We start from the raw sequence: 60,038 nt of genomic DNA on the forward strand, positions 1-60,038 counted from the left end.
AGGGTTAGGAGAATGTATCTAGGGTCAGGAGAATGTATCTAGGGTTAGGAGAATGTATCTAGGGTTAGGGTTAGGAGAATGTATCTAGGGTCAGGGTTAGGAGAATGTATCTAGGGTTAGGATAATGTATCTAGGGTTAGGGTTAGGAGAATGTATCTAGGGTTAGGAGAATGTATCTAGGGTTAGGAGAATGTATCTAGGGTTAGGGTTAGGAGAATGTATCTAGGGTTAGGAGAATGTATCTAGGGTTAGGAGAATGTATCTAGGGTTAGGAGAATGTATCTAGGGTCAGGAGAATGTATCTAGGGTTAGGAGAATGTATCTAGGGTTAGGAGAATGTACCTAGGGTTAGGGTTAGGAGAATGTATCTAGAGTTAGGAGAATGTATCTAGGGTTAGGAGAATGTATCTAGGGTTAGGAGAATGTATCTAGGGTTAGGAGAATGTATCTAGGGTTAGGAGAATGTATCTAGGGTTAGGAGAATGTATCTAGGGTTAGGAGAATGTATCTAGAGGTTAGGAGAATGTATCCTAGGGTTAGGAGAATGTATCTAGGGTTAGGAGTAGATGTATCTAGTAGGGTTAGGTAGAAATGTATCAGGGTTAGGAGAATGTATCTAGGGTTAGGAGACATGTATCTAGGGTTAGGAGAATGTATCTAGTGGTAGGAGAATGTATCTAGGGTTAGGAGAATGTATCTAGGGTTAGGAGAATGTATCTAGGGTAGGAGAATGTATCTAGGGTTAGTAGAAATGTATCCTAGGGTTAGGAGAATGTATCTAGGGTAGGTTTAGGAGAATGCTATCTAGGATTCAGGAGAATGTATCTAGGGTTAGGAGAATGTATCTAGGGTCTAGGAGAATGTATCTAGGGTTAGGAGAATGTATCTAGGGTTAGGAGAATGTATTAGGCGTTAGGGAGAATGTATCTAGAGTTAGGAGAATGTATCTAGGGTTAGGAGAATGTATCTAGGGTTAGGGTTAGGAGAATGTATCTAGGGTTAGGAGAATGTACCTAGGGTTAGGAGAATGTATCTAGGTAGGAGAATGTCATCTAGGGTTAGGGAGAAATGTATCTAGGGTTAGGAGAATGTATCTAGGGTTAGGAGAATGTATCTAGGGTTAGGAGAATGTATCTAGGGTTAGGAGAATGTATCTAGGGTTAGGAGAATGTATCTTAGGGTTCAGGAGAAATGTATCTAGGGTTAGGGTTAGGAGAATGTTACCTAGGGTAGGAGAATGTATCTAGGTAGGAGAATGTATCTAGGGTTAGGAGAATGTATCTAGGGTTAGGAGAATGTATCTAGGGTTAGGGTTAGGAGAATGTATCTAGGGTTAGGAGAATGTATCTAGGGTTAGGAGAATGTATCTAGGGTTAGGAGAATGTACCTAGGGTTAGGAGAATGTATCTAGGATTAGGGTTAGGAGAATGTATCTAGGATTAGGGTCAGGAGAATGTATCTAGGGTTAGGAGAATGTATCTAGGGTTAGGAGAATGTATCTAGGGTTAGGAGAATGTATCTAGGGTTAGGAGAATGTATCTAGGGTTAGGAGAATGTATCTAGGGTTAGGAGAATGTATCTAGGGTTAGGAGAATGTATCTAGGGTTAGGAGAATGTACCTAGGGTTAGGAGAATGTACCTAGGGTTAGGAGAATGTATCTAGGGTTAGGAGAATGTACCTAGGGTTAGGGTTAGGAGAATGTATCTTGGGTTAGGGTTAGGAGAATGTATCTAGGGTTAGGAGAATGTATCTAGGGTTAGGAGAATGTATCTAGGGTCAGGAGAATGTATCTAGGTTTAGGGTTAGGAGAATGTATCTAGGGTCAGGAGAATGTATCTAGGGTTAGGAGAATGTATCTAGGGTTAGGGTTAGGAGAATGTATCTAGGGTTAGGAGAATGTATCTAGGGTTAGGAGAATGTATCTAGGGTTAGGAGAATGTATCTAGGGTTAGGAGAATGTATCTAGGGTTAGGGTTAGGAGAATGTATCTAGGGTTAGGGTTAGGAGAATGTATCTAGGGTTAGGAGAATGTATCTAGGGTTAGGAGAATGTATCTAGGGTTAGGAGAATGTATCTAGGGTTAGGGTTAGGAGAATGTATCTAGGGTTAGGAGAATGTATCTAGGGTTAGGAGAATGTATCTAGGGTTAGGGTTAGGAGAATGTATCTAGGGTTAGGGTTAGGAGAATGTATCTAGGGTTAGGAGAATGTATCTAGGGTCAGGAGAATGTATCTAGGGTTAGGAGAATGTATCTAGGGTTAGGGTTAGGAGAATGTATCTAGGGTTAGGAGAATGTATCTAGGGTTAGGAGAATGTATCTAGGGTTAGGAGAATGTATCTAGGGTCAGGAGAATGTATCTAGGGTTAGGGTTAGGAGAATGTATCTAGGGTTAGGAGAATGTATCTAGGGTTAGGGTTAGGAGAATGTACCTAGAGTTTGGGTTAGGAGAATGTATCTAGGGTTAGGAGAATGTATCTAGGGTTAGGAGAATGTATCTAGGGTCAGGAGAATGTATCTAGTGTTAGGAGAATGTATCCAGGGTTAGGAGAATGTATCTAGGGTCAGGAGAATGTATCTAGGGTTAGGAGAATGTACCTAGAGTTAGGGTTAGGAGAATGTATCTAGGTTTAGGAGAATGTCTAGATAGTGATATTAAATCAATTGAGCGTGACTAAAATGTAAGACACATACATTGTGTGTGTGTGTGTGTGTGTGTGTGTGTAGCAGAGACCCCTATAGAGGAGTTTGCTCCTACCCCAGCATTCCCGGCGCTGCAGTACCTGGAGTCTGTTGACCTGGAGGGCGTGGCCTGGAGGGCGGGGCTACGCACTGGGGACTTCCTTATTGAGGTAACCATAGAGATGTATAGAGATCACAACGTATCTGTTCCATTATACACACCATAGAGGTGTATAGAGATCACAATGCATCTATTCCATTATACACACCATAGAGATGTATAGAGATCACTACGTATCTATTCCATTATACACACCATAGAGATGTATAGAGATCACATCGTATCTCTGCCATTATGGTGGCACCATAGAGATGTATAGAGATCACAACGTATCTCTGCCATTATGGTGGCACCATAGAGATGTATAGAGATCACAACGCATCTATTCCATTATACACACCATAGAGATGTATAGAGATCACAACTTTGCACCTGTCTCATTATGGCGTCTGTGAGTGCATGACAGCAGTTGTATGGCTCCCTGGGTGAACCCCCACTTCAGCCCCCCCCCCCCCACATTTGGAACAACACAAATAAATAATAATAACATTGAAATGTATATAAACACAAAAATATATACAAAAATAAGACTCATACATATCAAAAGGAAGTAGCAAAGACCAACAAATTGTAGTATATAAATACAAATAAAAAAAGATAATCTAATTATTACACTATTACCCTATTGCTAACAAAAAACACACAAATAAAACTAAATTGCACAAATCCTACATTACACAAATATAAACTTATAAAGAAGAGAACCTGATTATTACACTATTGGTCTTCAAACAAGAAACATACAAACTAAATTGCACAACTGCCATCTAAACCAAGACCTTTCTTGCCTTCCTTGATGCAAAGTCATCAATTACATCATCATAAGAAGTCTGCTCAGTAATTACATGGTTAATACTGATGACAGCAAGGCCACGAAGGCGTTCCTGTGACATGGTGGACCTCAGGTAGGATTTGATGAGCTTCAGCTTTGAAAGGCTCCTCTCTGCTTCAGCTACAGTCACTGGAAGAGTAGGACACATTCTGAGAGCTCCCTTTACATGTGTATAACTATCAGCAGCTCAAGCAGGGTCATGGTCTTCGATGGCAAGTTCTTCAGTTCCTGTGCAAGCTCTCTACCATCCAAGTCTGAGTGGTCTTTATAGTGCAGTGTCATACGAAGGGCCTCACATTGTTCTGTCAGCTCCTCATTGGAGAGACTTTGGAAGGTTGTCCGAACTCCAACGTTCTCTCCCACATGTTCCAATATTCCACTATAGTATATTTTGGTAGATAGAATTCTAGAATAGAATTCTCTCCCACATGTTCCAATATTCCACTATAGTATATTTTGGTAGATAGAATTCTAGAATAGAATTCTCTCCCACATGTTCCAATATTCCACTATAGTATATTTTGGTAGATAGAATTCTAGAATAGAATTCTCTCCCACATGTTCCAATATTCCACTATAGTATATTTTGGTAGATAGAATTCTAGAATAGAATTCTCTCCCACATGTTCCAATATTCCACTATAGTATATTTTGGTAGATAGAATTCTAGAATAGAATTCTCTCCCACATGTTCCAATATTCCACTATAGTATATTTTGGTAGATAGAATTCTAGAATAGAATTCTCTCCCACATGTTCCAATATTCCACTATAGTATATTTTGGTAGATAGAATTCTAGAATAGAATTCTCTCCCACATGTTCCAATATTCCACTATAGTATATTTTGGTAGATAGAATTCTAGAATAGAATTCTCTCCCACATGTTCCAATGGGATCTTTCCTGAAGGTCTGAGGTTGCAGCATCAACCACAACGTTGAGACATGTCACCTCCAGCTTCTTCAGGGCATCACTCAAAGGCTCATCAAACGATTCCTATGAAAAGTGCCACTTTGTGGACTTCAGCCTTTGTGTTGTAGAACGGCCTCTACGTTCATCCCCTCGCAAATATCCTTGGCTGACGTTTGTGCAGTCATAAAGCCCGTTGCCCTGAAGTTGCTGAGACCTCTCTCTGTCTTTCTGGGAAGACGGACTGCAACATCCACATGCATACTGGGAGACTGCATCAGCTTGCTCACATGTTGGATCTGGCTCCAGATGTCATACCACATCACTGTACAGATGCTGAAGCGATATGATCCCACCTCCTCTGACAAGGACTGGGCCTCAATCTTTATCACAGGGTCTTTGGTTGGATCCCTCACCTCAATCAGTGCCTCTCTCACCACTGATACCTGAATACTCAGTGGCTCAACACTCTTAACTTTCCTCTTTGATCCTCATTGCCAGTTATTTCCATGTTTTCATGCAGTTTTGGTGTTCTGGACTGCTGCCGTGTGAAGTAAGCAAAGAACTTGCATGTTTCCAGTCTGTCAGTCCTGAGTTTGCTAAATTAATTTTCTTCTTCGAAAAGAGTTTGAAGCAGAACGGACTGTTGATTCTTTCAGAATACACCAACCAACTTCGAGCCATTTTTTATTTTTTCACCACTCACCACGGTCTTCCTGAAATACGGGTTGTGATCTTCCATCTCAGTCTCTAAACCACTAGGTTACCTGTCACCTTGACAGTGTGTCTCATTCCTTGGGGAAACAAATTAAGTAAGTTGGTCCTCTAGTTGTGTTTGAATTGTGTCAGTCAGAACTGAAGGCCAGTCAGCAGGGTCTGACTGGTGGTTCATCTTCAGCAATTTGGTTGGGATGCTGCTACAGGCATTTCTAATGGCGAACACATGGGCATTAGTTTACACACGTTATTCACAGCATTTAAAGTGGTGGGACATCCCACATATATACCCAATAATAATAAAAATCATTATTGTTACCTACAATATGCAAAAAGGGAAATTATTTGTTTTGTTTATTTTATGCAGGGATGCACACATAAACACATGTGCGTGTACCCACGTGCGCACAAACACACCTGAAGAATCCTGCTGGGGAGTGGAAACAAATGGGTCTTCATCCTCATCCAACATTTGTGAAGATGCTTGTGTGGCTGAGGAGGTAGATGGCTCCTCATCCTGAGGCTCTGAGATCATTTCTGAAGAGGAATAGGAACCAAATGAACCACACAACCTCCTTGGCTAATTCTAGGCATAAGACACCCCAAAACACTCAATATATCACGAAATATTCTAAATATCAGCATAATATAGATGTCTTTTAAGTTAGCCTACAGCCCTGGAAATTCCCCTTACGGATCTCAGGACCTAGTCAATACAACCACAGAATACCTTTATGAGGTCACCTCAAGTTAACCAAATCAATTTAGGTTGCGAGTTAGGTTGATTTGCTGCAGGCTTCACACATTATCATGATGAAACTGTGTGAAATTATATCCTATGTTATGTAAGCTAGTTGGACAGAAAACGGAATATTGTCGCCCTATGTGTAATAGCAAGCAACAGGCTAACAAACTTAAGTGTCATACTAGCCTGTTTCATTACATGCATAATATTATACTCATAAAGAGATGACATAGCTGCATACTTTTATCTTTTGCGTGTTTCTCCTCTTCGTCTTTCTCCTAACCTGATGGCGTAGACCTTTTCTTATCCATTTGTGTTGCACTAGAGCATCAATACATTACCCATCCCCAACACTGTCAACTAAGAGTCAAGACTACATTACCCATCCCCAACACTGTCAACCAAGAGTCAAGACTACATTACCCATCCCCAACACTGTCAACCAAGAGTCAAGACTACATTACCCATCCCCAACACTGTCAACCAAGAGTCAAGACTACATTACCCATCCCCAACACTGTCAACCAAGAGTCAAGACTACATTACCCATCCCCCAACATTGTCAACCAAGAGTCAAGACTACATTACCCATCCCCAACACTGTCAACCAAGAGTCAAGACTACATTACCCATCCCCAACACTGTCAACCAAGAGTCAAGACTACATTACCCATCCCCCAACGCTGTCAACCAAGAGTCAAGACTACATTACCCATCCCCAACACTGTCAACCAAGAGTCACGACTAAAACAATTCACCTTTGTGCTGTGCAGACTGGTTATATATTATTCTTAACCATTTCACACAAACCAGAAAAAAATGCAACAATATGTCTGTGAAACTATATATTCACAGTATTATGAATGAATTGTGGTTTATTTGGTAGCATTTCGTAGTGTGACATTTTACTAATTGCACTAGTACTGTACAAAGTTAGATGTGCACTATTTGATAGATTCCCCCGCTCCCTCTACCTCGGACTTCCAGTGGGGAGACCTGAGGTCAACCTACCCTCGCCCCCCTCCCCATCTGGCACTTCTGAGTGGGAGACCTTCACAGGCAGTAGCCTGCCTAGTTCACAAACTAGAATCAGGGCACCCACTCCAACAAGGTTAATTGACCCACATTCCCACACGGTGACATGATATAATTGACGTGATGTGCAAATGAGCGATATAAAACCAAATTTCCAATTTTTTTTGTGCGGGTGCCCGACAAGATACCTCCTCGGGAGGCTGCCCATGTCTCCTCGGGAGGCCGCCCGTGTCTTCCCGGGCGGCTGCCTGTGTCTCCCCGGGAGGCTGCCCATGTCTCCTCGGGAGGCCGCCCATGTCTCCCATACCTAAATCCGCCGCTGCATGACAATGCCATTGAGACCGTCTCCATTTTGAAGTAGCTGATGTTCTTGTTCTACTACTTCTACGAGTTGGTTAACTTTTACAAGTTGGCCCCTCCAGGGCCTTTCAGTTTAGCCCTTCCAGTGGCCCCTCCAGTGTTGTCTGATCAGGTATAAAGACAAGGTTAGTGATTTACTGCCCCCTGGAGGGTGTAGTCTGAACAGGTATAAAGACAAGGTTGGTGATTTACTGCCCCCTGGAGGGTGTAGTCTGAACAGGTATAAAGACAAGGTTGGTGATTTACTGCCCCCTGGAGGGTGTAGTCTGAACAGGTATAAAGACAAGGTTGGTGATTTACTGCCCCCTGGAGGGTGTAGTCTGAACAGGTATAAAGACAAGGTTGGTGATTTACTGCCCCCTGGAGGGTGTTGTCTGAACAGGTATAAAGACAAGGTTGGTGATTTACTGCCCCCTGGAGGGTGTAGTCTGAACAGGTATAAAGACAAGGTTGGTGATTTACTGCCCCCTGGAGGGTGTAGTCTGAACAGGTATAAAGACAAGGTTGGTGATTTACTGCCCCCTGGAGGGTGTTGTCTGAACAGGTATAAAGACAAGGTTGGTGATTTACTGCCCCCTGGAGGGTGTAGTCTGAACAGGTATAAAGACAAGGTTGGTGATTTACTGCCCCCTGGAGGGTGTTGTCTGAACAGGTATAAAGACAAGGTTGGTGATTTACTGCCCCCTGGAGGGTGTTGTCTGAACAGGTATAAAGACAAGGTTGGTGATTTACTGCCCCCTGGAGGGTGTTGTCTGAACAGGTATAAAGACAAGGTTGGTGATTTACTGCCCCCTGGAGGGTGTTGTCTGAACAGGTATAAAGACAAGGTTGGTGATTTACTGCCCCCTGGAGGGTGTTGTCTGAACAGGTATAAAGACAAGGTTGGTGATTTACTGCCCCCTGGAGGGTGTTGTCTGAACAGGTATAAAGACAAGGTTGGTGATTTACTGCCCCCTGGAGGGTGTTGTCTGAACAGGTATAAAGACAAGGTTGGTGATTTACTGCCCCCTGGAGGGTGTTGTCTGAACAGGTATAAAGACAAGGTTGGTGATTTACTGCCCCCTGGAGGGTGTAGTCTGAACAGGTATAAAGACAAGGTTGGTGATTTACTGCCCCCTGGAGGGTGTTGTCTGAACAGGTATAAAGACAAGGTTAGTGATTTACTGCCACCTTCTGTATGGAATGTTTGCTCACCAGTATAATTAATTGGCTGATCCCTCCTAATGATCTGGATGGAAACATATGATGATCCTTCTTTAACCCACAGGAACTCCCACCCAGACTACTTCAAAATGGTGAAAGTCCTAATTGGAATGCCCGGGCTAAAATATGCTTTTGGGCACTAGAGTCCTCTATACATGTTTATGGCACACACATAATTAAATACAGACTCAGAAGTACATTCCATAAATACAATGGCCAGTGGTGGAATGGTGGATTAATAGGATTTTTGTGTGTGTGTGTGTGTGTGTGTGTGTGTGTGTGTGTGTGTGTGTGTGTGTGTGTGTGTGTGTGTGTGTGTGTGTGTGTGTGTGTGTGTGTGTGTGTGTGTGTGTGTGTGTCTGTCAGGTAAATGGTAGTGATGTGGTGAAGGTGGGCCATAGACAGGTCGTGGCGCTGATCCGTCAGGGAGGAAGTCAGCTGCTGATGAAGGTCGTTTCAGTCACACGCAAACCTGAGTCCGACTTAGTCCGTAAGAAAGGTACGGGACAGTGTGTGTGTGTGTTTCTGTGATAAAGGTGAATGGTTTTGGTCTGTGACTCATTTGATTGGCTGACACCCCCCTACAGCACCTCCTCCGCCTAAGAGAGCACCCAGCACGTCGCTCACACTGCGCTCCAAATCTATGACGTCTGAACTGGAAGAGATAGGTAGGAGAGAGAGACTCACACACACACACACACTATCACACACACACACACACACACACACACACACACACACACACACACACACACACACACACACACACACACACACTCACACACACACACACACACACACACACTCACACTCACACACACACACACACACACACACACACACACACACACACACACTCACACTCACACTCACACTCACACACACACACACACTCTCACACACACACACACACACACACACACAGTGTGAGTGACCTGATCTGTACTTTCTCCTGTAAGCCTCTGCCAGGAGGAGACGAGGGGGTGAGTGTTGTGTTGGAATTGTATCATGTAGTATTGTGTTGTAGTGCTATGGAGTATTGTGTTGTAGTGCTATGGAGTACTGTGTTTTACTGTGTAGTGCTATGTGCTACTATGGTGTAATGCTATGTGGTACTGTGTTGTAATGCTATGTGGTCCTGTGTTGTAATGCTATGTGGTACTATGGTGTAATGCTATGTGGTACTATGGTGTAATGCTATGTGGTCCTGTGTTGTAATGCTATGTGGTACTATGGTGTAATGCTATGTGGTACTATGGTGTAATGCTATGTGGTCCTGTGTTGTAATGCTATGTGGTACTGTGTTGTAATGCTATGTGGTACTGTGTTGTAGTACTATGTATTACTGTGTTGTAGTGCTATGTATTACTGTGTTGTAGTGCTATGTGGTACTGTGTTGTAGTGCTATGTATTACTGTGTTGTAGTACTATGTATTACTGTGTTGTAGTGCTATGTATTACTGTGTTGTAATGCTATGTGGTACTGTGTTGTAATGCTATGTGGTACTGTGCTGTACTGTGTTGTAATGCTATGTGGTACTGTGTTGTAGTGCTATGTGGTACTGTGTTGTACTGTGTTGTAATGCTATGTGGTACTGTGTTGTACTGTGTTGTAGTGCTATGTGGTACTGTGCTGTACTGTGTTGTAATGCTATGTGGTACTGTGCTGTACATTTTACATTTTAGTCATTTAGCAGATGCTCTTATCCAGAGCGACTTACAGTAGAGTGCATACATTTTATTACATTTTACATACTGAGACAAGGATATCCCTACCGGCCAAACCCTCCCTAACCCGGACGACGCTATGCCAATTGTGCGTCGCCCCACGGACCTCCCGGTTGCGGCCGGCTGCGACAGAGCCTGGGCGCGAACCCAGAGACTCTGGTGGCGCAGCTAGCACTGCGATGCAGTGCCCTAGACCACTGCGCCACCCGGGAGGCCGGGTGGCGCCGGGTGGCGCTGTACTGTGTTGTAATGCTATGTGGTACTGTGTTGTAATGCTATGTGGTACTGTGTTATAGTCCTATGTGGTACTGTGTTGTAATGCTATGTGGTACTGTGCTGTACTGTGTTGTAATGCTATGTGGTACTGTGTTGTACTGTGTTGTAGTACTATGTGGTACTGTGTTGTACTGTGTTGTAGTACTATGTAGTACTGTGTTGTAATGCTATGTGGTACTGTGTTGTAATGCTATGTGGTACTGTGTTGTACTGTGTTGTAGTGCTATGTGGTACAGTGTTGTAGTACTATGTGGTACTGTGTTGTACTGTGTTGTAGTACTATGTAGTACTGTGTTGTAATGCTATGTGGTACTGTGTTGTAATGCTATGTGGTACTGTGTTGTAATGCTATGTGGTACTATGTAGTACTGTGTTGTAGTACTATGTAGTACTGTGTTGTAATGCTATGTGGTACTGTGTTGTACTGTGTTTAGTACTATGAAGTACTGTGTTGTAATGGTATGTGGTACTGTGTTGTAATGCTATGTGGTACTATGTAGTACTGTGTTGTAGTACTATGTAGTACTGTGTTGTAGTACTATGTGGTATTGTGTTGTACTGTGTTGTAATGCTATGTGGCACTGTGTTGTAATGCTATGTGGCACTGTGTTGTAATGCTATGTGGTACTGTGTTGTAATGCTATGTGGTACTGTGTTGTAGTGCTATGTGGTACTGTGTTGTAGTACTATGTGGTACTGTGTTGTACTGTGTTGTAATGCTATGTGGTACTGTGTTGTAATGCTATGTGGTACTGTGTTGTAATGCTATGTGGTACTGTGTTGTAGTGCTATGTGGTACTGTGTTGTACTGTGTTGTAATGCTATGTGGTACAGTGTTGTAATGCTATGTGGTACTGTGTTGTAGTACTATGTGGTACTGTGTTGTACTGTGTTGTAATGCTATGTGGTACAGTGTTGTACTGTGTTGTAGTACTATGTGGTACTGTGCTGTAGTACTATTTTGAAGTGCTATGCAGGACTGTGTTGTAGTACTATTTTGAAGTGCTATGTAGTACTATGTAGTACTGTGTTGTACTGTTTAGTGCTATGTAGTACTGTGTTGTACTGTGTACTTTGTTGTATTTCAGACAAGCTGGACGAGATGTTGACTGGGTCCCAGGAGGTGATGATGAGAAAATGCCCCTTGGAGGCGGACTACAGAGCGGCCACCGTGAAGCAGCGGCCAACCAGCAGACGAATTACTCAGCAAGAGATCAACGTAAGTCAGATGAGTCACTATTGATTCACTCAGTCACGATTTACTGCTGATTCACTCAGTCACGATTCACTGTCACGATTTACTACTGATTCACTCAGTCACGATTTACTGCTGATTCACTCAGTCACGATTCACTACTGATTCACTGAGTCACGATTTACTGCTGATTCACTCAGTCACGATTTACTGCTGATTCCCTCAGTCACGATTTACTGCTGATTCACTCAGTCACGATTTACTGCTGATTCACTCAGTCACGATTCACTACTGATTCACTCAGTCACGATTCACTACTGATTCACTCAGTCACGATTCACTACTGATTCACTCAGTCACGATTTACTGCTGATTCACTCAGTCACGATTTACTGCTGATTCACTCAGTCACGATTTACTGCTGATTCACTCAGTCACGATTCACGACTGGTCCAGACAGATGCTGTTTCTTTAAAACATATGTGATCCCAGGCATTCTCTCACTGTGTGTGTGGTGTGTGTTGCAGTCTTTGTTTGAGCGGCAGGGCCTGCCTGTTCCTCCAGGGGTTTCCCTGGGTCTGGAGAAAGCCACCATGCAGCTGCCTCGTGGAATGTCTCGGACCAAGTCCTTCGGTGAGACAATTACATTACTCTAACTATTACCAGAATCCAGTGGCGAACCATGGCTATTGGACCTAGGCGTTCAATGGGGGAAGAAAATCTTCCAACACGTTGTAGCAAACTGTAAAATCCAGAAAAAGAAGAGAAACACAGGATGTCTTAATGAATCCACCTTGAAGAAACAGGCCTGAGGCTGAGCCATGCTACGGGCTGCCACTCACACATAGACAGCACCCGCACAGATAATGTTACCAGCAACAACAACCAAACTGCTTACACAACCTATGGTAGAGAGGAAGAGGCGAAGCAAGAGGGTCCACTCCAGTCAAAAAGTGTCCACGTCAGAATACAGCGATTCTGTTTAATAAGCAGACTGATAACCACCCCCCCAAGGCTTATACTTTTAGAGGTTAAGGTTATAGTCAGGTTATAATATGCCAGTCTCTCCCCTGCAGGTGCACCAGAGGATGACAGGATCTCTGCACTGATTGGAGAGCATCGGTTTCCAAGGAGCTCTTCGATGACTGATAGTTTCATACCTCCTCCTCCCCAGACTGCCCCCCCTCCTCCCCCTTCCCACTACTTCCTGGACTCTGGCCCGCCGCCGGCCTTCTGCCCTCCACCTCCCCCGCAGCGAGCAGCCGATCAATCACACTCTAGCTTCAAGCCGGGGGCGGAACCTAGGCTGCACGAGGTCTGTGATTCGCCAACGTCTCGGAGCCATGCAGAGCGGCAGAGGAAAGCTCGCTCCATGATCATCCTGCAGGACTCACCTGTACCAGGCTATCTACCTGCAGAGTCTTCCCCCCTAGGCCGACCTGCTGGGGCTACAGCAGGGCTGGGCCTGTCCCGGCCCAGCCCTGTTGTCTCCCCCAGCCCCCTCTCCAGAACCAGCCCTGCCCCCAGCCCCCTCTCCAGAACCAGCCCTGCCTCCAGCCCCAGCCCCCTCTCCAGAACCAGCCCTGCCCCCAGCCCTAACCCTCCAGGGGAGCGCAGCAGCAACAGGAGGCGTGGCCGACCAGTAGAGAACCCGTATGCCAACGTGGGTCAGCTGCCTGCCCCCCCCAGCAAGCCTCAGCGTCGCAAGTCTCCGCTCCTCAAACAGCTGCAGGTGGAGGAGGGGCCCAGCAGGGCAGAGCTATACCAGCAGCAGGTGCTCACTGAGCGTGCTCAGATACGGGTCACGCCCCCTCAGGGCCGTAGGTCCTCCTTCTTCCTGTCTGTGGAGGGAGGGGGTTCAGAGCCCCCTCCCATCTTACTGACCCAGTCCCACTCTGTAGATGACCTGGGGGAGCTGCCCCCCCCCATCCCCGTCCTCTCCCCCTCCTCCTCCCCCCACTCCACCTTTCTCCACCCACTGACAGGCAAGCCTCTGGACCCCTCCTCCCCCCTCGCCCTGGCCCTCGCTGCCCGCGAACGAGCTCTCACTGCACGCACACCCAGCCCTGAACCCAGAACCAAACACGCACACTCATCTAGACCCGAGCCCAGGCCCAAACATGCACACTCACCCAGCCCCGAGCCCAGGCCCAAACATGCACACTCACCCAGCCCCGAGCCCAGGCCCAAACATGCACACTCACCCAGCCCCGAGCCCAGGCCCAAACATGCACACTCACCCAGCCCCGAGCCCAAACGAACCCCTCCTCCCCTGACCAGCCCTGAGCTCCGACACAAACGTATCAACCCACCCATATTCCTTGACGGACAGCTGGAGCGGCCAGTCGTAGAGCGGCCAGAGACAGAAGGCGGAGTCACATCTCCTGCTGTGCCCTCCCCCGAGCGTTGGCAGACTATGCCCCTCCCTCCCATCAGTCAGGTGACCATCAATATAACCAATGAAAGCCAGCTGGCAGGACGGGGTCTGGGGGAAGAGCTGATTGAGGCGCTGCATGGACAATTACAGAGGAGGAGAAGTCTGACCGTTGGCAGCTCAGAGGAGGAGGGGGGTTCTTATACGGTAACCCAGGGCCAATTAGAGAGGAGGAATAGTCTGGAGGGCGGGCCTTACACAGTGACCCTGCCCCCTGCACTGCTGTCATCCAGTGATGAGGAGACGAGGGAGGAGCTTCGTAAGATTGGTCTGGTGTCTCCTCCCCTGGTGTTTGCCACGCCCCCCTCCCCCACCCAGCCCCCCTCCTCCCTCAGCCTGTCACCACGAAGACCCCAGGCAGGTGAGGGCGGGGGAGGAGGGGAGTCAGCTCCAGACTCAGGGATGGAGGAGGGAGACCCTCACATAGAGAACACCTTATCCCCAAGCAGCACCCCGGCCCCCAGCCTGCCCCCCACCCTGCCCTCCCCAGAACGCCCCCAGCCTTTCCCTGCCACCCCGAAAACCCTGCCCTCCACCACCTCAGACCCCCAGAGCCTGAAGCCCAGGCTGCGTTCTCCCCTGGGCCGTGGTCGCTCTGCTCTCAGGGATCCTCTACTGAAACAGTCTTCAGACAGCGATCTGCTTCCATCTGGCTGTGGACCTGGACGCCCACCACCCTACCTCTTCCAGGTAACCCTGACCCTAACCCACCCTGATAGCTTTTCCAGGTAACCCTGACCTAACCCACCCTACCTCTTCCAGGTGACCCTAACCCACCCTACCTCTTCCAGGTAACCCTGACCCTAACCCACCCTACCTCTTCCAGGTAACCCTGACCTAACCCACCCTACCTCTTCCAGGTAACCCTGACCTAACCCACCCTACCTCTTCCAGGTGACCCTAACCCACCCTACCTCTTCCAGGTAACCCTGACCTAACCCACCCTACCTCTTCCAGGTAACCCTGACCCTAACCCACCCTACCTCTTCCAGGTAACCCTGACCTAACCCACCCTACCTCTTCCAGGTAACCCTGACCTAACCCACCCTACCTCTTCCAGGTAACCCTGACCCACCCTGATACCTCTTCCAGGAAACTGACCCCGACATTTACATTTTACATTTTATTTATTTAGCAGACACACTTGTCCAGAGTGATTTAGGGTTAGTGCATTCATCCGAAGATAGCTAGGTGTGACAACCACATATCACAGGCATAGAAAGAACATTCATCTGAAGATAGCTAGGTGGGACAACCACATATCACAGGCATAGAAAGAACATTAATCTGAAGATAGCTAGGTGAGACAAACACATATCACAGGCATAGAAAGAACATTAATCTGAAGATAGCTAGGTGGGACAACCACATATCACAGGCATAGAAATAACATTAATCTGAAGATAGCTAGGTGGGACAACCACATATCACAGGCATAGAAAGAACATTAATCTGAAGATAGCTAGGTGAGACAAACACATATCACAGGCATAGAAAGAACATTAATCTGAAGATAGCTAGGTGGGACAAACACATATCACAGGCATAGAAAGAACATTAATCTGAAGATAGCTAGGTGAGACAAACTCATATCACAGGCATAGAAAGAACATTAATCTGAAGATAGCTAGGTGAGACAAACACATATCACAGGCATAGAAATAACATTAATCTGAAGATAGCTAGGTGGGACAACCACATATCACAGGCATATCAAGAAAATGTTTACTCAATAAGTTAGCTATCAGCAAAGTCAGCTAGAAGGAGTCAAGTGCAAGTATAAGGAGGGGGGTGGGATTATATAAGATACTCTTTGAAGAGGTAGGATTTCAAGGGCTTTCGGAAGATGGGCAGGGACTCTGCTGGCCTAGCTTCAGGGGGAAGCTGGTTCCACCATTGGGGTGCCAGGACAGAGAAGAGCTTGGACTGGGCTGAGTGGACATTGTGGTGCCAGGACAGAGAAGACTTGGACTGGGCTGAGCGGGAGATGCAATCCCGTAGGGGTCGGAGGGCCAAGCGACCTGAGGTGGCAGAACAGAGTGTTCGAGTTGGGGTGTAGGATTTGAGCATAGCCTGAACGTAGGGAGGGTCAGTTCTTCTTGCTGCCCCGTAGGCAAGCACCATGGTCTTGTAGTGGATGCGAGCTTCGACTGGAAGCCAGTGGAGTGTGCAGAGGAGCGGGGTGACATGAGAGAACTTGGGAAGGTTGAAAACCAGGTGGGCTGGATAAATTGCAGTGGTTTGATGGCACAAGCAGGGAGCCCAGACGAGAGAGAGTTGCAGTAGTCCAGACGAGAGATGACAAGTGCCTGGATTAGGAACTGCACAGCTTCCTGTGTGAGGTAGGGTCGTACTATACGGATGTTGTAGAGCATGAATCTGCAGGAGCGAGTCACTGCTTTGATCTTTGCAGATAACGACAGGGTGTTGTCCAGGGTCACGCCAAGGTTCTTTGCACTCTGGGAAGGTGACACTGTGGAGTTGTCACCCATGATGGCGAGGTCTTTGAGAGGGAAGGCAGCTCTGTCTTGTTGAGCTTGAGATGGAGGGCCGACATCCAAGCTGAGATATCTGCCAGGCACGCAGAGATGCGTGTCGCCACCTGGGTGTCAGAAGGGGGAAGGAGAAAAGTAGTTAAGTGTCATCCTCATAGCAGTGATAGGAGAGACCATGTGAGGATATGACAGAGCTGAGTGACTTGGTTTATAGAGAGAAGAGGAGAGGTTCATCCTCATAGCAGTGATAGGAGAGACCATGTGAGGATATGACAGAGCTGAGTGACTTGGTGTATAGAGAGAAGAGGAGAGGTCCATCCTCATAACAGTGATTGGAGAGACAATGTGAGGATATGACAGAGCTGAGTGACTTGGTGTATAGAGAGAAGAGGAGAGGTCCATCCTCATAGCAGTGATTGGAGAGACAATGTGAGGATATGACAGAGCCGAGTGACTTGGTGTATAGAGAGAAGAGGAGAGGTCCATCCTCATAGCAGTGATAGGAGAGACCATGTGAGGATATGACAGAGCTGAGTGACTTGGTGTATAGAGAGAAGCGGAGAGGTCCATCCTCATAGCAGTGATTGGAGAGACAATGTGAGGATATGACAGAGCTGAGTGACTTGGTTTATAGAGAGAAGAGGAGAGGTCCATCCTCATAGCAGTGATAGGAGAGACCATGTGAGGATATGACAGAGCTGAGTGACTTGGTGTATAGAGAGAAGAGGAGAGGTCCATCCTCATAACAGTGATTGGAGAGACAATGTGAGGATATGACAGAGCTGAGTGACTTGGTGTATAGAGAGAAGAGGAGAGGTCCATCCTCATAGCAGTGATTGGAGAGACAATGTGAGGATATGACAGAGCCGAGTGACTTGGTGTATAGAGAGAAGAGGAGAGGTCCATCCTCATAGCAGTGATAGGAGAGACCATGTGAGGATATGACAGAGCTGAGTGACTTGGTGTATAGAGAGAAGCGGAGAGGTCCATCCTCATAGCAGTGATTGGAGAGACAATGTGAGGATATGACAGAGCTGAGTGACTTGGTTTATAGAGAGAAGAGGAGAGGTCCATCCTCATAGCAGTGATAGGAGAGACCATGAGAGGATATGACAGAGCTGAGTGACTTGGTGTATAGAGAGAAGAGGAGAGGGACTAGAACCGAGCCCTGGGGGACACCAGTAGTGAGAGTACGTGGTGCAGACTCAGATCCTCTCCACAGCAACTAGGGCCATTTTGAAGTCAGAGGGGGGAAGGTGGTCAGGGAAGAGGGAAGTGAGGAATGGGAGAAGGTCTCCAGAGATGGTCTGGAGAAGGGAGGAGGGGATGGGGTTGAACGGGCAGGTTTTCAGGTGGCCAGACCTCGCTAGTCGCAGTATTTCATCTGGAGAAAGAGGTCATGGTGTAGAGTAGTTCTGTGTGAGTGGGACCAGAGAACTCAATAGGCTGAGTGAAGGAGTGGGACCAGAGAACTCAATAGGCTGAGTGAAGGAGTGGGACCAGAGAACTCAATAGGCAGAGTGAAGGAGTGGGACCAGAGAACTCAATAGGCAGAGTGAAGGAGTGGGACCAGAGAACTCAATAGGCTGAGTGAATGATGAACCGATGTCGTCAACCTTCTTTTCAAAGTGGTTGACAAAGTTGTCCACATAGAGGGAGGAGGTAGAGGATTAAGGAGGGAGGATATGGAAAATTGTTTCCCAGGGTTAGAGGCAGAAGTTTGACATTTAATGTGGTAGAAAGTGGCTTTAGCAGCAGGTACAGAGAAAGAGAAGGTAGAGAGGAGGGAGGGATGTTTAGTTTACCTCCGTTTCTGCTCCGCTGCCTGCAGCACTGTTCTGTAAACTCGCAAGGAGTCACTCAGCCACAGAGCAGGAGGGGAGGGCCGAGCCGGCCGGGAGGAAAGAGGACAGTGTGAGAGTCATAGCATGCGGAAAGGGAGGAGAGTAGGGTCGAAGAAGCAGAGTTAGGAGACAGGATGGAGAAGGATTTAGCAGAAAGGAGAGATGATAGGATAGAAGAGGAGAGAGTAGTGGGAGACAGAGAGCGAAGATTGCGACGGTGCATGACCATCTGGGTAGGGGCTGAGTCACTGGGGTTTGGAGGAAAGGGAGACAGAAAGGAAAAGTAGTGATCAGAGACCTGGAGGGGCGTTGCAGTGAGATTAGTAGGAGAACAGAGACCTGGAGGGGGGTTACAGTGAGATTAGTAGGAGAACAGAGACCTGGAGGGGGTTACAGTGAGATTAGTAGGAGAACAGAGACCTGGAGGGGCGTTGCAGTGAGATTAGTAGGAGAACAGAGACCTGGAGGAGGGTTACAGTGAGATTAGTAGGAGAACAGAGACCTGGAGGGGGTTACAGTGAGATTAGTAGGAGAACAGAGACCTGGAGGGGGGTTGCAGTGAGATTAGTAGGAGAACAGAGACCTGGAGGTGGGTTACAGTGAGATTAGTAGGAGAACAGAGACCTGGAGGTGGGTTACAGTGAGATTAGTAGGAGAACAGAGACCTGGAGGGGGGTTACAGTGAGATTAGTAGGAGAACAGAGACCTGGAGGGGGGTTACAGTGAGATTAGTAGGAGAACAGAGACCTGGAGGGGGGTTAAGTGAGATTAGTAGGAGAACAGAGACCTGGAGGGGGGTTACAGTGAGATTAGTAGGAGAACAGAGACCTGGAGGGGGGTTACAGTGGGATTAGTAGGAGAACAGAGACCTGGAGGGGGGTTACAGTGAGATTAGTAGGAGAACAGAGACCTGGAGGGGGTTACAGTGAGATTAGTAGGAGAACAGAGACCTGGAGGGGGGTTACAGTGAGATTAGTAGGAGAACAGAGACCTGGAGGGGGTTACAGTGATATTAGTAGGAGAACAGAGACTTGGAGGGGGTTACCGTGAGATTAGTAGGAGAACAGAGACCTGGAGGGGGGTTACAGTGAGATTAGTAGGAGAACAGAGACCTGGAGGGGCGTTACAGTGAGATTAGTAGGAGAACAGAGACCTGGAGGGGGGTTACAGTGAGATTAGTAGGACAACAGAGACCTGGAGGGGGGTTACAGTGAGATTAGTAGGACAACAGAGACCTGGAGGGGGTTACAGTGAGATTAGTAGGAGAACAGAGACCTGGAGGGGCGTTACAGTGAGATTAGTAGGACAACAGAGACCTGGAGGGGGTTACAGTGAGATTAGTAGGAGAACAGAGACCTGGAGGGGCGTTACAGTGAGATTAGTAGGAGAACAGAGACCTGGAGGGGGTTACAGTGAGATTAGTAGGAGAACAGAGACCTGGAGGGGGTTACAGTGAGATTAGTAGGAGAACAGCCTCTAGTAAAGATGATGACAAGTGTATTGCCTGCCTTGCGAGTTGGAGAGGATTGTGAAAGGGTGAGATCAGATGTGGCAAGAAGGGGAAAGAGAAAGTTGGAAAAAAATTAAAGCGAAGTCAGACATCAGGAGGTTGAAGTCTCCAAAACGAAGAGCAGTGAGCAATCGTCAGGAACTAGTTTATCAATGTGCCAAGCTCATTGAGGAACTTTCCAAGGGCACCTGGTGGATGATAGATGACAATAATGTTAAGCTTGAGTGGACAGGAGACAGTGACCGCATGGAATTTAAATGAGGAGATGGACAGGTGAGAGACGGAGAAAAGAGAATCTCCAGTTATGAGAAATGAGTAGCCCTATTCCACCATGGCGACGACCAGACCCTGATACCTCTCTTCCAGGTAACCCTGACCCACCTTGATACCTCTTCCAAGTAACCCTGACCTCTTCTAGGTAACTGTAGTAACTTGACAAGGAATGCCCACACGCAATTCAATATTACTTTCCTTTACTTTGAACCTAATAAATGAAAGGTGTACAGCCATGTAGAAACGGTACAAACACAGCAAAGCGATACAGCCCACTCAACCTGTGGTAGAGTCGCATTGGACAGGTACAACTCTGGATGATGACGTCATCAAAGGGGAAAGGTCAAGGCCAATAATAACCATGAACACATGAATAGTAATCATACTATACTGCAGGTAAGTACAATAACATATTGAATGTCATTATTTATATAGTGTCCACACTATGACAGTAACCCAGACCCTACTAACCCATATAGATAGATACAGGGCTCTTGTGCCATATTGAAAGTCATTATTTATATAGTGTCCACACTATGACAGTAACCCTGACCCTACTAACCCATATAGATGGATTCAGGGCTCTTGTGCCAGAAAGCCTGTTTTAATATGTGCAGCGTCATTGAGGGCTTCCACCATGTTTAAGTATTTTGTATTTATTAGGTTCAAATTAAAGGAAAGTAATATTGAATTGCGTGTGGGCATTCCTTGTCAAGTTACTACATCTTTTTGGCGAGAAGGATAAAACTTAATCAACAGGGCGATGTGCTAGCTAAGAAACAGTGGAGGTAGTCAGTTGAGCTAACGTAGGCTAATGCGATTAGCATGAGGTTTTAAGTAACAAGAACATTTCCCAGTACATAGACATATCTGATATTGGCAGAAAGCTTAAATTCTTGTTAATCTAACTCCACTGTCCAATGTACAGTAGACATTACAGTGAAATAATTCATGCTATTGTTTGAGGAGAGTGCACAGTTTTGAACATGAAAAGTTATTAACTTCTTTGATATAGGGGGCAGCATTTTCACTTTTGGATGAATTGCGTACCCATAGTGAACTGCCTCCTACTCTGTCCCAGATGCTAATATATGCATATTATTATTACTATTGGATAGAAAACACTCTGAAGTTTGTAAAACTGTTGGTTCAGACTACACCCTCCAGGGGGCAGTAAATCACCAACCTTGTCTTTATACCTCTTCAGACTACACCCTCCAGGGGGCAGTAAATCACCAACCTTGTCTTTATACCTGTTCAGACGACACACACTCCAGCACAGTAGGTGGTATGCAACTGTACAGTTTGTTTATGAACTACCAATACTCTCCTAGAAGTAGAAGAAGAAATGGACCACGTTGAAATGGAGAGACCTCTCAAAGGCGCTGCCCATGCTGTCACAGAAGACCCCAGTGTATGGATAGGAGATGGGCTCTAGTGTATTTAACCCCATTTCCTACTGTATTATCCAGTAACATACTCCTTTAATATGGTGCACTGATACTACTAAAAATGCCACCTTTTCATTGTTCATAGATTTCAGTCACATGACTTTGCTCTTTCTTTACAGTTGTTGTTGGTATTTGTTATTATTGGTATGTTGATTGTTGTGTCTTACAGAGGAGATCCAAACTTTGGGGGGAGGTGTCCGAGTCTCGGCCCAGGCAGAGTAGTCCTGAAGAGGGCAGGCCGACTGCCGTGGGGGGTGGTGGGCTGGAGCTGGCCTCACGTCTCCAGTTACTCAGTAAAGACTCCCACTCACTCGGAGAGGAGCCTGCAGGACTGCTGGACCCTGGACACAGGTCCCCTGTGGGCGGAGCAAGGTAGCCTCACTACATTAATATATTCCTCTAAGTAACATCTCTACATTAATATATTCCACTAGGTAACATCTCTACATTCATATATTCCACTAGGTAACATCTCTACATTAATATATTCCACTAGGTAACATCTCTACATTAATATATTCCACTAGCTAACATCTCTACATTCATATATTCCACTAGGTAACATCTCTACATTAATATATTCCACTAGGAAACATCACTACATTAATATATTCCACTAGGTAACATCTCTACATTAATATATTCCACTAGGAAACAACAGAGTTAGCATGTATTTCTCTGTGTTCTAGGTAACAACAGAGTTAGCATGTATTTCTCTGTGTCCTAGGTAACAGCACAGCTAGCATGTGGTTTCTCTGTGTTCTAGGTGACAACAGAGGTAGCATGTTTTCCTCTGTGTTCTAGGTAACAGCACAGTGAGCATGTATTTCTGTGTTCTAGGTAACAACAGAGGTAGCATTTATTTCTCTGTGTTCTAGGTAACAATAGGGAGAGCATGTATTTCTGTGTTCTAGGTAACAACAGGGAGAGCATGTATTTCTGTGTTCTAGGTAACAACACAGTGAGCATGTATTTCTCTGTGTTCTAGGTAACAACAGAGTTAGCATGTATTTCTGTGTTCTAGGTAACAACAGAGTTAGCATGTATTTCTGTGTTCTAGGTAACAACACAGTGAGCATGTATTTCTCTGTGTTCTAGGTAACAACAGAGTTAGCATGTATTTCTGTGTTCTAGGTAACAACACAGTGAGCATGTATTTCTGTGTTCTAGGTAACAACAGAGTTAGCATGTATTTCTGTGTTCTAGGTAACAACAGAGTTAGCATGTATTTCTCTGTGTTCTTGCAGATGTCGCCAAGACAATGGAGAGAGTAAAGCGTAGGTTTTAGATTGCTGGGTAAACACCGCCTCTTCCTATCTACATAATAACCTAACATGAACTAACTCTCTCTTCGCTACACCAGTACCCTAATGATAACTCTTTCCTCTCTAAAATAGTGCCCTAAAGATAACTGTCTCTATTTGAGTCCCTAATGATAACTGTATCTCTAGACTAGTACCCTAATGATAACTGTATCTCTAGACTAGTACCCTAATGATAACTGTATCTAGACTAGTACCCTAATGATAACTGTATCTCTAGACTAGTGCCCTAATGATAACTGTCTCTCTAGACTAGTACCCTAATGATAACTGTATCTCTAGACTAGTACCCTAATGATAACTGTATATCTAGACTAGTACCCTAATGATAACTGTATCTCTAGACTAGTACCCTAATGATAACTGTATCTAGACTAGTGCCCTAATGATAACTGTATCTCTATACTAATGCTCTAATGATAACTGTATCTCTAGACTAGTGCCCTAATGATAACTGTATCTCTAGACTAGTGCCCTAATGATAACTGTATCTCTAGACTAGTGCCCTAATGATAACTGTATCTCTAGACTAGTGCCCTAATGATAACTGTATCTCTAGACTAGTGCCCTAATGATAACTGTATCTCTAGACTAGTGCCCTAATGATAACTGTATCTCTAGACTAGTACCCTAATGATAACTGTATCTCTAGACTAGTGCCCTAATGATAACTGTATCTCTAGACTAGTACCCTAATGATAACTGTATCTCTAGACTAGTGCCCTAATGATAACTGTATCTCTAGACTAGTTCCCTAATGATAACTGTATCTCTAGACTAGTGCCCTAATGATAACTGTATCTCTAGACTAGTACCCTAATGATAACTGTATCTCTAGACTAGTGCCCTAATGATAACTGTATCTCTAGACTAGTACCCTAATGATAACTGTATCTCTAGACTAGTGCCCTAATGATAACTGTATCTCTAGACTAGTTCCCTAATGATAACTGTATCTCTAGACTAGTACCCTAATGATAACTGTATCTCTAGACTAGTACCCTAATGATAACTGTATCTCTAGACTAGTACCCTAATGATAACTGTATCTCTAGACTAGTGCCCTAATGATAACTGTATCTCTAGACTAGTGCCCTAATGATAACTGTATCTCTAGACTAGTGCCCTAATGATAACTGTATCTCTAGACTAGTACCCTAATGATAACTGTATCTCTAGACTAGTGCCCTAATGATAACTGTATCTCTAGACTAGTGCCCTAATGATAACTGTATCTCTAGACTAGTGCCCTAATGATAACTGTATCTCTAGACTAGTGCCCTAATGATAACTGTATCTCTAGACTAGTGCCCTAATGATACCTGTATCTCTAGACTAGTGCCCTAATGATAACTGTCTCTAGACTAGTACCCTAATGATAACTGTATCTCTAGACTAGTGCCCTAATGATAACTGTATCTCTAGACTAGTGCCCTAATGATAACTGTCTCTCTAGACTAGTGCCCTAATGATAACTGTATCTCTAGACTAGTGCCCTAATGATAACTGTATCTCTAGACTAGTACCCTAATGATAACTGTATCTCTAGACTAGTGCCCTAATGATAACTGTATCTAGACTAGTGCCCTAATGATAACTGTATCTCTAGACTAGTGCCCTAATGATAACTGTCTCTAGACTAGTGCCCTAATGATAACTGTATCTAGACTAGTACCCTAATGATAACTGTATCTCTAGACTAGTGCCCTAATGATAACTGTCTCTAGACTAGTACCCTAATGATAACTGTATCTCTAGACTAGTGCCCTAATGATAACTGTATCTCTAGACTAGTGCCCTAATGATAACTGTATCTCTAGACTAGTGCCCTAATGATACCTGTATCTCTAGACTAGTGCCCTAATGATAACTGTCTCTAGACTAGTACCCTAATGATAACTGTATCTCTAGACTAGTGCCCTAATGATAACTGTATCTCTAGACTAGTGCCCTAATGATAACTGTCTCTCTAGACTAGTTCCCTAATGATAACTGTATCTCTAGACTAGTGCCCTAATGATAACTGTATCTCTAGACTAGTACCCTAATGATAACTGTATCTCTAGACTAGTGCCCTAATGATAACTGTATCTCTAGACTAGTACCCTAATGATAACTGTATCTCTAGACTAGTGCCCTAATGATAACTGTATCTCTAGACTAGTTCCCTAATGATAACTGTATCTCTAGACTAGTACCCTAATGATAACTGTATCTCTAGACTAGTACCCTAATGATAACTGTATCTCTAGACTAGTACCCTAATGATAACTGTATCTCTAGACTAGTGCCCTAATGATAACTGTATCTCTAGACTAGTGCCCTAATGATAACTGTATCTCTAGACTAGTGCCCTAATGATAACTGTATCTCTAGACTAGTACCCTAATGATAACTGTATCTCTAGACTAGTGCCCTAATGATAACTGTATCTCTAGACTAGTGCCCTAATGATAACTGTATCTCTAGACTAGTGCCCTAATGATAACTGTATCTCTAGACTAGTGCCCTAATGATAACTGTATCTCTAGACTAGTGCCCTAATGATACCTGTATCTCTAGACTAGTGCCCTAATGATAACTGTCTCTAGACTAGTACCCTAATGATAACTGTATCTCTAGACTAGTGCCCTAATGATAACTGTATCTCTAGACTAGTGCCCTAATGATAACTGTCTCTCTAGACTAGTGCCCTAATGATAACTGTATCTCTAGACTAGTGCCCTAATGATAACTGTATCTCTAGACTAGTACCCTAATGATAACTGTATCTCTAGACTAGTGCCCTAATGATAACTGTATCTAGACTAGTGCCCTAATGATAACTGTATCTCTAGACTAGTGCCCTAATGATAACTGTCTCTAGACTAGTGCCCTAATGATAACTGTATCTAGACTAGTACCCTAATGATAACTGTATCTCTAGACTAGTGCCCTAATGATAACTGTCTCTAGACTAGTACCCTAATGATAACTGTATCTCTAGACTAGTGCCCTAATGATAACTGTATCTCTAGACTAGTTCCCTAATGATAACTGTATCTCTAGACTAGTGCCCTAATGATAACTGTATCTCTAGACTAGTACCCTAATGATAACTGTATCTCTAGACTAGTGCCCTAATGATAACTGTATCTAGACTAGTGCCCTAATGATAACTGTATCTCTAGACTAGTGCCCTAATGATAACTGTCTCTAGACTAGTGCCCTAATGATAACTGTATCTAGACTAGTACCCTAATGATAACTGTATCTCTAGACTAGTACCCTAATGATAACTGTATCTCTAGACTAGTACCCTAATGATAACTGTCTCTCTAGACTAGTGCCCTAATGATAACTGTATCTCTAGACTAGTGCCCTAATGATAACTGTCTCTCTAGACTAGTGCCCTAATGATAACGGTATCTCTAGACTAGTGCCCTAATGATAACTGTATCTCTAGACTAGTGCCCTAATGATAACTTTATCTCTAGACTAGTTCCCTAATGATAACTGTCTCAACACTAGTGCCCTAATGATAACTGTATCTCTAGACTAGTGCCCTAATGATAACTGTATCTCTAGACTAGTGCCCTAATGATAACTGTCTCTCTAGACTAGTACCCTAATGATAACTGTATCTCTAGACTAGTGCCCTAATGATAACTGTATCTCTAGACTAGTGCCCTAATGATAACTGTATCTCTAGACTAGTGCCCTAATGATAACTGTATCTCTAGACTAGTGCCCTAATGATAACTGTCTCTAGACTAGTGCCCTAATGATAACTGTATATCTAGACTAGTGCCCTAATGATAACTGTATCGAGACTAGTGCCCTAATGATAACTGTATCTCTAGACTAGTGCCCTAATGATAACTGTATCTCTAGACTAGTGCCCTAATGATAACTGTATCTCTAGACTAGTGCCCTAATGATAACTGTATCTCTAGACTAGTGCCCTAATGATAACTGTATCTCTAGACTAGTGCCCTAATGATAACTGTATATCTAGACTAGTGCCCTAATGATAACTGTATCTAGACTAGTGCCCTAATGATAACTGTATCTCTAGACTAGTGCCCTAATGATAACTGTATCTCTAGACTAGTACCCTAATGATAACTGTATCTAGACTAGTGCCCTAATGATAACTATCTCTAGACTAGTGCCCTAATGATAACTGTATCTCTAGACTAGTGCCCTAATGATAACTGTCTCTAGACTAGTGCCCTAATGATAACTATCTCTCTAGACTAGTTCCCTAATGATAACTGTCTCTCTAGACTAGTACCCTAATGATAACTGTATCTCTAGACTAGTGCCCTAATGATAACTGTATCTCTAGACTAGTACCCTAATGATAACTGTATCTCTAGACTAGTACCCTAATGATAACTGTATCTCTAGACTAGTGCCCTAATGATAACTGTATCTAGACTAGTGCCCTAATGATAACTGTATCTAGACTAGTGCCCTAATGATAACTGTATCTAGACTAGTGCCCTAATGATAACTGTATCTCTAGACTAGTGCCCTAATGATAACTGTATCTCTAGACTAGTACCCTAATGATAACTGTCTCTAGACTAGTACCCTAATGATAACTGTATCTCTAGACTAGTGCCCTAATGATAACTGTATCTCTAGACTAGTACCCTAATGATAACTGTATCTCTAGACTAGTGCCCTAATGATAACTGTATCTCTAGACTAGTGCCCTAATGATAACTGTATCTCTAGACTAGTGCCCTAATGATAACTGTCTCTAGACTAGTGCCCTAATGATAACTGTATCTAGACTAGTGCCCTAATGATAACTGTCTCTAGACTAGTACCCTAATGATAACTGTATCTCTAGACTAGTGCCCTAATGATAACTGTATCTCTAGACTAGTACCCTAATGATAACTGTCTCTCTAGACTAGTACCCTAATGATAACTGTATCTCTAGACTAGTACCCTAATGATAACTGTCTCTAGACTAGTACCCTAATGATAACTGTCTCTCTAGACTAGTGCCCTAATGATAACTGTATCTCTAGACTAGTGCCCTAATGATAACTGTATCTCTAGACTAGTGCCCTATTGATAACTGTATCTAGACTAGTGCCCTAATGATAACTGTATCTCTAGACTAGTGCCCTAATGATAACTGTCTCTCTAGACTAGTGCCCTAATGATAACTGTATCTCTAGACTAGTGCCCTAATGATAACTGTATCTAGACTAGTGACCTAATGATAACTGTATCTCTAGACTAGTGCCCTAATGATAACTGTATCTCTAGACTAGTGCCCTAATGATAACTGTATCTCTAGACTAGTGCCCTAATGATAACTGTATCTCTAGACTAGTGCCCTAATGATAACTGTATCTCTAGACTAGTGCCCTAATGATAACTGTATCTCTAGACTAGTGCCCTAATGATAACTGTATCTCTAGACTAGTGCCCTAATGATAACTGTATCTCTAGACTAGTGCCCTAATGATAACTGTATCTCTAGACTAGTACCCTAATGATAACTGTATCTCTAGACTAGTACCCTAATGATAACTGTATCTCTAGACTAGTTCCCTAATGATAACTGTATCTCTAGACTAGTGCCCTAATGATAACTGTATCTCTAGACTAGTGCCCTAATGATAACTGTATCTAGACTAGTGCCCTAATGATAACTGTATCTCTAGACTAGTGCCCTAATGATAACTGTATCTCTAGACTAGTGCCCTAATGATAACTGTATCTCTAGACTAGTACCCTAATGATAACTGTCTCTTTAACTAGTACCCTAATGATAACTGTATCTCTAGACTAGTGCCCTAATGATAACTGTATCTCTAGACTAGTGCCCTAATGATAACTGTCTCTCTAGACTAGTGCCCTAATGATAACTGTCTCTTTAACTAGTACCCTAATGATAACTGTATCTCTAGACTAGTGCCCTAATGATAACTGTATCTCTAGACTAGTGCCCTAATGATAACTGTATCTCTAGACTAGTGCCCTAATGATAACTGTATCTCTAGACTAGTGCCCTAATGATAACTGTATCTCTAGACTAGTTCCCTAATGATAACTGTATCTCTAGACTAGTGCCCTAATGATAACTGTATCTAGACTAGTACCCTAATGATAACTGTATCTCTAGACTAGTGCCCTAATGATAACTGTATCTAGACTAGTGCCCTAATGATAACTGTATCTCTAGACTAGTTCCCTAATGATAACTGTATCTCTAGACTAGTGCCCTAATGATAACTGTATCTAGACTAGTACCCTAATGATAACTGTATCTCTAGACTAGTGCCCTAATGATAACTGTATCTCTAGACTAGTGCCCTAATGATAACTGTATCTCTAGACTAGTGCCCTAATGATAACTGTATCTCTAGACTAGTGCCCTAATGATAACTGTCTCTCTAGACTAGTGCCCTAATGATAACTGTATCTCTAGACTAGTTCCCTAATGATAACTGTATCTCTAGACTAGTGCCCTAATGATAACTGTATATCTAGACTAGTGCCCTAATGATAACTGTATCTCTAGACTAGTGCCCTAATGATAACTGTCTCTCTAGACTAGTGCCCTAATGATAACTGTATCTCTAGACTAGTGCCCTAATGATAACTGTATCTCTAGACTAGTGCCCTAATGATAACTGTATCTCTAGACTAGTGCCCTAATGATAACTGTATCTCTAGACTAGTGCCCTAATGATAACTGTATCTCTAGACTAGTACCCTAATGATAACTGTCTCTCTAGACTAGTGCCCTAATGATAACTGTATCTATTTGAGTCCCTAATGATAACTGTCTCTAGACTAGTGCCCTAATGATAACTGTATCTCTAGACTAGTGCCCTAATGATAACTGTATCTCTAGACTAGTGCCCTAATGATAACTGTCTCTCTAGACTAGTTCCCTAATGATAACTGTCTCTCTAGACTAGTGCCCTAATGATAACTGTATCTCTAGACTAGTTCCCTAATGATAACTGTATCTCTAGACTAGTTCCCTAATGATAACTGTATCTCTAGACTAGTTCCCTAATGATAACTGTATCTCTAGACTAGTTCCCTAATGATAACTGTATCTAGACTAGTGGCCTAATGATAACTGTCTCTAGACTAGTGCCCTAATGATAACTGTATCTCTATACTAGTGCCCTAATGATAACTGTATCTCTAGACTAGTTCCCTAATGATAACTGTATCTCTAGACTAGTTCCCTAATGATAACTGTATCTAGACTAGTGCCCTAATGATAACTGTCTCTAGACTAGTGCCCTAATGATAACTGTATCTCTAGACTAGTGCCCTAATGATAACTGTATCTCTAGACTAGTGCCCTAATGATAACTGTCTCTAGACTAGTGCCCTAATGATAACTGTATCTCTAGACTAGTGCCCTAATGATAACTGTATCTCTAGACTAGTACCCTAATGATAACTGTATCTCTAGACTAGTGCCTTAATGATAACTGTATCTCTAGACTAGTACCCTAATGATAACTGTATCTCTAGACTAGTTCCCTAATGATAACTGTATCTCTAGACTAGTACCCTAATGATAACTGTATCTCTAGACTAGTTCCCTAATGATAACTGTATCTCTAGACTAGTACCCTAATGATAACTGTATCTCTAGACTAGTGCCCTAATGATAACTGTATCTAGACTAGTTCCCTAATGATAACTGTATATCTAGACTAGTACCCTAATGATAACTGTATCTCTAGACTAGTGCCCTAATGATAACTGTCTCTCTAGACTAGTACCCTAATGATAACTGTATCTAGACTAGTGCCCTAATGATAACTGTCTCTAGACTAGTGCCCTAATGATAACTGTATCTCTAGACTAGTGCCCTAATGATAACTGTATCTAGACTAGTGCCCTAATGATAACTGTATCTAGACTAGTGCCCTAATGATAACTGTCTCTCTAGACTAGTACCCTAATGATAACTGTATCTAGACTAGTACCCTAATGATAACTGTATCTCTAGACTAGTACCCTAATGATAACTGTATCTCTAGACTAGTGCCCTAATGATAACTGTATCTCTAGACTAGTGCCCTAATGATAACTGTATCTAGACTAGTGCCCTAATGATAACTGTATCTCTAGACTAGTGCCCTAATGATAACTGTATCTCTAGACTAGTACCCTAATGATAACTGTCTCTAGACTAGTGCCCTAATGATAACTGTATCTCTAGACTAGTGCCCTAATGATAACTGTATCTCTAGACTAGTGCCCTAATGATAACTGTATCTCTAGACTAGTGCCCTAATGATAACTGTATCTCTAGACTAGTGCCCTAATGATAACTGTATCTCTAGACTAGTGCCCTAATGATAACTGTATCTCTAGACTAGTGCCCTAATGATAACTGTATCTCTAGACTAGTGCCCTAATGATAACTGTATCTCTAGACTAGTGCCCTAATGATAACTGTATCTCTAGACTAGTACCCTAATGATAACTGTCTCTAGACTAGTGCCCTAATGATAACTGTATCTCTAGACTAGTGCCCTAATGATAACTGTATCTCTAGACTAGTACCCTAATGATAACTGTATCTAGACTAGTGCCCTAATGATAACTGTATCTCTAGACTAGTGCCCTAATGATAACTGTATCTCTAGACTAGTGCTCTAATGATAACTGTATCTCTAGACTAGTGCCCTAATGATAACTGTATCTCTAGACTAGTGCCCTAATGATAACTGTATCTCTAGACTAGTGCCCTAATGATAACTGTATCTCTAGACTAGTGCCCTAATGATAACTGTATCTCTAGACTAGTGCCCTAATGATAACTGTATCTCTAGACTAGTACCCTAATGATAACTGTATCTCTAGACTAGTGCCCTAATGATAACTGTATCTAGACTAGTGCCCTAATGATAACTGTATCTCTAGACTAGTGCCCTAATGATAACTGTATCTCTAGACTAGTGCCCTAATGATAACTGTCTCTAGACTAGTTCCCTAATGATAACTGTCTCTAGACTAGTGCCCTAATGATAACTGTATCTCTAGACTAGTGCCCTAATGATAACTGTATCTCTAGACTAGTGCCCTAATGATAACTGTATCTCTAGACTAGTGCCCTAATGATAACTGTCTCTCTAGACTAGTGCCCTAATGATAACTGTATCTCTAGACTAGTGCCCTAATGATAACTGTATCTCTAGACTAGTGCCCTAATGATAACTGTATCTCTAGACTAGTGCCCTAATGATAACTGTATCTCTAGACTAGTGCCCTAATGATAACTGTATCTCTAGACTAGTGCCCTAATGATAACTGTATCTATTTGAGTCCCTAATGATAACTGTATCTCTAGACTAGTGCCCTAATGATAACTGTATCTCTAGACTAGTGCCCTAATGATAACTGTATCTCTAGACTAGTGCCCTAATGATAACTGTATCTCTAGACTAGTGCCCTAATGATAACTGTCTTTTTAACTTGTGCCCTAATGATAACTGCCCATTTAACTAGTACCCTAATGATAACTATATCTCTAGACTAGTGCCCTAATGATAACTGTATCTCTAGACTAGTGCCCTAATGATAACTGTATCTATTTTAGTCCCTAATGATAACTGTCTCTCTATACTAATGCTCTAGTCAGTACCTCCAAGGGTTTGTGATGTTTAAAGAAGAAGTTACAGGTCTGTGAGAGCCAGAAATCTTGCTTGTTTGTAGGTGACCAAATACTTATTTTCCACCGTAATTTGCAAATAAATTCATAAAAAATCCTACAATGTGATTTTCTTCATAGTTGAAGTGTACCTATGATGAAAATTACAGGCCTCTCTCATCTTTTTAAGTGGGAGAACTTGCACAATTGGTGGCTGACTAAATACTTTTTTGCCCCACTGTATGTCTCTCTCCCCCTCCATCTCACTGTCCCTCTCTCCCCTCCATCTCTCTCTTTCCCCCTCCATCTCTCTCTCCATCTCCCTCTCTCTCAGGTTGTTTAGTAGTCTTGGGGATGTCCACACCATCTCCCAGAGAGGTTTTGGTGGCACCACCTACACAGTCCGACCGGGGAGCCGCTACCCAATCACACCTCGCCGCAGTCCCAGTCCCTCCCCCTCACCTGCTCCTGTCCTCTCCCCAGACAGGTCAGAGGTCAGTTCTGGGCGGGGCTTTGGCCTTAGCTCCTCCCATCACCACCACACCATCCTCAAGTCGTCTAGCCTCAGCTTGCCTTCGGAGCCCAAGGAGGTCCGCTTCGTAATGCGGAGTGCCAGCGCTCGAACCCGTTCCCGCTCGCCCTCCCCCTCCCCCCACGCCTCCCCCTGCCCCTCCCCCGTACTGGGCTCCCCCCTGCTCGCCCTGCGGCCGTGGCGCCAACGCCCTCTAGCTCTGTGGAGTAAGTATGATGTGGGAGACTGGCTGGAGAGTGTTGGTTTGGCAGAGCATCGTGCCCGCTTCCAGGAGCATGAGATTGAGGGTTCCCACCTCCCTGCCCTCACCAAGGATGACTTCGCTGAACTGGGCGTGACACGAGTCGGACACCGCATGAACATTGAGAGAGCGCTCCGACAACTGCTGGACAACTGAACCTCTAACCCCTGATATCACTGAAGGACTGTCACACCTGGACCCTAACCCTCTGTGGAGGTATTCTGACAGCACCAGTGGCTGTAACCTGGCAACACCAGTGGCTGTAACCTGGCAACACCAGTAACCTGGCAACACCAGTGGCAGTATGCTTTCAGACGTCTATTTTCCAAAGACAGCATCACATGGAGTTGAGCATTTAGTATGAACTTTTTATGAATATACAAGTAAATACCTCCTCCATCGAAATATCTACAATATCGACATATTTTCCAATAATGAAATTGATGATAAATGTTTATTAGGAATAGATATATTTAAATCAAATGGTGTGTTTCAGAACAACTTTATTCTGTTTAGGGACCCTGTTATTATCCTACCCTGTTATTATCCTACCCTACCCTGTTATTATCCTACCCTACCCTGTTATTATCCTACCCTGTTATTATCCTACCCTACCCTGTTATTATCCTACACTGTTATTATCCTACCCTACCCTGTTATTATCCTACCCTACCCTGTTAGTCTACTACATGACCCTGTTATTATCCTACCCTGTTATTATCCTACCCTACCCTGTTAGTCTACTACATTACCCTGTTATTATCCTACCCTGTTATTATCCTACCCTACCCTGTTAGTCTACTACATTACCCTGTTATTATCCTACCCTGTTATTATCCTACCCTACCCTGTTAGTCTACTACATTACCCTGTTAGTCTACTACATTACCCTGTTAGTCTCCTACCCTACCCTGTTAGTCTACTACATTACCCTGTTAGTCTACTACATTACCCTGTTAGTCTATTACATTACCCTGTTAGTCTATTACATGACCCTGTTATTATCCTACCCTGTTATTATCCTACCCTACCCTGTTAGTCTACTACATTACCCTGTTAGTCTACTACATTACCCTGTTAGTCTATTACATTACCCTGTTAGTCTATTACATGACCCTGTTATTATCCTACCCTGTTATTATCCTACCCTACCCTGTTATTATCCTACCCTACCCTGTTATTATCCTACCCTACCCTGTTAGTCTACTACATTACCCTGTTAGTCTACTACATTACCCTGTTAGTCTACTACATTACCCTGTTAGTCTATTACATTACCCTGTTAGTCTACTACATTACCCTGTTAGTCTACAACATTACCCTGTTATTCTACTACATTACCCTGTTAGTCTACTACATTACCTTGTTATTATCCTACCCTACCCTGTTAGGCTACTACATTACCCTGTTATTATCCCACCCTACCCTGTTAGTCTACTACATTACCCTGTTAGTCTACTACATGACCCTGTTATTATCCTACCCTACCCTGTTAGTCTACTACATTACCCTGTTAGTCCACTACATGACCCTGTTATAATCCTACCCTACCCTGTTAGTCTACTACATTACCCTGTTAGTCTACTACATTACCCTGTTAGTCTACTACATGACCCTGTTAGTCTCCTACATTACCCTGTTAGTCTACTACATTACCCTGTTAGTCTACTACATGACCCTGTTATTATCCTACCCTACCCTGTTAGTCTACTACATTACCCTGTTAGTCTACTACACTACCCTGTTATTATCCTACCCTACCCTGTTAGTCTACTACCCTACCCTGTTATTATCCTACCCTACCCTGTTAGTCTACTACATGACCCTGTTAGTCTCCTACATTACCCTGTTAGTCTACTACATGACCCTGTTATTATCCTACCCTACCCTGTTAGTCTACTACATGACCCTGTTATTATCCTACCCTACCCTGTTAGTCTACTACATGACCCTGTTATTATCCTACCCTACCCTGTTAGTCTACTACATGACCCTGTTAGTCTACTACATTACCCTGTTATTATCCTACCCTAACCTGTTATTCTACTACATTACCCTGTTATTATCCTACCCTACCCTGTTATTATCCTACCCTACCCTGTTAGTCTCCTACCCTACCCTGTTATTATCCTACCCTACCCTGTTAGTCTACTACATGACCCTGTTCTTATCCTACCCTACCCTGTTAGTCTACTACCCTACCATGTTATTATCCTACCCTACCCTGTTAGTCTACTACATTACCCTGTTAGTCTCCTACCCTACCCTGTTAGTCTACTACATTACCCTGTTAGTCTACTACATGACCCTGTTAGTCTACTACATTACCCTGTTATTATCCTACCCTACCCTGTTAGTCTACTACATTACCCTGTTAGTCTCCTACCCTAACCTGTTATTCTACTACATTACCCTGTTATTATCCTACCCTACCCTGTTAGTCTACTACCCTACCATGTTATTATCCTACATTACCCTGTTAGTCTACTACATTACCCTGTTATTATCCTACCCTACCCTGTTAGTCTACTACATTACCCTGTTAGTCTACTACATGACCCTGTTAGTCTACTACATTACCCTGTTAGTCTCCTACATTACCCTGTTAGTCTACTACCCTACCCTGTTAGTCTACTACATTACCCTGTTGTCTAACATGTTAGTCTACTACGTTAGTCTCCTGCATTACCCTGTTAGTCTACTACATGACCCTGTTAGTCTCCTACCCTACCCTGTTAGTCTACTACATTACCCTGTTAGTCTCCTACCCTACCCTGTTAGTCTCCTACATTACCCTGTTAGTCTACTACATTACCCTGTTAGTCTACTACATTACCCTGTTATTATCCTACCCTACCCTGTTAGTCTACTACATTACCATGTTAGTCTACTACATTACCCTGTTAGTCTCCTACATTACCCTGTTAGTGTCCTACCCTGCCCTGTTAGTCTACTACATTACCCTGTTGTCTAACATGTTAGTCTACTACGTTAGTCTCCTACATTACCCTGTTAGTCTCCTACATTACCCTGTTAGTCTACTACATTACCATGTTGTCTAACCTGTTAGTCTACTACATTACCATGTTATCTACCTTGTTAGTCTCCTACATTACCCTGTTAGTATCCTACCCTACCCTGTTAGTCTACTACATCACCCTGTTGTCTAACATGTTAGTCTACTACGTTAGTCTCCTGCATTACCCTGTTAGTCTACTACATTGCTATGTTAGTCTCCTACATTACCCTGTTAGTCTACTACATTACCATGTTGTCTAACCTGTTAGTCTACTACATTACCATGTTATCTACCTTGTTAGTCTCCTACATTACCCTGTTAGTCTACCCTATTAGTCAACTACACTACCCTGTTAGTCTTCTACACTACCCTGTTAGTCTACCCTATTAGTTTAAAACATTAACCTGTTAGTCTACTACATTACCCTGTTAGTCTACCCTATTAGTCTACTACACTACCCCGTTAGTCTACTACACTACCCTGTTAGTCTACCCTATTAGTCAACTACATTACCCTGTTAGTCTACCCTGTTAGTTTAATACATTAACCTGTTAGTCTACTACATTACCCTGTTAGTCTACTACATTACCATGTTATTTACCATGTTAGTCTCCTACATTATCATGTTAGTCTACTACATTACCCTGTTGTCTAACCTGTCAGTCTACTACATTACCATGTTATCTACCCTGTTAGTCTACTACATTACCCTGTTAGTCTACCCTGTTAGTTTAATAGATTACCCTGTTGTCTAACCTGTTAGTCTACTACATTACCCTGTTAGTCTACCCTATTGGCCTACTACACTACCCTGTTAGTCTACCCTGTTAGTTTAATACATTACCATGTTAGTCTACTACATTACCCTGTTGTCTAACCTGTTAGTTTACTACATTATCACGTTAGTCTACTGCATTATCATGTTAGTATACTACATTACCTTGTTTGTCTACCATATTACCTTGTTAGTCTGCTACATTACCATGTTTGTTAATCTTTGGCCTAAATTTGTTTATTCTGTCAGGAAGACGTCGAATGAACCTCACTAGTATACATGTTTTATATGAATTTTAAGCAATGTTGACAGGAAAGTTTCCAGTATATGTTTTCTAATATCCCTAGCTACTGGTTTGTATGGATTTTATACCTATCTGTGATGCTCTAAGGCAGAGTAAAATGTTCAGAACAGTATTTTTACAAAGAAGACGGTGCTACTTCACTAAAGCCATCTGTACAGAGCAACCCTACGCCTAAACCTAACCCTAAACCTAGCACTAAACCTAACCCTAAACCTAGCACTAAACCTAACCCTAAACCTAGCACTAAACCTAAGCTTAAACCTAGCACTAAAACTAAACCTAATCGTAAACCTAGCTAACACTAATGCCTTGGGATATTACCATGGTCCAATAGCGCACGCACGCACGCACGCACGCACGCACGCACGCACGCACGCACGCACGCACGCACGCACGCACGCACGCACGCACACACATACACACACACACACACGTACCACAGATACAGGAAATTCTATAGTCACATGACAGGGTACAGGAAGTTCCAGTTAGTCCAGTAGGGAAAGGCACCAGCATGGTTCATCTGCAGTGTTTTAAAATGCATTGTCATGTAAAACATTGAACCTCATAATCAAATTTGTTCAGTCTTATTTTTATCTTCCTTCCAAAAAGTTCTTTATTGTGCAGGATTGCGCCCTCCCCTGTACTGGGTTAGGATAGTACCCTCCCCATCCCTGTACTGGGTTAGGATAGTACCCTCCCCATCCCTGTACTGGGTTAGGATAGTACCCTCCCCATCCCTGTACTGGGTTAGGATGGTGCCCTCCCCATCCCTGTACTGGGTTAGGATGGTACCCTCCCCATCCCTGTACTGGGTTAGGATGGTACCCTCCCCATCCCTGTACTGGGTTAGGATGGTGCCCTCCCCATCCCTGTACTGGGTTAGGATGGTACCCTCCCCATCCCTGTACTGGGTTAGGATGGTGCCCTCCCCATCCCTGTACTGGGTTAGGATGGTACCCTCCCCATCCCTGTACTGGGTTAGGATGGTGCCCTCCCCATCCCTGTACTGGGTTAGGATAGTACCCTCCCCATCCCTGTACTGGGTTAGGATGGTGCCCTCCCCATCCTTGTACTGGGTTAGGATAGTACCCTCCCCATCCCTGTACTGGGTTAAGGTTAGGTTACTGTATGTATTGAGTGGCAGTTTTGTTTGACAGATTGTCAAGACTATACGTTTTATTCTGGTTGTGTTTTAAGACTGTACATTTTATTCTGGTTGTGAAGGAGGAACTCCCATTTCTATTTGATGATTAATTAAGGTTATATTATTATTTGTCTATTACAATAAGGCTTGTTGAGTATCTAGGTGTATTACATAGTGTGTTTTCTCTTTAAAGGGCCATATTCTCCTCCCTCATGACACTATCTAACCCTAACCCAATAAGGGCTTGGTGAGGGCATCCAGATGTATTATTTCCAGGTGTATGTACAGTTTATTAGGTACACCCATCTAGTACCGGGTCGGACCCCCATTTGCCTCCAGAACAGCCAGAATTCTTCGGGCATGGATTCTACAAGTCGGTAACGTTCCACAAGGATGCTGACATAATAGCATCACGCAGTTGCTGCAGATTGGACGGCGGTCCACCACCACCAGCCTGTACAGTTGACACCAGCCAGGATAGGTCCATGGACACATGCTGTTTATACCAAATCCTGACTCTGCCATCAGCATGGCGCAACAGGAACCGGGATTCGTCGGACCAGGCAATATTTTTTACACTTCTCAATTGTCCAGTGTTGGTGATGGCGTGCCCACTGGAGCCCTGTGTGGTCGTCTGCTGCAATAGCCTATCCGTGAAGGATCGACGAGTCGTGTGTTCCGGAGATGCCGTTCTGCACACCGCTGTTATTTGTCTGTTTGTGGTCCGCTTGCGTGATTCTTGCCATTCTCCTTCGACTTCTCTCATCTATGGGCTGTTTTTGCCCACAGGACTGCCACCGACTGAATGTTTTTTGTTTGTCAAACCATTCTCCTTCGACTTCTCTCATCAATGGGCTGTTTTTGCCCACAGGACTGCCACTGACTGAATGTTTTTTGTTTGTCAAACCATTCTCGGTAAACCCTAGACACTGTCGCACGTGAAAAGCCTAGGAGGTCTGCTGTTTCTGAGATACTGTATCCGGCGTGCCTGGCACTGACGATCATTGCTTAGGTCTCTCGTTTTGCCTATTCTAACGTTCAATCAAACAGTAACTGAATGCCTATCTGCATGCTTTATATAGCAAGCAACGGGCACGTTACTCACTGTCTGGAGCGATCCGTTTTGGAGAACTAGGTGCTGTACCTAATAAACTGGCTGATGTATATCAAGGTGTATCATACCATTGTTTTCCTCTGTAAGTGTTCTGTTCCTCTGGGGCCTGATGACATCCTTACAGGAACACCTGAGATCTGACCGCTCTTTACAGTTTCTAACACAATTTACTACTGAAATGCCCATGGTGTCTGTGTCATTGTATCGATTAATCAAAAATGTTTGTATGTACAGTCGCTAATGAAAGAATACACACCCTTTCATATTTCGCTGCCTTAAAATTGTATCTAAAAAGGGATTACATTAGATTTTTCCCACCAATCTACTCCACATGTGTTAAGTGAAAGAAACATGATAGAAAATGTTCCAAATGAATTAAAGCATTAAAATGAATATGTACTGATGGCGTATGTCTTCATACCTGAGTTAATACTTTGTGGAAGCACCTTCAGTAGCCATCATAGCTGTGAATCATTTTGAGTCAGATTCTACCAACCTATTAGGGCATTTTGTAGGGACCTTAACCAAACACCTAGCAACCTTGGCAAGAGGTTTGGACATAACGGTTAAGGTGTTTGCTTGACAGTAGCTGGACTGGGATTCGAGTCCCGGTCGGGGCTACTCCCTGAAATTGCTACATTGGTGTCAGAAGTGGGATGGCACCAGGTAGGCTATCAGTGAGGGACTTGGTATAGAGAAGCATGGGGACACGCTCTCCTGAAGGGAGGGGGTTATGTAGTGACCTCAACCCAATATAGGTTTGGACGTTTTGACGTAATGGTTAAGGCTTGACAGTTACTGGACCTGGGTTTGAGTCCCGGCCTGGTGCTACCCCCCGAATTTGCTATAATATACTGTAGCCATTGTTTTTGTCAAAATCGGCCAAACTCAGTACATTTGCTTGGGAATCAGTGATGGACATGAATATTAGAACCTTGATTTAAGGACTGAGACTGGACCATGCAGAAACACTCACCACATCTTGGAAACCCCTTGTGGTGTGTCTTTGGCATTGACATTTGTGTAATTGTTCCGCTGACAAATAAAACTAAACCAGGATTTGGTTTTCAGAGGACTATGGATGGTTTTCCTTTAACTTTTTAGCTGGGCTTTCATATTTCTTTCAATTTTGAGCTATTGTAGTGGCAGCATCATGTTATGGGTATGCTTGTCACCGGCAAGGGTTTGAGAGTTTGTCAGGATAAAAATAAATATGAAAGGAGCAAAGCCCAGGTAAAAAGTTAGAGGAAACCCACTTCAGTCGTCTGAAAACCTAAACCTGGCATAGTTTTATTTTTCAGCGGGACAATAACCCACATTTTTATGGCAGACACACTAGAATGGCCTCTCAAGAGGTGTTGGAGTGATCCTGATTGGTCACTGTATGGATGTGTATTAATCCATCTTTCCAATTAATACTGGGTTGTTCCACGAAAATGTTTTTTTGCTCTTTATGACAATGTTTACATATGGTGTACCACCCGAGCCTCCCGCCACCCGAGCCTCCCGGGTGGCGCAGTGGTCTAGGGCACTGCATCGCAGTGCTAGCTGCGCCACCAGAGTCTCTGGGTTCGCGCCCAGGCTGGGCTGGGTTCGCGCCCAGGCTCTGTTGCAGCCGGCCGCAACCGGGAGGTCCGTGGGGCGACGCACAATTGGCATAGCGTCGTCCGGGTTAGGGAGGGTTTGGCCGGTAGGGATATCCTTGTCTCAGTATGTAAAAAATAAAAATAAAAAAATAAAAATGAAGATTAAAATATAAAAGGAAAAAGAAAAAGATAAAAAAGGAAAAAAATATAAAATAAAAAAAAAATGTCATAAAATGTATGCACTCTACTGTAAGTCGCTCTGGATAAGAGCGTCTGCTAAATGACTAAAATGTAAATGTAAATGTGTACACAATCTTATTTTTTAAATCAAATGACTACCCAAAAGGCACTCTTTTGGTAGAATGACCCTGCTACTCTTGGTAGAATGACCCTGCTAGTATTGGCAGAATGACCCTGCTACTATTGGCACAATGACCCTGCTACTATTGGCAGAATGACCCTGCTACTATTGGTAGAATGAACCTGCTACTATTAGCAGAATGACCCTGCTACTATTGGTAGAATGACCCTGCTACTATTGGCAGAATGACCCTGCTACTATTGGCAGAATGACCCTGCTACTATTGGTAGAATTACCCTGCTACTATTGGCAGAATGACCCTGCTACTATTGGTAGAATGACCCTGCTACTATTGGCAGAATGACCCTGCTACTATTGGTAGAATGACCCTGCTACTATTGGCAGAATGACCCTGCTACTATTAGCATAATGACCCTGCTACTATTAGCAGAATGACCCTGCTACTATTGGTAGAATGACCCTGCTACTATTGGTAGAATGACCCTGCTACTATTAGCAGAATGACCCTGCTACTATTAGCAGAATGACCCTGCTACTATTGGTAGAATGACCCTGCTACTATTGGCAGAATGACCCTGCTACTATTAGCAGAATGACCCTGCTACTATTGGTAGAATGACCCTGCTACTATTGGTAGAATGACCCTGCTACTATTGGCAGAATGACCCTGCTACTATTGGTAGAATGACCCTGCTACTATTGGCAGAATGACCCTGCTACTATTGGTAAAATTACCCTGCTACTATTGGCAGAATGACCCTGCTACTATTGGTAGAATTACCCTGCTACTATTGGCAGAATGACCCTGCTACTATTGGTAGAATTACCCTGTTACTATTGGCAGAATGACCCTGCTACTATTGGCAGAATGACCCTGCTACTATTGGTAGAATGACCCTGCTACTATTGGCAGAATGACCCTGCTACTATTGTCACAATGACCCTGCTACTATTGGCAGAATGACCCTGCTACTATTGGTAGAATGACCCTGCTACTATTGGCAGAATGACCCTGTTACTATTGGTAGAATGACCCTGCTACTATTGGCAGAATGACCCTGCTACTATTGGTAGAATGACCCTGCTACTATTGGTAGAATGACCCTGCTACTATTGGCAGAATGACCCTGCTACTATTGGTAGAATGACCCTGCTACTATTGGCAGAATGACCCTGCTACTATTGGTAGAATGACCCTGCTACTATTGGCAGAATGACCCTGCTACTATTGGCAGAATGACCCTGCTACTATTGGTAGAATGACCCTGCTACTATTGGTAGAATGACCCTGCTATTCTTGATGTCTATTTCTGTATTGTATTTACTGGACCTAGCGTATTTGCTGCCCCCTGTCTGACTTTATTTCAGTTTTTATAATGGAAAGTAGACCATATATATATGTGTTTCTATTCAAATGAAATGAAGTGTGGATAATGTGTGTCTGATCTACTTGACATAATTTTTGTCAACTGTCGAGGGTGTCGTTAGGTAAAAACAACTTCTTGGATGTGGTCACGTGATCAACGCGTTGGCGAACAATCTTTCTGACTATACTTTGTCTAATTCTATTGATCGACAATGAAAATATAGACGCCTGCCACTTCATGGGACTGAATTGGCATTATTTCCAGAGTGTCGCCACCCTGTGGATATTTATTTGTGCACTATTCTCAGGAACAAAATAACAAAAGCATTATAACAAGCAAAGGTCATGGTATTTGACTCCTAAAAGCCTTGTATATTTAAACCACCTTTGATTATTAGTAATTCATTGCAATAGTAATAGTATCAACAATATAAAGTATATTAATTATGAAAATAATCATTGCAACTTATTGTTTTCGTTTCAGTTTACATGTCACGCCCTGACCTTAGTATTCTTTGTTTTCTTTATTATTTTGGTTAGGTCAGGGTGTGACGAGGGTGGTATGTGTGTTTTTGTCTTGTCTAGGGTTTTTGTATGTCTAGATGTGTGTGTCTAGTCTAGACATACAGTGGGGCAAAAAAGTATTTAGTCAGCCACCAATTGTGCAAGTTCTCCCACTTAAAAAGATGAGAGAGGCCTGTAATTTTCATCATAGGTACACTTCAACTATGAAGAAAATCACATTGTAGGATTTTTAATGAATTTATTTGCAAATTATGGTGGAAAATAAGTATTTGATCACCTACAAACAAGCAAGATTTCTGGCTCTCACAGACCTGTAACTTCTTCTTTAAGAGGCTCCTCTGTCCTCCACTCGTTACCTGTATTAATGGCACCTGTTTGAACTTGTTATCAGTATAAAAGACACCTGTCCACAACCTCAAACAGTCACACTCCAAACTCCACTATGGCCAAGACCAAAGAGCTGTCAAAGGACACCAGAAACAAAATTGTAGACCTGCACCAGGCTGGGAAGACTGAATCTGCAATAGCTAAGCAGCTTGGTTTGAAGAAATCAACTGTGGGAGCAATTATTAGGAAATGGAAGACATGCAAGACCACTGATAATCTCCCTCGATCTGGGGCTCCACGCAAGATCTCACCCCGTGGGGTCAAAATGATCACAAGAACGGTGAGCAAAAATCCCAGAACCACACGGGGGGACCTAGTAACCTGCAGAGAGCTGGGACCAAAGTAACAAAGCCTACCATCAGTAACACACTACGCCGCCGGGGATTCAAATCTTGCAGTGCCAGACGTGTCCGCCTGCTTAAGCCAGTACATGTCCAGGCACGTCTGAAGTTTGCTAGAGAGCATTTGGATGATCCAGAAGAAGATTGGGAGAATGTCATATGGTCAGATGAAACCAAAATATAACTTTTTGGTAAAAACTCAACTCGTCGTGTTTGGAGGACAAAGAATGCTGAGTTGCATCCAAAGAACACCATACCTACTGTGAAGCATGGGGGTGGAAACATCATGCTTTGGGGCTGTTTTTCTGCAAAGGGACCAGGACGACTGATCCGTGTAAAGGAAAGAATGAATGGGGCCATGTATCGTGAGATTTTGGACAACGAACAACGAAGGAGTGGCTTCGTAAGAAGCATTTCAAGGTCCTGTAGTGGCCTAGCCAGTCTCCAGATCTCAACCCCATAGAAAATCTTTGGAGGGAGTTGAAAGTCCGTGTTGCCCAGCAACAGCCCCAAAACATCACTGCTCTAGAGGAGATCTGCATGGAGGAATGGGCCAAAATACCAGCAACAGTGTGTGAAAACCTTGTGAAGACTTACAGAAAACGTTTGACCTCTGTCATTGCCAACAAAGGGTATATAACAAAGTATTGAGATAAACTTTTGTTATTGACCAAATACTTATTTTCCACCATAATTTGCAAATAAATTCATAAAAAATCCTACAATGTGATTTTCTGGATTTTTTTTTCTCATTTTGTCTGTCATAGTTGAAGTGTACCTATGATGAAAATTACAGGCCTCTCTCATCTTTTTAAGTGTGAGAACTTGCACAATTGGTGGCTGACTAAATACTTTTTTGCCCCACTGTATGCCCCACTGTATGTAGGTCTATGGTGGCCTGGATTGGTTCCCAGCTGTTTATCGTTGTCTCTGATTTGGGGATCCTATTTAGGTTGCCATTTCCAGTTTGATTTGTGGGTTATTGTCTATGTGAAGTTGCATGTCTGCACTCATTGTTTATAGCGTTCACGTTCGTTTTGTTATTTGTCTTAGTTTGTTTAGTGTTCTTCGTGTTCATTCGTCGTACATTAAAAGTATGTATTCACATCACGCTGCGCTTTGGTCTCCTCACTACGACGAACTTGACATTACATTAGCATCAAACAAACATCCTACTAGGGGTATTTTATTGTTGAGCATTTTCAGTTGAACAATTTGAGATTTTTGTTCTAATCCACACAGTGTTTTTTGTTCTAGTGCTAAATTGAGAGAACCACACAGTGTTTTTTGTTCTAGTGCTAAATTGAGAGAACCACACAGTGTTTTTTGTTCTAATGCCAAATGGAGAGAACCACACAGTTTTTGTCTAATGGCTATATCACTTTTATTAGAATACCTCAACAACTAAACCCTCCACATCCCACCCCAGACTTTACAAAACATTCTGCTAACTGATATGTCTTTCAAGAGCTACACCATGTGCATATACAGTACCAGTCAAAAGTTGACACCAACTCATTCCAGGGTTTTTCTTTATTTTTACTGTTTTATACATTGTAGAATAATAGTGAAGACATCAAAACTATGTAGTAACTAAAAGCGTGATATTATATTCTGAGATTCTTCAAAGTAGCCACCCTTTGCCTTGATGACAGCTTTGCACACTCTTGGCATTTTCTCAACCAGCTTCATGTGGAATGCTTTTCCAACAGTCTTGAAGGAGTTCACACATATGCTGAGCACTTGTTGGCTGCTTTTCCTTCACTCTGCGGTCCAACTCATCCCAAACCATCTCAATTGGGTTGAGGTTGGGTGATTGTGGAGGCCAGGTCAGCTGATGCAGCACTCCATCACTCTCCTTCTTGATCATATAGCCCTTACACAGCCTGGAGGTGTGTTGGGTCATTGTCCTCTTTGGGTCAACGTCCTCGATTGGAATTAGTATGATAGTTAAGGAGATGGAGAACATTCTGGCGTTTGATTGCAAATATGCAGACGGAGTGGAAAAGAGAACACACAGAAGGCTGTTGTATAAAACATCTGTCTCCGGATTACATCTTCAAACTAAGGGCGGCCATGGCATTCGTGACAGAGAGGGAGAAGCGTCCATCCATGTATAACGGGTAAGATAGTCTAGTTAGCTACATTTTCAGATATTACACGTTTCAGATTTTTTCAGTCATTTTCATTTAAAGTTAAACTGTACTGTTAGCTAGCTAGCTAAAGTTAGCTGGCTGGCTAGCTAGCTAACTTTACATGTATGATCTGTGTAGTAATATTATTTGTATCTCAGAGCCATTTGCATTGCTAGTTACAGCCTAATGTTAGCTAGCTAACATTGAACCTGGTTGGTTAGCTACCTGCAGATTCAAGCAGGGTAGTAACGTTATGAGTTGGAATTATGGTTCATTTTTTAGCTAGCTAGCTACATGTCTAAACAAAAGACTCCACTATGTAAGAAACTATTTCAATAGAATGTTTATGATGTCACTGCGACGACTGTTGACGTAGCTGGTAAATTCTCTCTGGCTATCTACTCTGATTTCAGAGCACTCTCGTCTGACAACTGATGAATTTATGAACGCTCAAAACATGTTGAATATGGCCGGTGTCAGTAAACGTTGGCAAAAAAGCGTAATTAAAATTGCTGCCAGCAGCACAGTTGCAGTCACCAACGCTCTGGATAACATAAAAACAGCCTAACCAGCTCTGCCAGGGTAAGTAAAATGGTCAGAGTGAGCTGTTCTCTCATTTGTGTCTGGAAGTAGCTAGCAAGCTAGCCAACATTAGCCAGTTAGCTTGGGTGCTTGACTGCTGCTGTTAGAGCAGAATGCTCAGATCAACCCAACTCCTCGGCCAGTGTGCTCTCTGAACACTACGTGAGCGAAATGCTGTGAATTTATGAACGGACAATCTGACAACGGTCCGAGTTTACGAATGCCCAGAGCACACTCTGGCACGCCTTTAGTCTTGAAATATTTGGTTGTTTAGTTCATAGCCTCACATGTGAATCCTTAAAGAGATCGGTGGGGCTAAAGCTTAAGAGGGTGTGAACGATGCTGAATGGGTGTAGACAAAGAGGAGCTCTCCAGTAGGTACCAAAACATTCAATGGCTATTTTCAAAAAAATGAGGTTACAAGTTTATCAACATTCAAAGCAGAATTACTTTCCCATTGTTCCTCAACTGTACTGTATGATATATTGTTTTATAGATATACTGTCTCTACTTTTATCCAATGTAAAAAACACAATTAAACATTTTGCTACATAAGGCCGAATCGAGCCACTCGGTCACAAATGTACTTTTTATTTTGTGGCCTGTTGATAGTGAGAGAATATGCATGTAATAAACCGTGATAGCTAGATAATGGTGAAGTCTTTACATCAGTTGTACATCAGATTCAATGGTTAGAAAATAAAAAGCTTTTCAACGGTTGGCATAGGAGGTAGAAAAAATGTCTTTGGCCCAGCTGGGGTGGTTGAGGAGGAGGAGACAGCAGCAGTGGTACCATCTGTGAGGAGAAAGCAAAATGTTAGCTAGACATGCCATGTTTTGTCTTGCCTGAGGCTCTATCCACCAAGGCCTAACTAACAATGCATTCTCCTTCACTTCCACGAGTGCAGCAGCCATGGACTCCTGACAGTAAAGTTTCCTTATCTTCTTGGGGTTCTTTCCTAATGTGCTAATGTTTAGCATGATGTTCTGGAAACGAAGACAATATCATGGTTATGACATAATGTCTGTATAATTCATGAAAATCACCTTGATTTATGACCATCTAGCTAGCTGGCTAATAATAGAATATGGCTAGGGTGATGTCCTGGTGTAATGGGGTTGAAGGAAATAACTCATGTTTATGGTTAGGTTCTAGTTATGTGAGCAGAGTCTACTCTTGTCATTGTAGGTCGTTGAGTAACTGGGGGATACGTAGCTAGGCTTTTGTTATATATTGATGTAGGACCCAGTTGTGTTATACACCGCGCACCAAATACAAACAACACAACACTGAACATAAAACAATCTCTGACAAAGACATGATGGGGAAACAGAGGGTTAAATACACAACATGTAATGAATGGGATTGAAACCAGGTGTGTAGGAAGATGAGACAAAACCAATGGAAAATGAAAAATGGATCAATGATGGCTAGAAGACCGCCGAGCCCCACCAGAACAAGGAAAGGCATCGACTTCGGCAGAAGTTGTGACAGTAATGTGGGGCTCAGTTGGGTTATACACCACAGTAATGTGGGGCCCAGTTGGGTTATACACCACAGTAATGTGGGGCCCAGTTGTTATACACCACAGTAATGTGGGGCCCAGTTGGGTTATACACCACAGTAATGTGGGGCTCAGTTGGGTTATACACCACAGTAATGTGGGGCTCAGTTGTGTTATACACCACAGTAATGTGGGGCCCAGTTGGGTTATACACCACAGTAATGTGGGGCTCAGTTGGGTTATACACCACAGTAATGTGGGGCCCAGTTGGGTTATACACCACAGTAATGTGGGGCTCAGTTGGGTTATACACCACAGTAATGTGGGGCCCAGTTGGGTTATGCACCACAGTAATGTGGGGCCCAGTTGTTATACACCACAGTAATGTGGGGCCCAGTTGTTATACACCACAGTAATGTGGGGCTCAGTTGGGTTATACACCACAGTAATGTGGGGCTCAGTTGGGTTATACACCACAGTAATGTGGGGCTCAGTTGGGTTATACACCACAGTAATGTGGGGCCCAGTTGGGTTATACACCACAGTAATGTGGGGCCCAGTTGGGTTATACACTACAGTATTGTTGGGCCCAGTTGTTATGCACCACAGTAATGTGGGGCCCAGTTGGGTTATACACCACAGTAATGTGGGGCCCAGTTGGGTTATACACCACAGTAATGTGGGGCCCAGTTGTTATACACCACAGTAATGTGGGGCCCAGTTGGGTTATACACCACAGTAATGTGGGGCTCAGTTGGGTTATACACCACAGTAATGTGGGGCTCAGTTGGGTTATACACCACAGTAATGTGGGGCTCAGTTGGGTTATACACCACAGTAATGTGGGGCCCAGTTGGGTTATACACCACAGTAATGTGGGGCCCAGTTGGGTTATACACCACAGTAATGTGGGGCTCAGTTGGGTTATACACCACAGTAATGTGGGGCCCAGTTGTTATACACCACAGTAATGTGGGGCCCAGTTGGGTTATACACTACAGTAATGTGGGGCCCAGTTGGGTTATACACCACAGTAATGTGGGGCCCAGTTGGGTTATACACCACAGTAATGTGGGGCCCAGTTGGGTTATACACCACAGTAATGTGGGGCCCAGTTGTTATACACCACAGTAATGTGGGGCCCAGTTGGGTTATACACCACAGTAATGTGGGGCCCAGTTGGGTTATGCACCACAGTAATGTGGGGCCCAGTTGTTATGCACCACAGTAATGTGGGGCCCAGTTGGGTTATACACCACAGTAATGTGGGGCCCAGTTGGGTTATACACCACAGTAATGTGGGGCCCAGTTGGGTTATACACCACAGTAATGTGGGGCTCAGTTGGGTTATACACCACAGTAATGTGGGGCCCAGTTGGGTTATACACCACAGTAATGTGGGGCTCAGTTGGGTTATACACTACAGTAATGTGGGGCCCAGTTGGGTTATACACCACAGTAATGTGGGGCTCAGTTGGGTTATACACCACAGTAATGTGGGGCCCAGTTGGGTTATGCACCACAGTAATGTGGGGCCCAGTTGTTATACACCACAGTAATGTGGGGCCCAGTTGTTATACACCACAGTAATGTGGGGCTCAGTTGGGTTATACACCACAGTAATGTGGGGCTCAGTTGGGTTATACACCACAGTAATGTGGGGCCCAGTTGGGTTTACACCACAGTAATGTGGGGCTCAGTTGGGTTATACACCACAGTAATGTGGGGCCCAGTTGGGTTATACACCACAGTAATGTGGGGCCCAGTTGGGTTATACACCACAGTAATGTGGGGCTCAGTTGGGTTATACACCACAGTAATGTGGGGCCCAGTTGTTATACACCACAGTAATGTGGGGCCCAGTTGGGTTATACACCACAGTAATGTGGGGCCCAGTTGGGTTATACACCACAGTAATGTGGGGCCCAGTTGGGTTATACACCACAGTAATGTGGGGCCCAGTTGGGTTATACACCACAGTAATGTGGGGCCCAGTTGGGTTATACACCACAGTAATGTGGGGCCCAGTTGTTATACACCACAGTAATGTGGGGCCCAGTTGGGTTATACACCACAGTAATGTGGGGCCCAGTTGGGTTATGCACCACAGTAATGTGGGGCCCAGTTGTTATGCACCACAGTAATGTGGGGCCCAGTTGGGTTATACACCACAGTAATGTGGGGCTCAGTTGGGTTATACACTACAGTAATGTGGGGCCCAGTTGGGTTATACACCACAGTAATGTGGGGCTCAGTTGGGTTATACACCACAGTAATGTGGGGCCCAGTTGGGTTATACACCACAGTAATGTGGGGCTCAGTTGGGTTATACACCACAGTAATGTGGGGCCCAGTTGGGTTATACACCACAGTAATGTGGGGCCCAGTTGGGTTATACACCACAGTAATGTGGGGCCCAGTTGGGTTATACACCACAGTAATGTGGGGCTCAGTTGGGTTATACACCACAGTAATGTGGGGCCCAGTTGTTATACACCACAGTAATGTGGGGCCCAGTTGGGTTATACACCACAGTAATGTGGGGCCCAGTTGGGTTATACACCACAGTAATGTGGGGCCCAGTTGTTATACACCACAGTAATGTGGGGCTCAGTTGGGTTATACACCACAGTAATGTGGGCCTCAGTTGGGTTATACACCACAGTAATGTGGGGTCCAGTTGGGTTATACACTACAGTAATGTGGGGCCCAGTTGGGTTATACACCACAGTAATGTGGGGCCCATTTTGGTTATACACCACAGTAATGTGGGGCCCAGTTGGGTTATACACCACAGTAATGTGGGGCCCAGTTGGGTTATACACCACAGTAATGTGGGGCCCAGTTGGGTTATACACCACAGTAATGTGGGACCCAGTTGGGTTATACACCACAGTAATGTGGGGCTCAGTTGGGTTATACACCAGAGTAATGTGGGGCCCAGTTGGGTTATACACTACAGTAATGTGGGGCTCAGTTGGGTTATACACCACAGTAATGTGGGGCCCAGTTGGGTTATACACCACAGTAATGTGGGGCCCAAGTTGTTATACACCAGAGTAATGTGGGGCCCAGTTGTTATACACCACAGTAATGTGGGGCCCAGTTGGGTTATACACTACAGTAATGTGGGGCCCAGTTGTTATACACCACAGTAATATGGGGCCCAGTTGGGTTATACACCACAGTAATGTGGGGCCCAGTTGTTATACACCACAGTAATGTGGGGCCCAGTTGGGTTATACACCACAGTAATGTGGGGCCCAGTTGTTATACACCACAGTAATGTGGGGCCCAGTTGGGTTATACACCACAGTAATGTGGGGCCCAGTTGGGTTATGCACCACAGTAATGTGGGGCCCAGTTGTTATGCACCACAGTAATGTGGGGCCCAGTTGGGTTATACACCACAGTAATGTGGGGCCCAGTTGGGTTATACACCACAGTAATGTGGGGCCCAGTTGGGTTATACACCACAGTAATGTGGGGCTCAGTTGGGTTATACACCACAGTAATGTGGGGCCCAGTTGGGTTATACACCACAGTAATGTGGGGCTCAGTTGGGTTATACACTACAGTAATGTGGGGCCCAGTTGGGTTATACACCACAGTAATGTGGGGCTCAGTTGGGTTATACACCACAGTAATGTGGGGCCCAGTTGGGTTATGCACCACAGTAATGTGGGGCCCAGTTGGGTTATACACTACAGTAATGTAGTGCCCAGTTGGGTTATACACCACAGTAATGTGGGGCCCAGTTGGGTTATACACCACAGTAATGTGGGGCCCAGTTGGGTTATACACCACAGTAATGTGGGGCTCAGTTGGGTTATACACCACAGTAATGTGGGGCCCAGTTGTTATACACCACAGTAATGTGGGGCCCAGTTGGGTTATACACCACAGTAATGTGGGGCCCAGTTGGGTTATACACCACAGTAATGTGGGGCTCAGTTGGGTTATACACCACAGTAATGTGGGGCCCAGTTGTTATACACCACAGTAATGTGGGGCCCAGTTGGGTTATACACCACAGTAATGTGGGGCCCAGTTGGGTTATACACCACAGTAATGTGGGGCCCAGTTGGGTTATACACCACAGTAATGTGGGGCCCAGTTGGGTTATACACCACAGTAATGTGGGGCTCAGTTGGGTTATACACCACAGTAATGTGGGGCCCAGTTGTTATACACCACAGTAATGTGGGGCCCAGTTGGGTTATACACCACAGTAATGTGGGGCCCAGTTGGGTTATACACCACAGTAATGTGGGGCCCAGTTGGGTTATACACCACAGTAATGTGGGGCCCAGTTGGGTTATACACCACAGTAATGTGGGGCCCAGTTGGGTTATACACCACAGTAATGTGGGGCCCAGTTGGGTTATGCACCACAGTAATGTGGGGCCCAGTTGTTATGCACCACAGTAATGTGGGGCCCAGTTGGGTTATACACCACAGTAATGTGGGGCCCAGTTGGGTTATACACCACAGTAATGTGGGGCCCAGTTGGGTTATACACCACAGTAATGTGGGGCTCAGTTGGGTTATACACCACAGTAATGTGGGGCCCAGTTGGGTTATACACCACAGTAATGTGGGGCTCAGTTGGGTTATACACCACAGTAATGTGGGGCCCAGTTGGGTTATACACCACAGTAATGTGGGGCCCAGTTGGGTTATACACCACAGTAATGTGGGGCCCAGTTGGGTTATACACCACAGTAATGTGGGGCTCAGTTGGGTTATACACCACAGTAATGTGGGGCCCAGTTGTTATACACCACAGTAATGTGGGGCCCAGTTGTTATACACCACAGTAATGTGGGGCTCAGTTGGGTTATACACCACAGTAATGTGGGCCTCAGTTGGGTTATACACCACAGTAATGTGGGGTCCAGTTGGGTTATACACTACAGTAATGTGGGGCCCAGTTGGGTTATACACCACAGTAATGTGGGGCCCAGTTGGGTTATACACCACAGTAATGTGGGGCCCAGTTGGGTTATACACCACAGTAATGTGGGGCCCAGTTGGGTTATACACCACAGTAATGTGGGGCCCAGTTGGGTTATACACCACAGTAATGTGGGACCCAGTTGGGTTATACACCACAGTAATGTGGGGCTCAGTTGGGTTATACACCACAGTAATGTGGGGCCCAGTTGGGTTATACACCACAGTAATGTGGGGCTCAGTTGGGTTATACACCAGAGTAATGTGGGGCCCAGTTGGGTTATACACTACAGTAATGTGGGGCTCAGTTGGGTTATACACCACAGTAATGTGGGGCCCAGTTGGGTTATACACCACAGTAATGTGGGGCCCAAGTTGTTATACACCAGAGTAATGTGGGGCCCAGTTGTTATACACCACAGTAATGTGGGGCCCAGTTGGGTTATACACTACAGTAATGTGGGGCCCAGTTGGGTTATACACCACAGTAATGTGGGGCCCAGTTGTTATACACCACAGTAATGTGGGGCTCAGTTGGGTTATACACCACAGTAATGTGGGCCTCAGTTGGGTTATACACCACAGTAATGTGGGGTCCAGTTGGGTTATACACTACAGTAATGTGGGGCCCAGTTGGGTTATACACCACAGTAATGTGGGGCCCAGTTGGGTTTTACACCACAGTAATGTGGGGCCCAGTTGGGTTATACACCACAGTAATGTGGGGCCCAGTTGGGTTATACACCACAGTAATGTGGGACCCAGTTGGGTTATACACCACAGTAATGTGGGGCTCAGTTGGGTTATACACCACAGTAATGTGGGGCCCAGTTGGGTTATACACCACAGTAATGTGGGGCTCAGTTGGGTTATACACCAGAGTAATGTGGGGCCCAGTTGGGTTATACACTACAGTAATGTGGGGCTCAGTTGGGTTATACACCACAGTAATGTGGGGCCCAGTTGGGTTATACACCACAGTAATGTGGGGCCCAAGTTGTTATACACCAGAGTAATGTGGGGCCCAGTTGTTATACACCACAGTAATGTGGGGCCCAGTTGGGTTATACACTACAGTAATGTGGGGCCCAGTTGTTATACACCACAGTAATATGGGGCCCAGTTGGGTTATACACCACAGTAATGTGGGGCCCAGTTGTTATACACCACAGTAATATGGGGCCCAGTTGGGTTATACACCACAGTAATGTGGGGCCCAATTGGGTTATACACCACAGTAATGTGGGGCTCAGTTGGGTTATACACTACAGTAATGTGGGGCCCAGTTGTTATACACCACAGTAATGTGGGGCCCAGTTTGGTTATACACCACAGTAATGTGGGGCCCAGTTTGGTTATACACCACAGTAATGTGGGGCCCAGTTTGGTTATACACCACAGTAATGTGGGGCTCAGTTGGGTTATACACCACAGTAATGTGGGGCTCAGTTGGGTTATACACCACAGTAATGTGGGGCCCAGTTGGGTTATGCACCACAGTAATGTGGGGCCCAGTTTGGTTATACACCACAGTAATGTGGGGCTCAGTTGGGTTATACACCACAGTAATGTGGGGCTCAGTTGGGTTATACACCACAGTAATGTGGGGCTCAGTTGGGTTATACACCACAATAATGTGGGGCTCAGTTGGGTTATACACCACAGTAATGTGGGGCTCAGTTGGGTTATACACCACAGTAATGTGGGGCCCAGTTGGGTTATACACCACAGTAATGTGGGGCCCAGTTGGGTTATACACCACAGTAATGTGTGGCTCAGTTGGGTTATACACCACAGTAATGTGGGGCCCAGTTGGGTTATACACTACAGTAATGTGGGGCTCAGTTGGGTTATACACCACAGTAATGTGGGGCCCAGTTGGGTTATACACCACAGTAATGTGGGGCCCAAGTTGTTATACACCAGAGTAATGTGGGGCCCAGTTGTTATACACCACAGTAATGTGGGGCCCAGTTGGGTTATACACTACAGTAATGTGGGGCCCAGTTGGGTTATACACCACAGTAATGTGGGGCCCAGTTATTATACACCACAGTAATGTGGGGCTCAGTTGGGTTATACACCACAGTAATGTGGGCCTCAGTTGGGTTATACACCACAGTAATGTGGGGTCCAGTTGGGTTATACACTACAGTAATGTGGGGCCCAGTTGGGTTATACACCACAGTAATGTGGGGCCCAGTTGGGTTATACACCACAGTAATGTGGGGCCCAGTTGGGTTATACACCACAGTAATGTGGGGCCCAGTTGGGTTATACACCACAGTAATGTGGGACCCAGTTGGGTTATACACCACAGTAATGTGGGGCTCAGTTGGGTTATACACCACAGTAATGTGGGGCCCAGTTGGGTTATACACCACAGTAATGTGGGGCTCAGTTGGGTTATACACCAGAGTAATGTGGGGCCCAGTTGGGTTATACACTACAGTAATGTGGGGCTCAGTTGGGTTATACACCACAGTAATGTGGGGCCCAGTTGGGTTATACACCACAGTAATGTGGGGCCCAAGTTGTTATACACCAGAGTAATGTGGGGCCCAGTTGTTATACACCACAGTAATGTGGGGCCCAGTTGGGTTATACACTACAGTAATGTGGGGCCCAGTTGTTATACACCACAGTAATATGGGGCCCAGTTGGGTTATACACCACAGTAATGTGGGGCCCAGTTGTTATACACCACAGTAATATGGGGCCCAGTTGGGTTATGCACCACAGTAATGTGGGGCCCAGTTTGGTTATACACCACAGTAATGTGGGGCTCAGTTGGGTTATACACCACAGTAATGTGGGGCTCAGTTGGGTTATACACCACAGTAATGTGGGGCTCAGTTGGGTTATACACCACAATAATGTGGGGCTCAGTTGGGTTATACACCACAGTAATGTGGGGCTCAGTTGGGTTATACACCACAGTAATGTGGGGCCCAGTTGGGTTATACACCACAGTAATGTGGGGCCCAGTTGGGTTATACACCACAGTAATGTGTGGCTCAGTTGGGTTATACACCACAGTAATGTGGGGCCAGTTGGGTTATACACCTACAGTAATGTGGGGCTCAGTTGGGTTATACACCACAGTAATGTGGGGCCCAGTTGGGTTATACACCACAGTAATGTGGGGCCCAAGTTGTTATACACCACAGTAATGTGGGGCCCAGTTGTTATACACACAGTAATGTGGGGCCCAGTTGTTATACACCACAGTAATGTGGGGCCCAGTTGGGTTATACACTACAGTAATGTGGGGCCCAGTTGGGTTATACACCACAGTAATGTGGGGCCCAGTTAGTTATACACCACAGTAATGTGGGGCTCAGTTGGGTTATACACCACAGTAATGTGGGCCTCAGTTGGGTTATACACCACAGTAATGTGGGGTCCAGTTGGGTTATACACTACAGTAATGTGGGGCCCAGTTGGGTTATACACCACAGTAATGTGGGGCCCAGTTGGGTTATACACCACAGTAATGTGGGGCCCAGTTGGGTTATACACCACAGTAATGTGGGGCCCAGTTGGGTTATACACCACAGTAATGTGGGACCCAGTTGGGTTATACACCACAGTAATGTGGGGCTCAGTTGGGTTATACACCACAGTAATGTGGGGCCCAGTTGGGTTATACACCACAGTAATGTGGGGCTCAGTTGGGTTATACACCAGAGTAATGTGGGGCCCAGTTGGGTTATACACTACAGTAATGTGGGGCTCAGTTGGGTTATACACCACAGTAATGTGGGGCCCAGTTGGGTTATACACCACAGTAATGTGGGGCCCAAGTTGTTATACACCAGAGTAATGTGGGGCCCAGTTGTTATACACCACAGTAATGTGGGGCCCAGTTGGGTTATACACTACAGTAATGTGGGGCCCAGTTGTTATACACCACAGTAATATGGGGCCCAGTTGGGTTATACACCACAGTAATGTGGGGCCCAGTTGTTATACACCACAGTAATATGGGGCCCAGTTGGGTTATACACCACAGTAATGTGGGGCTCAGTTGGGTTATACACTACAGTAATGTGGGGCCCAGTTGTTATACACCACAGTAATGTGGGGCCCAGTTTGGTTATACACCACAGTAATGTGGGGCCCAGTTTGGTTATACACCACAGTAATGTGGGGCCCAGTTTGGTTATACACCACAGTAATGTGGGGCTCAGTTGGGTTATACACCACAGTAATGTGGGGCTCAGTTGGGTTATACACCACAGTAATGTGGGGCCCAGTTGGGTTATGCACCACAGTAATGTGGGGCCCAGTTTGGTTATACACCACAGTAATGTGGGGCTCAGTTGGGTTATACACCACAGTAATGTGGGGCTCAGTTGGGTTATACACCACAGTAATGTGGGGCTCAGTTGGGTTATACACCACAGTAATGTGGGGCTCAGTTGGGTTATACACCACAGTAATGTGGGGCTCAGTTGGGTTATACACCACAGTAATGTGGGGCCCAGTTGGGTTATACACCACAGTAATGTGGGGCCCAGTTGGGTTATACACCACAGTAATGTGTGGCTCAGTTGGGTTATACACTACAGTAATGTTGGGCCCAGTTGTTATGCACCACAGTAATGTGGGAACCAGTTGGGTTATACACCACAGTAATGTGGGGCCCAGTTGGGTTATACACCACAGTAATGTGGGGCTCAGTTGGGTTATACACCACAGTAATGTGGGGCCCAGTTGGGTTATACACCACAGTAATGTGGGGCCCAGTTGGGTTATACACCACAGTAATGTGGGGCCCAGTTGGGTTATACACCACAGTAATGTGGGGCTCAGTTGGGTTATACACCACAGTAATGTGGGGCCCAGTTGGGTTATACACCACAGTAATGTGGGGCCCAGTTGGGTTATACACCACAGTAATGTGGGGCCCAGTTGGGTTATACACCACAGTAATGTGGGGCCCAGTTGGGTTATACACCACAGTAATGTGGGGCCCAGTGTTATACACCACAGTAATGTGGGGCCCAGTTGGGTTATGCACCACAGTAATGTGGGGCCCAGTTGTATGCACCACAATAATGTGGGGCCCAGTTGGGTTATACACCACAGTAATGTGGGGCCCAGTTGGGTTATACACCACAGTAATGTGGGGCCCAGTTGGGTTATACACCACAGTAATGTGGGCTCAGTTGGGTTATACACCACAGTAATGTGGGGCCCAGTTGGGTTATACACCACAGTAATGTGGGGCTCAGTTGGGTTATACACCACAGTAATGTGGGGCCCAGTTGGGTTATACACCACAGTAATGTGGGGCCCAGTTGGGTTATACACCACAGTAATGTGGGGCCCAGTTGGGTTATACACCACAGTAATGTGGGGCTCAGTTGGGTTATACACCACAGTAATGTGGGGCTCAGTTGGGTTATACACCACAGTAATGTGGGGCCCAGTTGGGTTATACACCACAGTAATGTGGGGCCCAGTTGGGTTATACACCACAGTAATGTGGGGCCCAGTTGGTTATACACCACAGTAATGTGGGGCTCAGTTGGGTTATACACCACAGTAATGTGGGGCCCAGTTGGGTTATACACCACAGTAATGTGGGGCCCAAGTTGGTTATACACCAGAGTAATGTGGGGCCCAGTTGTTATACACCACAGTAATGTGGGGCCCAGTTGGGTTATACACCACAGTAATGTGGGGCCCAGTTGTTATACACCACAGTAATATGGGGCCCAGTTGGGTTATACACCACAGTAATGTGGGGCCCAGTTGTTATACACCACAGTAATATGGGGCCCAGTTGGGTTATACACCACAGTAATGTGGGGCTCAGTTGGGTTATACACCACAGTAATGTGGGGCCCAGTTGGGTTATACACCACAGTAATGTGGGGCTCAGTTGGGTTATACACTACAGTAATGTGGGGCCCAGTTGTTATACACCACAGTAATGTGGGGCCCAGTTTGGTTATACACCACAGTAATGTGGGGCCCAGTTTGGTTATACACCACAGTAATGTGGGGCCCAGTTGGGTTATACACCACAGTAATGTGGGGCTCAGTTGGGTTATACACCACAGTAATGTGGGCGCCTCAGTTGGTTATACACCACAGTTAATGTGGGCCCAGTTGCGGTTAATACACCACAGTAATGTGGGGCCCAGTTTTGCTTATACACCCACAGTAATGTTTGGGGCCTCAGTTGGGTTATACACCACAGTAATGTGGGGCATCAGTTGGGTTATACACCACAGCTAATGTGGGGCTCAGTTGGGTTATTACACCACAAGTAATGTGGGGCCTCAGTTGGTTATACACCACAGTAATTGTGCGGGCCCAGTTGGTTATACACCACATTTAATGTGGGGCCCAGTGGGTTCAAGTTGGTTTATACACCACAGCTAATGTGGGGCCCAGTTTGGTTATACACCACAGT

General features: G+C 44.5%; 1 protein-coding gene across 1 annotated transcript; it reads left to right on the forward strand.

The window, feature by feature from the left end:
- Nucleotides 1-2,685: 2,685 nt before the first annotated feature.
- Nucleotides 2,686-40,302, forward strand: LOC120037100 (SH3 and multiple ankyrin repeat domains protein 3-like; the record flags this gene model as incomplete). The annotated part of the gene is made up of 9 exons (XM_038983276.1): nucleotides 2,686-2,851; nucleotides 8,970-9,102; nucleotides 9,191-9,271; nucleotides 9,563-9,586; nucleotides 11,696-11,826; nucleotides 12,330-12,435; nucleotides 12,879-14,926; nucleotides 21,979-22,181; nucleotides 33,106-40,302. Coding segments are annotated over 9 exons (3,487 nt in total), but the record flags the coding sequence as incomplete, so codon positions are not given.
- Nucleotides 40,303-60,038: the final 19,736 nt, after the last annotated feature.

This window comes from Salvelinus namaycush, unplaced genomic scaffold (genome assembly GCF_016432855.1).
Source record: "Salvelinus namaycush isolate Seneca unplaced genomic scaffold, SaNama_1.0 Scaffold1560, whole genome shotgun sequence".
NCBI lineage: Eukaryota > Metazoa > Chordata > Actinopteri > Salmoniformes > Salmonidae > Salvelinus > Salvelinus namaycush.